This window comes from Nicotiana tomentosiformis, chromosome 11 (genome assembly GCF_000390325.3).
Source record: "Nicotiana tomentosiformis chromosome 11, ASM39032v3, whole genome shotgun sequence".
Lineage (NCBI taxonomy): Eukaryota > Viridiplantae > Streptophyta > Magnoliopsida > Solanales > Solanaceae > Nicotiana > Nicotiana tomentosiformis.
This window is the reverse complement of record NC_090822.1, coordinates 94,639,667-94,711,755: the sequence shown is the minus strand read 5'-3', so window position 1 is coordinate 94,711,755 and position 72,089 is coordinate 94,639,667. Positions and strand designations below refer to the sequence as shown.

The 72,089-nt window shown below is 37.1% G+C and overlaps 4 protein-coding genes across 5 annotated transcripts; 2 read left to right on the top strand and 2 right to left on the bottom strand.

Annotated features, from left to right (window-relative positions):
* Positions 1-8,187: 8,187 nt before the first annotated feature.
* LOC104118481 (F-box/kelch-repeat protein At5g26960) lies at positions 8,188-9,637 on the bottom strand. Its single transcript, XM_009629717.4, has one exon. It carries the CDS (start codon positions 9,494-9,496, stop codon positions 8,285-8,287), a length of 1,212 nt encoding a protein of 403 aa, XP_009628012.1. The 5' UTR covers positions 9,497-9,637; the 3' UTR covers positions 8,188-8,284.
* An 8,797-nt stretch (positions 9,638-18,434) lies between these two features.
* On the top strand, positions 18,435-26,610 carry LOC104118480 (BTB/POZ and MATH domain-containing protein 4-like). The gene is made up of 4 exons (XM_009629716.4): positions 18,435-19,179; positions 20,611-20,956; positions 21,189-21,468; positions 26,099-26,610. The coding sequence occupies exons 1-4, from the start codon at positions 18,764-18,766 to the stop codon at positions 26,284-26,286; spliced, it is 1,230 nt and encodes a 409-aa protein (XP_009628011.1). The 5' UTR covers positions 18,435-18,763; the 3' UTR covers positions 26,287-26,610.
* A 14,553-nt stretch (positions 26,611-41,163) lies between these two features.
* On the bottom strand, positions 41,164-47,594 carry LOC104118479 (transcription factor GAMYB-like). Of its 2 annotated transcripts, none has more exons than XM_070188117.1 (3): positions 47,146-47,594; positions 45,722-46,088; positions 41,164-42,791 (listed from the first exon to the last, which is right to left on the bottom strand). In XM_070188117.1, exons 2-3 carry the CDS (start codon positions 46,049-46,051, stop codon positions 41,814-41,816), a joined length of 1,308 nt encoding a protein of 435 aa, XP_070044218.1. In that variant the 5' UTR covers positions 46,052-46,088; positions 47,146-47,594; the 3' UTR covers positions 41,164-41,813. The 2 variants fall into 2 exon arrangements, with proteins under 2 accessions (XP_070044218.1, XP_009628010.1); XM_009629715.4 differs by having other exon boundaries at positions 45,722-46,052.
* Positions 47,595-65,899: 18,305 nt separating this feature from the next.
* On the top strand, positions 65,900-66,550 carry LOC138901875 (uncharacterized mitochondrial protein AtMg00810-like). Its single transcript, XM_070189671.1, has one exon. It carries the CDS (start codon positions 65,900-65,902, stop codon positions 66,548-66,550), a length of 651 nt encoding a protein of 216 aa, XP_070045772.1.
* The last annotated feature ends 5,539 nt before the right edge of the window (positions 66,551-72,089 follow it).

Genomic DNA, 72,089 nt, shown 5'->3' with positions numbered 1-72,089 from the left:
ACTTCGATTTAAGGAATGGACTTTGCAACATGTACCTCGAGAACAAAACAGCGAGGCCAACACTTTTGCAAACTTAGGTTCGTCAGTCGAAGATGACGAACTTAACTCGGGGACTGTCATACAACTCATGAGATCGGTAATCGAAAAAGGCCACGCCGAGATAAACTCCACGAGTTTAACCTGGGATTGGAGAAGCAAATACATAGAGAACTTCAAAAACGGGAAGCTTCCGTCAGATCCAAAAGATTCGAGGGCTCTGCGTAGAAAGGCAGCACAGTTCACCTTGTCCGAAGACGGAACGCTATTTAGGAGGACGTTCGATGGTCCACTGGTAATATGTTTGGGACCAGGAGACACCGATTACATCTTACGTAAAATTCACAAAGGCACATGTGGAAATCATTTCGGTGCCGATTCGTTGGTCCACAAAATAACCAGAGCAAGATATTATTGGACCGATATGAACAAGGATGTAAGGGAGTTCGTTCGAAAATGTGACAAATGTCAAAGACATGTGCCCATTATTCATCAACCCGGGGAGCTCCTCCACTCGGTCTTATCTCCATGGCCTTTCATGAAATGGGGGATGGACATCGTCGGGCCCCTCCCATCGGACCCAGGTAAAGCTCAGTTTATTTTGTTTATGACTGATTATTTTTCCAAATGGGTTGAAGCACAGGCTTTCGAAAAAGTTAGACAAAAAGAAATGATAGACTTCATTTGGGACCACATCATATGTCGATTCGGGGTGCCAGCCGAGATTGTATGTGATAATGGAAAATAATTCATCGGCAGCAAAGTAACTAAATTTCTCGAGGATCACAAAATCAAAAGGATCCTATCAACACCGTACCATCCCAGCGAAAACGGACAAGCCGAATCGACCAACAAAACCATCATCCAAAATCTTAAGAAGAGATTGACTAACGCCAAAGGAAAATGGAGAGAAATATTGCCCCCGAGGTCCTATGGGCATATCGCACAACATCGAAATCCAGTACCTGAGCAACACCATTCTTATTGGTTTATGGTGACGAAGCTTTGATCCCGGTTGAGGTCGGAGAACCTAGCATCAGGTTTCGATATGCAACAAAGGAGTCGAATAACGAGACCATGGACACGAGCCTTGAATTATTGGACGAAAGACGAGAGGCCGCTCTTATTCGATTGGCCGCCCAAAAATAGCGGATCAAAAGATACTACAACCGAAGAACCAATCTTCGATATTTTAAAATCGGGGACTTGGTACTAAGGAATATCACCCTCAACACCCGAAATCCGAATAAAGGAAAACTGGGTCCGAATTGGGAAGGACTATATCAGGTCCTCGAAATCATCGGAAAGGGGTCCTACAAGCTCGGCGTGATAAACGGCAAATAACTACCGAGCAATTGGAACGTTTCGCACCTAAAACGATATTACTGCTAAGGTACGACCCTCCCATATTCATTTATATTTCAAAATTAACCCTTGCAGGTGCTCGACTAGAAACATGGATGGATTATTCAACTCGAAGCCTTTAGGTTTGAAAGCACGCGTTGCACTCTTTTTCCCTTAGACCGGTTCTATCCCAAATGGGTTTTTGGCAAGGTTTTTAATGAGGCAACCATTGATTGTGCTAACTTAGGACAACTCAACAGTATCCGAGGCCTCTTTATAATCAACCTCGAATACTGGGGGGGCATTACTCTCGAATATATTGAGTTCGATGCAAGAAAGTTACATCATGGCAACAGGATTTCGATAGGAAAAATTGTAAGGGCGAAATAGTCAAAAAGAACCATGCCCGTGTAGTTTGCTCGAGCCCTGGCACAAAACATGAACACATGTATAATAACTTGTAAAGAGAAATCTCTTCTTTACCTATACCTCGTATCTCGAAAAGATTTTTCTATTTTATGATCTATTATGCAAACAGGCTCAAGGGCCGACCATGACCGGAGTTTGAAAAATTACCCCAACCAAAAAGTCAACGAGATCATGCTCTACATAAGCCCAAGGGCTACATTACTTTGAGTTCGAGCAAACACTCACTCGACCATCGAGCCTAAGGGATATTCTTATTTCGAGTTCGAGCAAATCCTCACTCGACTATAAAGCCTAAGGGCTACCCTAACTCGAGTTCGAGCAACCATTCTCACTCGGGGACTATCTATCGAAGCCCAAGGGCTACCTTATTTCGAGTTCGAGTAAACATTCACTCATAAAAGCCTAAGGGTTACCCTAACTCGAGTTCGAGCAACCATTCTCACTCGGGGACTACCTATTGAGTCCAAGGGCTACATTACTTCGAGTTCGAGCAACACTCACTCGACCATAAAGCCTACGGGCTACATTACTTCGAGTTCGAGCAAACACTCACTTGACTATTAAGCCTAAGGGCAGCCATTATTTCGAGTTCGAGCAAATACTCACTCGACCATAAAGCCTAAGGGTTGTTTTCACTTCGAGTTCGAGCAAACATTCACACGACTATTAAGCCCAAGGGCTACTCTTAATTCGAGTTCGAGCAAACACTCGCTCGACTACTAAGCCTAAGGGCTACATTACTTCGAGTTCGAGTAAACGCTGACTCGGCAAAAATCCTACGGGCTACATTACTTCGAGTTCGAGCAAACACTCACTCGACTATTAAGCCTAAGGGCTGCCATTATTTCGAGTTCGAGCAAATAGTCATTCGACCATAAAGCCTAAGGGCTGTTTTCACTTCGAGTTCGAGCAAGCACTCACTCGACTATTAAGTCCAAGGGCTACTCTTAATTCGAGTTCGAGCAAACACTCACTCGACTACTAAGCCTAAGGGCTACATTACTTCGAGTTCAAGCAAACACTCACTCGACCATAAAGCCTACGGGTTACATTACTTCAAGTTCGAGCAAATACACTCGACTATTAAGCCTATGAGCTATTCTTATTTCGAGTTCGAGCAAACACTCACTCGACCATAAAGCCTAAGGGCTACATTACTTCGAGTTCGAGCAAACGCTCACTCAACTATTAAACCCAAAGGCTACTCTTAATGAGAGTTCTTGCAAACGCTCACTCGATCATAAAGACTACAAGGTCCGACTTCGATCAAACTTTCATAAGGCATGAATGAAACAAAATTTTCACAATGCAAAAACTGAAATAAACACAAGTCGAAAAATAAAAAGATCTTTATATATATAAGAATATTTACAAGATTCGATCAGGACCCTACACAAAAAGATAAATGAAAAACCCTAAGGTTCCTAATTTTTTCCGGGGGCAGCTTCTTCTCCATCGAGGTCCTCCTCACTCTCGGACCCGCTCTTACTCTTGTCATCATCATTATCATCATCGAAAGCCAGGGCTCCAGCTTCGGCTTCAAGCTCTTTAGCCTTTATTATCTCTTCGATAAGATCGAAACCTCGAGCATGGATCTCCTCGAGGGTTTCCCTCTGAGATTGGTATTTGGCAAGTTCAACAATCCAATATGCTCGAGTTTGAGCGGTCTCGGCTACCTCTCTCGCTTGGACTTGAGCGGCTTCGGCATTAGCCCAGTAGACGGCCACGATATCCTCTGCCTCAGCCTTTGCCTTTTCGACTTCATACTTGGCCTTTGCAAGTTCGAAAGCCAACCGGGCCTCGAGTTCCTCTATTGTTTTCGCCTGAATCGAGCTTTTTTCCTTCATGCCTCAAAGTTGATTTTCAGCCGATGACAATTGGGATAAAGCAGTCTCCTTTTCTGCAGCGAAGCGGTCCATACCTTCTTTCCACTCCAAGGTCTCTGCTTTTATCGTGTCGACCTCCTCACGGAGCCGCCCGATCATCTCGATCTTCTGCTGCAACTATGAGATCGGAATATTAGTCATCGTTCCCGAATTGAGCCCATGAGTTTTTAAGATATTCATTACCTGCTCGATCATGTCGGACTGATCTTGGTGAGCCTTGGCCAACTCGGCTCGGAGGTCCTCGATTTCCTCTTATCTTTGCCCACAGAGAAGTTTAAGGACATTTCTCTCCTCCGTGACCCTTCGAAGGTCGGTCTTATACCGACTCAGCTCAGCTCGACACCAAGAACATGCTTCCCGATGAAGCGTTGAGGCCTACGCAGAAAGAATAAAATAAGTTAAAAGAGAAACAAACTCAAGGGTAATACCAACAAAGGGAGTTAAGGCTTACCCGATTCAGAGTTCGCTGCACTTCGTTAAAAAGGCTCGATGCCTCACCCGAGTCCTTCCTCGGGACCTCCAAGTCGCTCAGACCGGTAGTATTATCGACCCAGTAAAATAATCATGGAAGGGATCATCATTTCCGTGGTCTCCTTCAATGGAAAGGGTCTTCAAGGCCCGTGCCTCACGAATCATCTCAGAAGGAAAATGAGGGGAGCAACGGGGAGCCTCCAATTTCTATTGCCCCAAGTGAATCACTTGGGGCGTTCTCTCTATCTCGGGGGGGCTCGAGATCAGCCCTTGTAGTCGTACTCACCATTGGCTCGTTATGGTAGGGGGTAGCCTCGATCCTCGACGACTCGGGGACTTCGACCAATTCTCTTCCCGAGACTCCCTCATCACGAGATGGAATCTCTACAACCTTCACCGATTCAGTAGCCTTTGGGGCCTCGGTGCTTATTTTCACTCGGGCTACCAGCCCAAAGGCATCTTTTTCCTCTTCTTCATCTTCATCCCTAAGACGCTGAATAGAGTCTTCGATCAGAAGGATGCTATTCTTCCTCGGCTTACGAGCCTTCTTCTTCTAAGGTTTCGGATCCTCGGAGGTCGAGGTCTTTTTCCTCTTTTTTGTCCTTCGTCGGTTTCGGTGCCGGGATCAAAGTCTCCTCCTCACCAGATAAGGGCCTCATAACAACAACTTTGCCAAGGCATGTATAAAAAGAAAATAAGTAAGAAACGCTTTGCAAAGTCAACAAAGACGTGGGAAAAAAGCTTACCATGTGTTTTAGCCTCCCATCGGCCCTTTGATAAATCGCGCCACGAGCGCTCGGCTTATGTAGAGGTCGAGTCCAGGTCCTGTACCCATCTCTTAAGGTTAGGAATTTCATCGGGCATCCAAGAAACCGCTACATCACGGAAAAGGATATCGGTGAGAAAGAAACAAATGAGCAAAATAATAGGAGCTAACAGTAAGATTGTACTTACGCTTCATATTCCATTCCTCGGGAAATGGCATCTTCTCGGCCGGGATTAGGTCGGAAGTCTTCACTCGGACGAATCGGCCCATCCAGCCTCGGTCCTTGTCCTCGTCTATGCTCGAGAACAACACTTTGGTGGCCCTGCACTGGAGTTTTATTAACCCACCTCGATAGAGGCGGGGGCTGTACAACCTGATGAGGTGTCGAGGGTGAAAAGCATCCCCTCGATTTTGTTTACAAAGAAGCGGATCATAATAATGATTCGCCAAAAAGAAGGATGGATTTGGCTTAGGGTTATGCAGTATTGGCGGCAAAAATCGATGACCACATGGTCGAGGGGCCCAACGTGAAAGGGTAAGTATAAACACTTAAAAACCCTTTCATATGAGTAGTAATATCTTCTTCGGGAGCCGGGATTATCACTTCTTTGGTCTCCCAGTTATAATCTTTCTTTACCTGCTTGAGGTATCCATCAGTTATCGAGCATATATACCTCGATACTGGCTCGCATCGACCGGGAACCGACGAGGCTTTATCGGTCTTAAAATCAGAAGTGAGAACACACACCCCGGGAACACACTCCTCAGGTCTTGGCTCCACCACTGTTTTGTCGCTGGTAGGCCGCGATGAAGAGGCGTTCTCTTTTTGAGGAACAGTTTTTGACGTTTTGGCCATCTAAATTTCTATGAACAAAGATCAGAAGTATTTTGGTGTTTTGAGAATGAAATTTGCAGTGAAAATCATAGACATATAGATGAAGAACTCAGAAGATGCGAAAAAGAAATTAGAAGATTTAGAGATTGAAGATCTAAAAGTAAAAAATGGTAAAGAGAGGGACTATTTATAGAGTTGGCAATGACGGTTCAATATCAGCAGTGGCCGACCATCGTCTGACAAATATTTAATGCCTTGGTAACTGGACCGACGGGACAGTTATCACGTATGTCATGGTCGAGCTCGATGCAAACGTCAGTGTATATCTAGTCATATCATTGGAAAATCATGTCGTTTCTCGCCACATTCTTCCCGAGAAACGAGGGGACTATCTGTATACGGTCAAAATCGGTTTTGCTCTTCAAGTGATTAGTCAAGATTGATACGTGATGGACCAAGGGTCGTTTTCATAATACCTAGATAAGATCCGAAGCCAGATTACCAAGGTCAAGATTCAGGGACCGATCAATACCGTGCTCGAAGTCATTATCGAGCTCGAGTCCAAATCGAACTATTATGTGAAGCGTCATCGAACTCAATACCGAGCCTGAGTCAACATCGAGCTCGAGTCAGTATCGAGTTCGAAATCTGGGGATCGACCAATATCAAGTCCGACCAAGATCGAGCTAAGAGACAAGAGTCCGTTGTAGCCGCACTTGGGGAGAAAATCTCGACATGAATTAAGGAAAAGCTAAATTAACTAATCTATCATGGGATCCCCACTATGTATTTTTTATTGTATCCAAAGTAGGATTCCTCCACTATAAAAGAGTGGCTATCATTTCTATAAAAGGGGGAACATTAAGGCATCTATACACTCCCTTATTGAAAAGATTATTGATATTCACATATAGATACAGGAGAAATTATTCTTTTGTGAGCTTTGTACATTGATTCATCTTGCTTATCCGTAAATCATTTTCTACTTAGTTTGGTTTGTATTTCATTCCCTTTTTACAATCAATATTCGATATTTTTCTACATACTTTTCCGATTTGTATCAAACTATACGACGTATTCTTAGAACTACGTATAAATTCAACTCTATCCGTTTTTCGGGTAAATAATTATATTTTGATTGTGATATTAAGTCGTGCAAGCTTATTCTTATTTGCTTGTTCTATGAGGGGGAGGAGGGGGAGGAGGAGGAGCTAGTTTTAGGAGCGGAATCAAATGATTACGAGATGAATAATGAGACAAAGGAGAGCACTTAGACAATTCACTTTGAGTACATGAAAGTCTGCTGGTAGTAATTCCTCAGGGTGTATTACGTTTTTTCACCAAGGGGTAGCTGCTACGCCCTTACTTCTTGCTTTAGAAAGATTGCTCGTTGCTTTTGCAAGTATCATAAGTGTTTGATTATTTTATCAAATGTGTATAACTATCTTATAGGAGTAATTGATTTATAACATATTATATGACATAATCGGGAAAATAATTTGAACCGAAAAGAGGGGGAAAAAAATAAATCGGATTAAACTTATTTTGGTTCAGATTGAATTGCAATTTTCCAAAATAAAAAATAAGAAGTCTAAACCGAATAATGCAAAACTAAGAGCCGATTTGGATTAGCTAAATAAAAAGTAGTTTTCAAGTACTTGCGTGTAAAATGCACTTTTAAACTGCTTGAGCTCAATTTAAAAAGGATTTTTATTTTATTTTTAATCCGCGCCAGAAATTATTTATATTCGTTAACTGAAAAGGTGTATAAAATTTGTATATAACATATAGAATATATATATATATTCGACTATTATTTTGTAAGCGGCTATATGCTATCATTTTCTACCAAATTTGTAAAAACAACAGTTACATGTGTTGGCTAGAGTTAAAAGTAACAAAAATTATACACTTTGCTATGCAGTCAGAAACATATAGGTAGACAATTGCGCATCTTCGTCAAAACCCTCATAACCAATAGTAAAAAATATCAAAACACAAACTTCTAGTTTCTAGTTAAATAAAAGCACTGATCAAGCTTTTTAACTAATCCAAATACCGTCTAAATCAAAACACGGAACGTAAATGATGCTCGGCCGACACACAGACGGTAAGGCTGAAATTTTTGCTCTAAGTTCTAGTTTCTCTAATGGCAACTTTTAGTCATTTTAGAGGTCAACACAAGTATAATATTGAACAATTAACACTCTCTAAATTACAATCAATTTGTTATAATCTGTGCATATAAGTTGCTACAAAGTTAAGTACGAGCCAAAAGCCCATTTTCTCAGCAAACATCACAAATTGACCTAAACATAAACAACAAAACTATAGTATATATTAGTTGATCTTTATATGCAACTTTTAAGTTTTAACCAACATTTTGAAATTAACATGTATCAACTTGTTGAAGATAGTGATTGCCAAAAGTTTCTTCTTTTACCAATGAGGAAGAAAGAATACAATGTTATGAATTACAAGTACTTTCTTCTATGATACAAGATCACACCGCGCAAATTAGCACTCAACACAGACGCAGGCGGCTCGGCGAATGACCTCCGGCAAATCGGCCACACGGCTCCATTCGCCGGCGGCACAGTCGTAGACCAACACCAACCCCTCCTTCATCCCCCTCTCTACCCTCCCACTCCGCCGCAGCAAGTCGTCTATGCAACCATTCACTTGTATTAGCACCACCTTCTCTCCTATCCCCACGCAGCTGAACCTCACCGTGCTGTCTAGTCTAACCTGCGCCGGTAGTGGTGGCGATTTTATCCTACACCATCCACCAAACCCGTTGCTTTTACGTGACCCATTAAACTTCCAAAATGAAAGCTCCACTGCATGGCTTGAAAGTACATAGATTTGCCCAGCTGCCGCGCATGCCGCCACCACGCAGCCGCCGCCGGGGACGGCACGGCTCCTCAACCAAACACCGTTAGCCACATCGTATAAGTCCATCGAGCTCGCGTAAACATGAGCCGCGTCTGCCCCACGCGCAACCACTCCGTCATTCCCCGATGCGCCGCCGATCTTGAGCCCTCCGACGATATAAAACACGCCGTCTACAGACGCGCCAACACATCCGTACCTCTTCCTCGGAGCGTTCGCCACCACGCTCCACGCGTCACTCGCCGGATCGTACTCCTCCACCGCTGCAGACCTTGCGCAACCTCCGGCGACGTAGATTTTCCCGCCTACAACCGCCGCAGCAAACTTCTTCCTCGGGAAAAGTGGCCCTTCTCTAACAACCACAGTACCAGTCCATGTATCACACCGGAGCATCGCCGCCCGACCAATGACGTAAATTCTCCGACCAATGGCCGACAAACGAGAATGCGAGAACAGAGAATAAAAAGACCCATCTTGAAAAGAGCAAATCTTCCAAGAACAGTCATTTTTCAATCTGTAACTAGCAGTAAAAAGAGTGGAATCAGAAACTGAAACGGCGAAGAGGGTGAGGCGTATAAGGTTATTACGGTGACGGAGAAGGTGAAAAGACGGGGAATCGAGAAGGTGGGACCAACGAGAGCAGACTAAAGGCAAAGAACGGAGGGAAGAATGTGGGACCCGTGAGAGACATTCAAGGAGGAGGTCATCTGGGAGTTCAGAAATGGTAGTGGTGGTGGTGGTGGTGGGAGTAGGGTGGTGGGGTGGTGGATGTTGGGGGTTGGGGAAGCAAGATTTCATCAGCCATGAGAAGTGCCGTGAGTTGCAGCTATCAGACATCGAATTGAAAAATCAAATTGCTTTTTTCAGGTTTTTGAGAATTTGAGGACTTAATATGAAGGTATTTGGGGAGGGGGGGATGAGCTTTTCTTCCAATCAGGGAATGTGTAGGTCCCTTCCTCTTCCTAATCTGAATCTACGGTAAAATTTAATTTTTATTTGGATATGGACTGTACAAATAAAATAGAAAAAGGTACAACAACTGATGCGTAATGCTTACCTTTTTTAGTTTGAAATTATTGTAGTAATCGTAGTTGTTGTAAAATTGAGAATTTCATTCTTAATTAAATATCTCTAATTTAAGTTGTGGGAATAAAATTACAAGAAGGTTTTTTAACAGTGAATTCTAATTAATCAAAATTTCAAACCATATGGGACCAGAGGCTCGTATGTAGCATTGTACTTACTCGTTCAACTGAACTCATAATTTTTAACGTAAATTATAAATTTATGTGCAAAAAATTATTAAATTTATAACAAATAGTATATATGAATCTATAGCTTTAAAAATATAATAAGTTAAATTTTTTAAATATTAAACTCATAAAATTTAAATTTTGAATCTGTCTCTATTAATGCGAAATGATACACGCAAAAGAAAAGTGAAACAAGAATAACACAGTTATACTCATAAATGAACCTGAGGAAAATGATAGTCAATAAATGCCAAACCATTCATTAAATCCTCGTAAATGAGTTTTCTGTTGCCACAATGATATGAATTAAAGGTGCTATGAGGTTCTATATGTAGCCTTCTTTTTTCTTTTCGTTTTCCTCGTTAAGTACTTCAAGTGATCCACTTTACTGAAGTATTAAGTAATACTCCCACCGTCCAAGTTTAATTATCAATTATACTAAAAATAAATATCTACTTTTATTTGTTCAGTTTGAAAAAACTAATGAATAATCTACCATCTTATACATATTTTACCCTTATCATTTATCAACACTTGGATTTATAATAGTCAAAGTTAAATTTTCAATAATAATAATTAGGGATGATATAGTAAAAGTATTATATTATTTATTGTTTCTTAAGAGGTGTGTCAAGTCAATAGTGGATAAGTACCTTGAATGAAGGAAGTATCACATAAATTATCTGAATATTGATATATCGGAATGGGAAATTATCATCACGAATTGCTGTGAAATGGATAAAATTCATTTCTAGTTTTAAGAATGATAAAATTTTAATAGACAATACTTTTTCCTTTAATGAATAATAGTGTTAGTACCCGAGCGATGCGCGAATTATTTGAAAGTATATTAATATTATAAAGTTATTATATAATATATAATATTATTTTAATAAATATTAGTTGTTATTTTATTATTTATTATAGTTTACACAAATATAACAAAATCTATACAAAATTAAAGGATACGCATCATATAGTAATTAAATAAATTTGTTGTTCCTTATTTATTCTTTATTGAATTAGCACGTACTTAGTAGTTAGTACTATACGTTTACTAATATGACTTGTATTAACTTGTCAATTGGTTTAATATTTTGATGATTTAATATAACATAGATATATATTTTCTTATTTTGAAATAATATTTTTATCTTTAAATTAGAAATCAAATTATTTTCTATATAACAAAATATTTCTAGTATTTTATAGATATAGACTGCCATGTTAGGAAGAAACTACTCCCCAATTTGAATTAAAAGTTTTGTTTTTCTTATTTTAGTTTTTTATTTTGAATAATTTTAAAACTCCAAAATTGTTAACTCAAAGAGAGTAACTAATTATTAACAACACATAATGCATAATTTAATTTTTTTAAAATTTAAATTCAAAAAGAAAACTAATTATTACCTAACCTAACTAGCTTTGTCCTAAAGTGCCAAGTGGCCTATTGTGAGATTGCCACTTGGTTTGATGTGGAGGCTTTTTCCTCTTCTATTAATAATATATAGATATAGATATAGATAGATAGATTGTTTGTTTCTTATTTATTCTTTATTAAATTAGCAAGTACTTAATACTATACATTTACTAATATGACTTTTATTAACTTGTCAATTGGCTTAATATTTTGATGATAATTCTCTTTTAATATAACATAGATTTATATTTTCTTACTCTAGAAATATTCTTAGTTTTTAAATCTCATTTTATTAATATTATAGATTAGTTTTTTTCATTTTGAATTCTACATATAATCAAAATGCTATCATATTTAAATCAAATTATACTTTTGAATTTTTAAAAAATATAAACAGATAAGTAATCTTACTATTTTGTCATAAATTTAATGATATTCTTAATAATTGCTATTTTTGCATTATTTGCCATAAGCAAGTGAAATTTTATTTTATCTCATCTCAAATATTTCTATCTATAAATTCGAAATAATATTTTTATCTTTAAATTCGAAATCTAATTATTTTTTATATAAGAAAAAATTTCTAGTATTTTATATATATAGACTGCCATATTAGGAAGAAACTACTCCTCAATTTGAATTGACAACTTTATTTTTCTTATTTTCGTTTTTTATTTTAGAATAAATTAAAAACTACAAATTTGTTAACTTAAAGAGAGTAACTAATTAGTAACAACACGTAATGCATAATTTAAATTTTTTAAAATTTATATTCAAAAAAGAAAAATAATTACTACCTAACTTAATTAATTTTGTCCTAAATTGCCAAGTGGCCTATTGTGGTTGCCACTTGGCTTAATGTGAAGGCTTTTTCCTCTCCTTTTAATAATATATAGATATAGATTTTAAAACTCCAAATTTGTTAACTCAAAGAGAGTAACTAATTATTAGCAACACGTAATGCATAATTAAAATTTCTTAAAATCTAAATTCAAAAAAAAAATTAATTATTACCTAACTTAACTAACTTTGTCCTAAATTGCCAAGTGACCTATTGTGAGGTTGCCACTTGGCTTAATGTGAAAGTTTTTTCCTCTCATTTTAATAATACTAGTGGTCGTACCCGCGCGGTGCGCGATCAATATTAAAAAATACTAATTAAATGGTGATCATGCCTGTTTGAACACTAGATTATATTGCTTTAATAAATTTCAATTGTCATCTTATTTGTCAATACGTTATACCCAATAATAAAATATCTATTAAATTAAGAAATTTCTATAGTCATCGAATAACTTTCGGGCTTGTTTGAATATTAGATCGTATTGCTTTAATAAGTTTCGATTGTCATCTTATTTGTCAATATAATATACCCAATAATAAAATTTTTATTAAATTAAAGAGATTTCTATAGTCATCGAATAACTTTTCTATAGTCCTCTTCTTTTAATAATATATAGATATATAGATTGTTTGTTCCTTATTTATTCTTTATTAAATTAGCAAGTATTTAGTACTATATATTTACTAATATGACTTTTATTAACTTGTCAATTGGCTTGATATTTTGATGATAATTCACTTTTAATAATACTCTTGTCTTGAGAATCTCAATACAGTGTGAATCAGAGTTTTAGCTGGTCAAAAATTCAAGCTTGACTTATGAAAGTTGTTAATCCCCATCATAACCTAATTAAGTAGTTCAAAACATCTTATATTGTTTGGTTTTATACGATTCATCACGCATGTTTACTTGAAAAGAGTAATAATGTTTTAAATTTAGTTTTGTTTTTTGTTTTTTTTAGTTGCCACTCACTCCGTCTCATATTATCTGGTATGATTTTTTTGTACACGTCCTTTAAGAAAAAATAGTTAGGATGAGATTTTGACTACTTTACTCTTATTCATATCTTAATATTTAATCTTTTTTCATTGAATATTTTCTCAATTTATGCGTCATTTCCATAAATGACACTATCTAAATTTTTACTAAATGTGAATGCAAATAATTTTACTCCATAAAATATCTGAACATACGCTTAGAATAAACTAATTTAACAAATTTGAAGAATCAGTAAAATCAACACTTCCAACAGATATTGCATGAAACAAAACTTAATTCATCTTTCCTTCAAAATCTTTTCAAGAGAGATTTGAAAATTTTCCAACTAGAATTATTCTGGAGCCAAAAATTTAATTTGAAAATTACTTTAGTCCTATTTGAAAATTTAACATTCGCCACCTAAAATTTTTCATAAAAAAGAATGCTTCATACCTTAAATCTTAAAATGAATATGGATCCAACACAAGGTAGACTTTCTTTGTTTGGTCTTCAACCTTATTCATTGAATCGTCAACCTTAAAATCCCTTGAACCTTTTATATCGCTAAAATTCTTAACATTGTCTTCGACTTCATGATGCGTTGAATCTCCAACAATCAACTGAGTTTTCCTCCCTTCTCCATTTTCTCATAGTAGCATAATTTTGGTTTAAGAATAGACTTTATAATACGATGGTGAAAGTTATTAGGATTTCGGTATTTATTGATTGTATTTGTGTAAAATATGATAAAGTGTTTAAGAATATATGGTTGACTTATTGGTATTTGAACAAAGTTATACATAATTGAGGTGTATGTAGTCTTTAGGGATAATTATTACTAAGGATAAAAAAGGAAAAAATAATCGATTTTATCTTGAACTTCTAAAATGACAAATAAGTTGAGACAACTATTTTTCGGGGTAAATTTTACATATGGTCATATAACAATGACTTTTTTTCACCAAAGTCATATAACTTTATTTTCTCACACAAAAATCATAAAACTTTCACTAACTCATACAAAAATCATAGTGGTCGGAATTTTTTTTTCCCGACAGTATTTTCTTACGATAGTATTTTCTTATTTTATGTTTTTTTTATTTTATTTATTTTCAGTCTAATAAATAATTACCCAATTAAAATAGAAGAAATATGAGTATATTTTTAGTTGCTCCTAAAAATAATAGCCGATAAAATATTTTTTATATATATGTGTATTATATACATATGACATACATATTCTATATATATATATGTGTGTGTGTGTGTGTGTGTGTGTGTGTGTGTGTGTGTGTGTATTATATACATATGACATACACATTCTATATATATTTTGGTTAGCAAATGCAATTAGTTTCGATCGATCAGTTAATTTTATATTTTTCTCTTAAAATAGGAATGACCCAACCCAATCTGACCCAATACCCATATACGTAAGTTAAAATAATACTAAAAGTGAATTCTTCCCCCATAAAAATTTAATTCATAATGCATGAGATTCTAACAAAAAAAAAGAAGAAGAAGGTATAATTAGAGAGCACTTGAAATAAAAATGATATCAATTTGAATAAAAATCTTGAAAAGAAAAATAAAAGATAGAAGTATCATATTTTGAAGGATTTACTATTCACTCTTAGTATTATTGTAAATATATATATATATATATATATATATATATATATATATATAGTATTGAGCCAAGTGGGCTAGATCGAGTTGAATCATTCCTATTTTAATTGGACTATTATTTATCAGACTGAAAATAAAAAATAAAAAACCACAAAATAAGAAAATACTACTAAAAAATTGTATTTTTCGATCACTATGATTTTTGTGTAAATTAGTAAAAGTTTTATGATTTTTGTGTTAGAAAATATAGTTATGTGACTTTGATGAAAAAAAGGCCATAATTATATGATTTTTTGTGTGAAAAAATAAAGTTATATGACTTTGGTGAATAAAATTGATAGACTTGATTAGTCTTGTATGTTTTTATGTAGTGACTTTGAATAGAAAAAGTAGTGGAGCATGTATCAAAGCTCGAGAGGACGCAATCAGCTATATCTTGAGATTGGTAACTAGTACATTTTTTTACACGAGACAATTTACCACGCTTTATTATATGCGATTTTCTATAATATTCTTAAATTATTTTGTTTTATTTTCTTATTTATTAATTCTTCCACGATATAAAAGTAGAGGAAGTTTCATTTCTATGTTTCAGTAAAAGATCCAAAATTTCAACGTTTATGGACTTATTTACTTAAGACTCTTTTTATAAAAAAGAAATAAACATTTTATTTGATCTACTTTGTTATGATGACCTGCCTTGGCGTAAGTGGTAAAATTGATATCATGTGACCAGGAGGTCACAGATTCGAGCCGTGGAAACAGTCTCTTGCAAAAATGTAGAATAAGGTTGTGTACAATAAATCCCTGTGATCTGGTCTTTTTCCGAATCCCGTGCATAGTGGGAGCTTAGTGCACCAAGCTGTTTTTATAAAGTAGAGATAAAGACTGCATACGCACTATCCTTCTGAGACATCACTTATGAAATCACACTAAGTATATTATTATTATTATTATTATTATTATTATTATTATTGTTGTTTCTTAAAAATATTTACTCTTTCAAAATTTACCAACCACAAAAGTGTAACTTTGCATGATTAGGAAGCACGTAACAATCACTAAAGATTGTAATGGAACTAGAGATTTAATTTTTCTTTAATAGTCTTATGCAGTGCTAATCTAAATTGATTGGGTCTCAAAATAATAATTGTAACCCCAAAAAGAGAAAGCACGTGACAGTATAATAAGGTTTCACGTGATTTGCTTGGGATTTATGCCTATGGGGATAGGGTACTGTTTTCATGTGACACAACAGTCCACACCAAATACAACGAAAGTAAGAAAACAACTAATGCATAGCTTTGTTTTTCTCACTTTTTTAATATCTTATCAATTTCTTTTACTATATGATTTCCCCAACACATAAAGTCAAATGGTGTCGTCTCTCTCATCATTCGCTTTCACAAGAGCAAAATAAAAAAAAATAAAAATAATAATAATAAGTAAAACGACACCTAGTTGTTGAAATGCTAATTTTGTCCCACATATCCAATCATTTCCCTTTATTATTTATTTTGAAGTTTAGCTCTTCATTTTTAACTGGCTGTATTTAGTTTCACTTCTAGCATAATATTTTTTTAATTATTATATTCCTAGAACTATATGTCATTTGTCCCTATTATTTGATTATTGTGACCATTCTTTTGTCTTGTTTATTTCATTCTTATCATGATTTTCTTCCATCATTAATATATTTTACAAGAATAGCCGCAAAAGAAAAGAGGAGAGGAAAAGTCAAAAGGCAAAAACCTACAGAAAGAAGGATAAAAAAGGAAACTGGGCCGATCAGCAAAGCCTAAGAGGGTCCAAGATACACAGAGGGAATTCGGCCACATGGCATCCAATCCAAAGCTAAGAAGAGAAGGCCCATTTACTGAGCCCATTCCAAACTATTGCTTGGTCCGAGTGCAAAGAAGGATCTCAAACTAAATTATGTTGGATGAATATTTTTAGGACCACCGTTTAAATTTTAATCACATTAAGAAAAGTTTTGAGAAAATAGCCTCCAACCTGAATTTTGAAGCACGTTCATCAGAATTTTGAAAAGCGATATTTGGCAATCGTCAATAATTTAGCCACAATGATAACAAAATTCTAGTGATCGGTCATGATTTAGGGTGAAATCATGACAATCACCAGATTTTTTCAACATTGTGGCTAAAAGTTCAGATGATCGGTCATGATTTGTGACAAAATCATTACGATCATCAGATTTTTTAGCATTGTGGCTGAATTTTTTGGTGATCGTCATAATCATATAACTTGCTGAAGTTCTTTGGTAAGCATGCTTTAAAATTCGGTGCGGGCTATTTTTGAAACACTTATGTTATCGGGGTCCAAAAACTAATATTGGCGCAAAAGGGTCATTTTTTTTTTGTCATTCTTCTAACTGACAAATTAGTCAATGTCTGTCGCCTATTTTTAGTTTAAGCGATTGGGTGGACGACTATCTGAGTTTATTCTTACAAAAAAAAGCTATTTGATGGACCAGGACAATGTGATGAAAATTCATTCTTGAGCCACCACACAATGTACACATACACAAGCATTACTTCATTTGAAATTTTGGAATGGACAATAATAAGCAAAATTCTGGGCCGGCTGGAGGGTAAGGCTGCTCAAGCCATTGCCTTAGGCCCAAATTCTAGAGGGCCTCAAAAATATTATATTACGTTATTAATAAAAATAGCACGGATTAGCCAGTTTTCGGATTGATAATTGAAAAATATCTAACATTTACAAAGTCATTGAAAAATAGACACTATTTTGCTGAAACACAAAAAGTTTCAGCATAATATGCCGGATTATGGAGCTCCTACATATAAACTTCTAGCATATTATGTTCGAACTCCAACACATTATGCTGAAAGCTTATATGTAAGAAAATTCGAACTCCATCATATTATGCTGGAATATTTTCGAATTTTTAAGGGTATTTTTATTCAGATTTTAGCTTTACATGAAAAAGTAGCTAAATTTCGATTACTTTTGAAAATGTGGCTATTTTTCAATTGCCAGATGTAAATTTGGCTATTTTTGGTTTTTTCCATATTATTATATATATTATGCAATTATTTTTAAGAGTCCAAATTTTAATATTTTTTATTTGGCTAAGAATGTATAGATGAGTGAACAATGGTAAATTTTTGTCTCGTTAGTTATAGTATATTTATCTCCCTCTTCATTTCTAATTTTTTCTCCTTTTCACTTTCCAATTTCAATTCAGGTTCTTTGATTTAGCTACTTTCTAATGTTTGATTGATGCATTGATTTGGATGCTCTTTTGTGTCTCACTATTATATGAATTTTGTGAAATAAATTTAAAAGACCTCTTAATACAATTTGACTTTAGGCCACCATTTTCATTGAGGCGCCCTTTGAACAAATAAGAAGAATTACTCTTCTTTTAAATTTATGGTTAGCTAAACCACTGCATGATAAAAAATGTCTAGTACCAGAAATATATCTATAAAATACTTAAAATTATCTGTTCCTGCAAAATTTATTTACAGCCATTTTTTTGGCATAATGTAAATCACATATACTACATTTCAGCAGCCCAGCCATGAAGGTAATTTAGCTCAACAAATCCTTTACCAAAAAATAAGATAAAACAGTGAACTCCAAAAATATCATTTTTAAAACCTTGCAAACAAAGAGTCTGAAATCTGAACTAGAACTCAAAGCGAGTCATTTCCATCAACAGATAACAGGTTTCTAAAAAGAAAAATCTTTCTATAAATAGAAGGCAGGAAAATCTAAGTACTCCGATCTCCATTTGTTCAAAGATTTCTCCCCAAAAAAGATAATAATTTGAAGTTTACGACTCTTGTCTCCTTCTCAATTGTGCGTAAGCTCAAAAAAGAAAAACCCTAACAAAATTCATTCTTTCCTTTTTTATCACCATTTCTTTTGAATAAATTCCGTCCAAGTCCCCTGTCTGCAACTATAGCATCAGGAAAATAGGGGAATTCGAAATGTCGGAGCCGCCGACGATCACTCACGTTTCCGATAAGAACACCGTCGGCGAATTATCACCGCCGACGAGCTCGAAATCCGTGACCGATACAATTAACGGCTCGCACCGGTTCGTGATCCAAGGTTATTCTTTAGCTAAAGGGATGGGAGTCGGGAAACACATCGCCAGTGATACTTTCACCGTCGGCGGTCACCAGTGGGCGATTTACTTTTATCCGGACGGGAAGAACCCCGAGGATAATTCGGCGTATGTTTCGGTGTTTATTGCTTTGGCTAGTGAAGGAACGGATGTTAGGGCTTTGTTTGAGTTGACTCTGGTCGATCAGAGTGGTAAAGGAAAGCATAAGGTTCATAGTCACTTCGATAGGTCTCTTGAGAGCGGGCCTTACACCTTGAAGTACCGTGGCAGCATGTGGTAATGTGTTGCTTCTTGTAATTTAGCCAATTTCTTGAACATAGTGTTGCCTTATTCAAATTGATTTAAGTTATATACACAGACAAGTGTAATGCTATTAAATAGAGTTACTTGCATTTTAAATGACCTTTTTTTTTTATAACTATGGTGTATAGGCTACTCGACTAATTCCACGGAATACATGCCACCTTCCTCCAGCAATATGTACTAGGTAATTCTATCCACCAAGGCTTGAATAAATGAGAAGAAATCACTTAGTATTTTTTGCCTCCGCTAGGATTTGAACCCGAGACCTTATGGTTCTCACCCACTTCATTGACCACTAGGCCACATCCTTGGGTGCAAATGCATTTCAAATGACTTGGTTGTGTGAAAGTATTTTCTTTACACCATCGGTGCTTACAACTTAAACTCTATCCAAACTACTTCCAAAGATATTGCAAATGAGGAATTAAATAAAATACATGTTAAATGTTCAAAATATCTTTGAGTTCCAATTTGATACTCAAGCAAACAAGAATAGTTAGATTTGGTTGAAGTTGATCACCAAGATAGCTAGCACAATGCTGCAGTCGTTCCTTTCCAAGAAAAGTAAATTTTTTTGGGCTGGGCATTAAAGAATTGATTAACTGAATGCTACTGTGGTTGTTCTTATAATAAGATCAAGTCATCATAATTTTGTTAGAACCTTAATAACACCCCAAAAGCTAGTTGTTGAGTCGGTAGAGATAGACCCCACATTGAAATCATTTTTGTGTTAAGTCAATTATTGTTGCTTTTCATATATGGTCAGAATCAGAATCAGTATCATGAATCCAATCATAAAAATACGTAATGATGCGGTCCTCCAAATTGCCTTTTTCTCCTTGCTATTCCTCTTACCCCAAGTGGTGATTGTCTCATTTCCGTCCTTGGTGTGACCCTTGTAACTCAAACAAAGAGAGTGGAAGATGCCATATCTGTGCTGCTAGTAGTACTTGTCCTTTATGGACCAAACCTAAGGTTCTACTGCTAAACCTATCCAATTAGCGTAATCGGTCATCTGCCTCCACCCAAATAAATACGCGCTAACCTGCCTAAAATAAGGTAATAAACTTCTCTTAAACCCTTTGTACGGGACTCCTTTCTCAGACCATTTCCCCCTATTGCTAGTTGCAAACAGAAGTGCTTCCCTTTTAGGCTAGGAATCAAAATGCTCTCAATTGACTCGGGCCTTTATCATCAAGAAATATTGTTGCATGCTGAGGTATCTATTTGAGTGAAAAGTATTTGAGGTATCTTCCATTGTAGCAGGAACTTGAAGAAAAAGAAAAATAGAAGAATCCTGTTTATAGCATCTTGAATAACTACTTGAGCAAACTTTTCTCCTCTTTAATTTTTTATACTTCAACTCAAGACTTTCTCTGAAGTTGTTATCTGGCTGATATATAGGGGATACAAACGGTTTTTTAGACGAGGAATGCTCGAGACTTCAGATTATCTGAAGGACGACTGCTTGAAGATTAATTGCACTGTGGGAGTTGTGCGCTCTACAATAGACTGTTCGAGCTTGCATACAATTCAGGTCTCAGACCCTGACATTGGAGCACATTTTGGCATGCTTTTGGAAAATATGGAAGGCTCTGATATTATTTTCAATGTGGCTGGTGAAAAGTTTCATGCTCATAAGTTGGTATTGGCTGCTCGTTCTCCTGTATTCCGCACTGAATACTTTGATGGACAGGATGTTGATGAGCAGGAAATTGTGGTTACTGATATGGAACCCGAGGTCTTCAAAGTGAGCATTTGCTTTTATCATATTATGGCTATTTTCGTCTTATAAAATTTATTTCTTCTTTTCTCAATGTATATCTGTTTTTTATATCATTATCATAATTCTACGTCTCTCTTACTGTAATTGCTTCTTCAACACAACATTTGCTTTTGGCAAAATAGATTGAACTCTTTCTAACTATAAATGGAGCTCTAACTCGCTGTTCTTTGGAATTTTCTATTTCTTCTCGTGCAAGGTTATGCTGCACTTTGTATACAAAGATGCTCTTGTAGAAGAAGAGCTAGAAGCAACTAGTACTTCTTCTTCTACCCCCTGCATATCTGATACTGTGACAGCAAAATTGCTATCAGCAGCTGATCGCTATAATTTAACACGACTCAGGAGGTTGTGTGAGTCTCATCTCTGCAAAGATATCTCTGTCAACTCTGTTGCACAAATTCTTGCTTTAGCGGACCGTTACCATGCCACTGAGCTCAAAGCAGTTTGCCTAAGATTCGCTGCTGAAAATCTTGCTGGTACGAGACGTTTTATATTTGCGTCATGTTCCCTTCTTTGCAGAGAACTCATGCTTTTGGATTGGAACAAAAATAAATGTTATAGTTTGTTATATCTTCTCATTTCATGGTCTTATCATGTTTGTCATTGTTGTACCACTACTTCAGTCAGTATTCCTTGTCAAATATTGTTGCCACCCACTTGTCTCTCTTTTCTTTTATCTCTATAGTGTAGTCTAGCTGTAGTGGGCACGGATACAATTTCTAATTCTTTTCGATGTTTTACTTCTGTCTCTCTTATTGTTCATTCTTGGGCACTATAATTTCCACACAGTAGATCATCATTTTAGACCTATAATCATATGTACGGATCCTTGGTAACTCATGACAAAAGGATCCAATAGTATGATTTTGTGTGTCAAGTCATTTCCCGTGGATCACCTAGTGTTTTTTTTGTCGACGCTGGGATTTGAGCCCTGGTCCTCTAAGGTTTTCATCCACTTCATTGACTACCAGGTCACGCCGTTAGGTGTTTCAGAAATCTCAATCTTAATAAAACACAAAGGGCGCCTTAGTGGCTTAGTGTCTTTAGATAGCAATCGAGCTGAAACAATTATACTGAACTAGTATTGAGGAGAAAGAGAAAACTACAGTTGGAAGGCTTATAGCCTGTTTGGCCAAGCTTAGCCAAAAGCACTTTTGGCCAAAAATTGAGGTGTTTGGCCAAGCTTTTGGAAGGAAAAAAAGTGCTTTTGAGGAGAAGCAAAAGCAGTTTTTGAGAAGTAGAAAAAAGTAGTTTCTCTCCAAAAGCACTTTTCTGAGAAGCACTTTTGAGAAAAATACACTTAGAAGCAGTTTTCAAAAGCTTGGCCAAACACTAATTACTGCTCAAAAGTGCTTTTCAAATTAATTAGCCAAACACAAACTGCTTCTCACCAAAAGCACTTTTTTAAAAAGTACTTTTGAGAAAAGCACTTCTCAAAATAAGCTGATTTTAGAAGCTTGGCCAAACAGGCTATTAGTCTTTGTTCGTTGATAGGGAATTCTATCTTCTCATGGAAAAGCAGAGGAAACTGAAAGTTGCATCCCCTGAGGTCAAATAGGAAAGCTCTTTCAAGTTGAATCTGTTCCGAGAATTGTTTGTTTCTAAGTTGTTTTCTTTGAGCAGTGAAAGGACTTCTTTCTTTGTCTTTCTCTCTGTATTTCTTTCCCTCACTCCCTTCCTTCATGCAAATATAACAAGGGTGCAATTATCCCGACTATATACCTCTGCATACGTCCCAGCAAGTACCATATAAAAAGAACTTCTGATCTCCAGCCAATCCCATTTTTGTCACTTTGACATTGGCAGAACATCCACAAGGACAAAGCAAAAGAGGAAAAAACTCAAAAGTGAAACCAGTGAAGTGACTTATCAGGAAAATGAAATGAATGAAGTGGATCACTATCCTCATCTGGCAGAGCTAGGACAATAGAGATAGACTTGAGCTTGTGAACTTTGGCATGGACCCTCTTGTCACTTAACTTGCTGATGCAGACATCAAATCCATTATAGATGATTTTATGGGTTAATACACCAAGTTAACTTTTACCAGTCTCTACATCCCCTTAAATTGCACCTGCAACAATCATGTAATCAACAACTAAACTAGTGAAAAGTGAGCTCCCTGGGGGGAGGGGATAAGAAAAAGCTCCCATTTTGATTAGAATTTCTTTTCTTGTTTAAGAATGAACCCCAACTCAATCTACCAACCACAAAGCACGAAGGTCTAATTCGGATATTAAGCCTCTAACATGCATTGCATGTGTCATTTTCACCTGCCAAAAGCACCAAAGGAAGTGAGCTGATTGTACTATAAAATCTATATCCTGCCTTGCATTTGTCTTCATGTTTCTGGGTGTTCCACTCTTGTGCATCTCTATATTCAGGCCTAGTGGTTAGTTATATTTTTACTGCTATTAATGGGTGCATATGGGGTCCAAGTCCAACACCTATTTTGAGAAATAAAAATAAATTATCTTCAGAATGTATGTAAATAAGGAAATTGTTGACTTTGTGTCGAAGAAGAAATTTCCTAACTACCAAACCATCATAAACTGTTAGAACAGAATTGGCGGGTACATAGTAACACAGATATATTAGCTTTAGCGCGTTGTAATTGCAAAATCACTTCTAATGATAAATAATTCAGGTCATATTAGCTGACTGCAATGTAAGATCAGATCAAGTAAGTTAATTTGCAGAATGAATGTAATATAATGAGCAGCAACAACAACAGCAAACCCAGTGAGTTCCCACAAGTGGGGTCTGTGGAGGGTAGTGTGTACGTAGACCTTGATTAGCTATCTGCCGAATAAACGTAAACTCCGGGTGAAATTGTAAATGTTTCTATAAACTAAAAGAAGAAATGTCTTACTGTCAAACCTCGGTAAATTCTTTAATTCAGAACTTGTGGGAACTTGTGACAATGTGCTATTAGCTTGAGCTCAATGTGATTTTAAATGACTGTTAATGACTCTCAAAAAATTAAATCTTATATATGTGAATGCTACATAAGATCAACTTATCTGCAAAATTAATGTAAATAACGAGGACAGTGTAAACTTTCCTGTAAACTTTTCAAACTGCTGAAATCAAAGAAGTTATCTGCTGAATGATTGGATAATAATTAGGACATTGTGAAGTATTCTATAAACTGATAGAAATTTCCTTCATTGCAAAACCACCATAAACTCTGACAGAATTGTTGGATACTTAGTGAGAGAGTGCTATTTGTTTGAGCACAATATGATTGTAAATGGCTGTTAATGGTTCTCTAAAAGAATTAGATCTTATATAGTAGCTTGCAATACACGTAAATAGTTGCTGGAGACTCGCTAAAAAGAATTTGTCCCTATTTAGCTAGCTGCAATACAGTGAATGAGCGGTTTTGGTTGGTGTCTTGGAGTTCCATCTTTCATACAAATGAATGTTAACAACCGGAATTACTTTTTACGGAAACTGATGAAAATGATTAGATAAAATGCGTCCGCACAGGTATATTGTTCTCTCGTCCCTGCCTCCCCCGAAAAAATTGCTGTAAATCAAAAGGGAAATATTTTTTCTATCAACAAGGTTCTAAACTCTCTCTGGGTAAGCGGTGGTGCTCATACAGAGCCAGCTTTTGGCTTGAATGTTGAGTATGTCTCAGGTGAGCTTTTAATAAGGATTTTATAGTGCGGATAGCAAGAAATACACACGTCAAGCAGCTTTGGCAGTTGGGGTGCCACTAATGGGTGTACTATGGAGTCAAACCTCTTGTAAAGATGGAGTCGGAAACGATTTCCAGTTTCTTTTTTTTACCTTATCAAAAAAACAAAAAAAAAAGGAAGAAGAAGATAGAATCAGAAGCTAACAACTTTTTTTATGAGGTAAATTAAATTCATTAAAAGGCACCAAGAAGATCCAAAGAGTACAGAAACTAACAACTTATATTGAAACAGCTTTAGCCATCAAAAGACCATACACTTTTAAAGCAAGAAGTAACGGTACTTGGCAAAGTAGCTTTTTTGGCTTGAGTGTGAACGGATGTTAAATGGCTTTTTCATAGCCTTTCGTTAACTATTTAGGTGTGCTTCTTTGCATGGCTAGCAGCGAGGGGAGTGATCTTGACATCTGAAAATCTGCGAAAGAGAGGAATTACACATGTTAGTTGGTGCTACATGTGTAAAAGCTCAGGGGAAGAAGTTAATCATCTTATGCTGCATTGCCCTGTGTCCTGGGGTTTATGGAGGGCAATCCTGAATCTTTTTGGTGTTCAATGGGTGATGCCAAACACTGTAAAGGAAATGCTATATAGCTGGGCCGGTTTTCGTAGAAGAAGCAAGCAAAAGGCGTGTAAGTTCGCCCCATTAGCTCTCATGTGGTTAGTCTGGGGAGAGAGAAATAGGAGAGTTTTTGAGGGGATTGAGTCTACGTTTTCACATCTTAAGAATAGTCTTTTATCTTTGATCGCCTTTTGGTGCACACATATAGCCCCTACTTGTGTAGAAGATTGGGCGTCATTTGTAGAGAATCATGTTCTGATGTAAATTCTCTACTTTTTGTATACTTCTTGTATGCTGGATTTTCTCCCTTTTGATTAATACAATTTACCTTATCAAAAAAAAAAGGAAGGAATGATGCACCCCATCACCCCCCCCACTCCCCCCAAAAAAACTGATAGGCTGTGTAGTTGGGTGCAATGCATAGATCGGCATGTGCTATTTCTGGTGCTCTTTGTGGGTACTATGAAGCCTGCTTCTTGTAAAGTAGATTTTGAGTTTTGTTTGCAAATAAGTTTTCTGGTAAACCATCTGAAAGTGATTAAGAGGATCAGAAATTTCTAGAGAAGTGTGAAAATAACTTCTTGAGGTCTGTAACTCTTTAGAGGGTAAGCCGGTAAGCTATGCTATCCAGTAAGATATTTCTATTAAATTTAATGTTGCTATGAATGCGGCTGTTACACATTCCCTTTCCTATCTAATAGCTGAAGACTGTCATTAAGTTGCCGGGCTTTGACCACTGTTATATTTTGAAATTTGCATCTGTTGTGTTGTTGCATCTGTTGTGTTCTGTACTTCTCTCGCACCAGAGGTTTTCACTCATCTATTACTTGGTTATTTTTTGCAGCTGTCATGCAATCAGATGGGTTCGAATACCTTAAAGAACATAGCCCCTCTCTTCAGTCAGAGCTTCTTAAAACTGTGGCTGGTTGTGAGGATGATTGTAGCAGTGGAGGTGGTAAGTCTAAAAGTGTGTGGGCCCAGCTTTCAGACGGTGGTGATACCAATGGAAGGAGGGTTAGGCAAAGGACCTGATTTTAGATATAGGAACTTGTTAAAATTTGTTGTATTGTATATTGGAGGGGATGTGCTGGAAATGTTGGGAAACTACAACATTAGCAATAGAAAGGTAAATGTTCATTAGTTGTCTGTAACATCTTTGATGAACATCTCTTGTGTGTATTGGTATCCTGAAAGATGACAAATAGCCAGTTTGTATACCTTCATAGTAACGCTGAGTATTGGTTCCCGTGAACTAGGTAAGGAAAAACTTGATCATGGAACACCACTACCTCTTGCTACTGCTACTATGAATATGTAATTCCTCCCAGTTGAAGGATAGTGTTGTTTGTATTTCAAGTGTATGTTATCGCAGTGTGCAATCTTGATGAACGTCCTAGTTAAGCGGTGAGCTTTCATAAGAACTGGAGGAAGCAATTAGGCTTGTGATAGCTGGCTGGGAACTTTATAAGGGCCTCTTGATTATGATCTGGACAAATTGTGACTTGATGTTATGCTGTTATAGTTAGTACAGAGGAGGGATCCGATATCTAAGAGTTTGCATATATTTCTTCTTTTGGTTGATAAGTAGGCTTTTGCATGAATTATAAGGTTTTACTAGCCAGTAGGGTGGCAATTTGAGTCCAACCCGCCCAGAGATTAATGGGTTGGGCTACAATGTTTTAGCTCATGGGTCAATTTAGGTTGAGCTCAAGTTAACTCATTATTTTTTGTCGCCCATTCTGACCCATGAAGTAGTTCAAATACAACCCATGAAGCTCATCCCAAAACAAAGGGATCTCAACCCAACTTATCTAAAAATTTACTTAGTTACCACCCACCCACCCCCACTCTCCCGCAAAAAAAAATTATTTTTACTTTTTTTTTTTTTTTTTGTATTTTCAATTGTTTGTTTTCTGTTTTTTCGTTTTCCTGCACCACCCACCTACCCCAACCCCTCGCAATTTTTTTTTTGTATTTTCAATTTTCTGTTTTTTCGTTTTCCTGCACCCCTTTTTCAATTTTCTGTTTTTTTTTTTGTGTTTTTCTGCACCACCCACCCACCCACAAAATATTTTTCAACTTACACATTTTAAATACTAATTTGTTAATTAAGGAAATATATTTTGATTCTCAAAATACTAATAGTATTTATTTACCTTTTATACATAGGTGTATAAAAAGTAAAATGTTTTGTTTATGCAAAATGAGCATAGTTCTAAAACATGGGTCAAGTTGGACGGGTTGGGTTATGACCCATTGTTTAGCCCATCTTAGCCCAAGTAAACTTTGGGCTGGGTTGGGCAATAGCCATTTATTGACCTAACACATTTTGACCCGTCCAAATTCAGTCCAACCCGCCCATTTGCCACCCCTACTAGCCAGAGTTGTTTGGAGATGTAATAGTGTTGAAAAACACATATTTATCTTACTATTTAATGGGTTTTATTGTTGTTCTGAGCTTATACTCATTTCTCTCTTCTTTTTTTTTCCCCTTCTTTGTAAAAGCTGCGCAGGGTGGGAGGGGAGATTGTTCAGGAAAGAGAAGAAGAAAGTTAATCTTGTGATTATTGGCCAGAAAAAATAGTCTGGTTCCTTAAATTTTTACTGTTCTACTTAGCCAGCACATTCAGTTATTGCAAATGACATTAATATCTGGAGAGACACTACCTAGAAGAGGCAGGCTACACCCACAATGATATCCAACGATACTCAGTTAGAGAGGTGTACCACAGAATACTAAGGGGAATTCATCAAAAGTGTCATGGAGGAAGACTATATGCAACAACCAAGGAGATCCTAAATGGTTGTTCATTTTGAGACTAGCTATATATGAAAGGTCGGCTACAAAAGACAGAATTGCTCAATGGGGTATTACCACTGATCTTCTATGCCCCTTTTGTAATCAAGAACAGGAAACCACTCAACATCTCTTCTTTGGATGTGAGATAACTGGTGGCATTTGGAAGAAGATATTGATGTGGCAGAATATTAACAGAGCCAGCATGGAATGGAATGATGAAATCCTGTAGGCTATCAATACGTGCAAAGGAAGAAGTGCAGGAGCTAGCGTTTATCGTATTACATTGGCAACAACAGTGTACTATATGTGGCAAGAAAGTAACAATAGAATATTTCAAAAGCAAATGAACTATTGTATACGGTCAAAATCGATTCTCAGTCATAAAGACCGGTCGAGACAATAATGTTTCAATCGAAGGGTATCCGCATGGCGAGCTCGGACGAATTCCGAACTAGAGACGTCGAGCTTCGAGCCATAAGACCAATCAACCGCAAAACTCGATATCATTATCGAACCCGATCGGAACGCGGGGTAACGACGACTGACACAGGCCCCGAATATCGATACTCCAAGGCAGAATCGAGCTCGAACTAAGACCGGGGATTCGATCTAGCACCAAGCTCGAGTCAGTGCCGAGCTCGCAAGACAAGAGCCGTTACAACCGCACCAAGGGAGAGAATCTTGGCGAGAATCGAGGGAGAGACAAACCATCATGGGTTCTCCACTATATGTATTATTTTATGTTATTACAAATAAAGTAGTGACCCTCTACTATAAAAGAGGAGATAGACTGCAATAGGGGGGGGGGGGATCAAGATTTCATTGTGCTTGTTCTTCTAATATTTTTCAGTCTTCCCTTCCATCATTTTCCATTTTCACAGTAAAAATACATGTATTGTCATTTTATATCAAAGAAATTTGCATACCCTTAGAACCCTATCTAAATTTAACATTATCCGATTTTTCGGGTAAACAGTTTGGCGCCCACCGTGGGGCTAAGGGTAACGGTGATTGTCTGATATAAATCTGCAGTACACTCCAGCTTACAACTTCGAATCAGCCATGGCTCTACCTATCGACCTCGAAGCCGGCCTTCAAGATGAAACCAACAACTTGGTGCCCGGGGCCGGAAGGCTACCTAACAACGGTAACGAGGCTCGAATCGAAGAACCCGAAATTCGAGCCGAAGTACCACTGGATATCAATTCACAAATAGCTTTAGAAGCGAATCAGCGTTCTGAACTAGAGAGGAGCGTTCAGGGCGGTGCTCGATCTATAGCCCGAGACACCTACAACACGGGGGAAATCGGGGTCAGCTTGCGTATGATTTTCGAAATGTTGCAAGCCCAACAAGCAGCAATAGCTCAGTTGCAGAGCCGAACCCATACGTAAAGCGGGCCGAACTCCAATCCGCTTCTTCGAGAAGTCACACCCAGAACGGAACCCGCCGTAGTGAAATCAAATGAGCGGGAATCGGGGATTGCTCCTGAAATTGCTAAATTGCTCGAGGAACTCACGAAGTGAGTCGAAGCCAATGACAAAAAAGTGGAAACGTATAACGCTAGGGTCGATCAAATTCTGGGGGCTCCGCCAATGATAAAAGGGCTCGATTCGAAAAAATTCATACAAAAGCCTTTTCCCTCGAGCGCGGCCCCAAAACCAATCCCCAAAATTCCGTATGCCCGAAATTCCCAAATATAACGGTACGACCGATCCTAACGAATACGTCACCTCCTACACATGTGCCATCAAAGGCAACGATTTGGAGGATGATGAAATCGAATCCGTGTTGTTGAAAAAGTTCGGAGAGACTCTCGCAAAAAGAGCGATGATCTGGTATCACAACTTACCGCCGAATTCCATTGATTCTTTCGCCATATTAGCGGACTCGTTCGTAAAAGCACATGCTGGTGCCATAAAGGTTGCAACAAGAAAATCGGACCTCTTCAAAGTAAAGCAAAGGGGTAACGAGATGCTGAGGGAATTCATATCCCGATTTCAAATAGAGCATATGGACTTGCCACTGGTCACAGACGATTAGGCCGTACAAGCTTTCACCAAGGACTGAACGGGCTAAGCTCGACAGCGTCACGTCGGCTGAAACAAAATTTGATCGAGTACCCTGCAATGACTTGGGCATATGTACACAACCGGTACCAATCAAAAATCAAGGTCAAAGATGATCAATTGGGAGTTCCATATGGGCCCGTACGACAGAACCACACAACCACTAAAAATCAAAGGGAAGCCAACAGAGAGCAAAGGTCGAACAGAGATCGATACCAACCGTACGACACAGATCAGATGAACAACAGTTCAGCACGTGACACGGTTCGGAACAACCGAAGGATTGATCAGGGGCAAAATTCTCGGGGACTTATGAGCAAGAGCGGCTTTGATAAATATACGGATCCTATAGAAATCCCTCGACTATCGGAGTATAATTTCAACATTGGTACATCCGCCATCGTATCGGCCATCGGACGCACCAAAGACACCAGATGGCCTCGACCCATGCAAACCGATCCTGCCCAAAGGAATCCCAATCAAATGTGCGAATATCATGGCACCCATGGTCACAAAACGGAAGATTGCAGGCAACTAAGAGAGGAAGTGGCCCGCTTATTTAATAAAGGGCACCTTCGGGAATTTCTGAGCGATAGGGTGAAGAACCATTTTAGAGACAAGGAATTCGGTATGCGAAACGAGCCAGAAGAACCGCAACACGTCATTCACATGATCGTCAGCGGCGTCGATACCCCCCTCAGGGACCGATGCTTAAACACGCTAAAACGTCGATTGTGAAGCGATCTCGAACCCAAGATCATGCACCCGCAGGGACTTTATCCTTCAGTGATGAAGATACAGAGGAAATCATCCAACCCCATAACGACGCGCTGGTAATATCCGTACTCATGAATAAAACTAAGATTAAGCATTTGTTAATTGATCTAGGTAGCTCGACCAATATCATCAGATCGAGGGTCATAGAACAGCTCGGCCTGCAGGATCAGGTCGTACCCGCAACTCTGGTTCTAAACGGATTTAACATGGCATGTGAAACCACTAAAGGCGAGATCATCCTACCGATAAACATAGCCGGAACCATCTAGCAAACAAAGTTTCACGTAATAGAAGGTGATATGAGATATAACAACCTCTTCGAAAGGTCGTGGATACACAGCATGAGAGCCGTACCCTCGACCCTATACCAGGTCCTCAAATTTCCAACATCGGAAGGTATCAAAATAGTGTACGGGGAATAACCGGCCGTAAAGGAAATGTTCTCCGTCGAAGAAGCAAAATTAATATCCTCATCTTCACCAATGAAAGGATCAGGTTCAAAGCTGAGCGCCAAATAGCAATCACAGACATTGGCTTCGACCCGACCAGGTAAGCAAAACGTTGAAGAGGACGATGATGATCGATGGATCCCTCGATCCTTCGTAACCCCCGATGATTTCAATGCCATCAAATCAACAATTGAGGAACTGGAGCAAATCGTACTGATCGAACACTGGCCCGAACAAAAGGTATACCTGGGAACGGGTTTGAGCCCCGAACTCAGGAAGAAACTTATTCAATTTCTTATCAATAACATCGATTGTTTTGCCTGGACACATCTAGATATAACAGGGATCCCACCGGACATACAGCACACCAGCTAAGCTTGAACCCTATGTTCAGACCGGTGAAGCAAAAAAGAAGGCCCCAGTCCGAGGAAAAATACGCATTCATAAAGGGCGAGGTAACCAAACTTCTCAAGATAGGGTCCATTCGGGAAGTAAAATACCCCGAATGGTTAGCCAATGTGGTTGTTGTACCTAAAAAAAGGAAACAAACTTAGAATGTGTGTGGACTATAAGGATTTGAACAAAGCATGCCCCAAAGATTCCTTCCCACTGCCCAACATCGATCGTATGATCGATGCCACGGCCGGCCACGAGATTATCACCTTTTTCGACGTCTATTCCGGGTATAATCAAATTCAGATGAATCCGGACGATCGGGAGAAGACTTCATTTGTGACCCGATATGGAACATATTGTTATAACGTAATGCCCTTCAGGCTAAAAAATGCAAGAGCTACTTATCAACGCCTAGTAAACAGAATGTTCGAATAACAAATGGGTAAAACGATGGAAGTTTATATTGATGACATGCTAGTTAAGTCCCTGCGCGCAGAGGACCATTTGGCCCATTTGCAGGAAACGTTCAAGATTCTGAGGAAATTCAACATGAAGCTCAACCCCGAAAAATGTGCTTTCGGGGTCAGTTCGGGTAAGTTCCTAGGCTTCATGGTCTCAAATCGGGGAACTGAAATCAACCCCGACAAAATCAAGGCCATCGAAGACATCACCATCGTGGACAGCGTGAAAGCTGTACAAAGGTTAACGGGAAGAATTGCAGCCTTAGGCCGGTTCATTTCAAGATCATCGGATCGAAGTCACAGATTTTTCTCCCTACTCAAAAAGAAGAATGACTTCGCCTGGACGCCGGAATGCCAACAAGCGTTATAGGAATTGAAACGATACCTCTCGAGCCCGCTACTGCTTCATACTCCGAAAGCGGACGAGCAGCTCTAATTGTACTTGGCGGTATCGGAAGTCGCCGTAAGCAGCGTCCTAGTTCGAGAAGAGCAAGGTACGCAATTTCCTGTTTATTACGTGAGTCGGACCTTAGGATAAGCGAAAACTAGGTATCCGCACTTAGAAAAATTGGCACTTGCCCTGGTAAGCGCATCTAGAAAGTTAAGGCCGTATTTTCAATGTCACCCCATAAGCGTATTAACCACCTACCCACTCCGAAATATCCTACATAGGCCCGAACTATCAGGCCGATTGGCCAAATGGGCCATCGAACTCAGTGGATACGATATCGAATATCAATCCCGCACGGCCATCAAGTCTCAAATTTTGGCAGACTTCGTGGCCGACTTCACGCCAACCCTCATACCCGAAGTCGAAAGGGAACTTCTTTTGAAATCAGATATATCGTCCGGGGTATGGATCCTTTTTACGGACGGTGCTTCGAATATAAAGGGGTCCGGGTTAGGCATAATTTTAAAAACCCCCCACGGGTAACATTATTAGGCAAGCTATTAAAACTATCAGGTTAACTAACAACGAGGCCGAGTATGAAGCCATGATTGCAGGTCTCGAACTAACTAGAAACTTGGGAGCAGAAGTCATTGAGGCGCACTGTGACTCTTTGCTGGTGGTGAGTCAAGTAAACAAAACCTTCGAAGTTAGAGAGGGTAGGATGGAAAGGTATCTGGACAAACTGCTTATCACCTTACACCATTTCAAACAATGGACCCTACAGCATGTCTCCCGAGAACGGAATAATGAGGCCGATGCTCTAGCAAATTTGGGATCGTCGGTCGAGGTAGATGATTTGAGCTCGGGGACTGTCGTCCAACTTTCAAGATCGGTAATCGAAGAAGGGCACGCCGAAATAAATTCTACTAGCTTAACCTGGGATTGGAGAAACAAGTATATTGAGTACTTAAAAAACGAAAAGCTCCCTTCAGACCCTAAAGATTCCAGGGCCCTACGGGCTAAAGCTGCTCGATTTACGTTGGCTGCGGACGGAACACTATATCGAAGAACATTCGATGGACCGATGGCGGTATGTGTGGGTCCGGGAGATACCAATTATATCCTCTGGGAAGTACACGAGGGCACTTGTGGCAATCACTCCGGCGCCGACGCATTAGTCCGAAAAGTGATCAGAGCGGGGTATTATTGGATCGATATGGGCAAAGATGCGAAAGAATTTGTTCGTAAATGTGATAAATGTCAGAGGTTTGCGCCAATGATCCATCAAGCCGGGGAGCAACTTCACTCGGTCCTATCCCCGTGGCCATTCATGAAATGGGGGATGGACATCGTCGGCCCTCTGCCGTCGACCCCAGGTAAAGCCAAATTTATTTTATTTATGACTGACTATTTTTCTAAGTGGGTTGAAGCACAGGCGTTCGAGAAAATAAGAGAGAAAGAAGTCATAGACTTTATTTGGGATCATATCATATGCCGATTTGGGATACCCACCGAAATAGTTTGCGACAATGGGAAGCAATTCATTGGCAGCAAAATCACAAAATTCCTCGAAGATCACAAAATAAGAAGGATATTATCAACACCATACCACCCCAGTGGGAATGGTCAAGCCGAATCAACGAACAAGACTATTCTTCAAAACCTGAAGAAGAGATTGAACGTCGCGAAAGGAAAATGGAGAGAAATCCTGCCCGAAGTCCTTTGGGCATACCGAACAACGTCAAAATCCAGTACGGGGGCGACCCCGTTCTCCTTAGTATATGGTTCTGAAGCATTGATACCAGTCGAAGTCGGTGAACCTAGTCCCAGATTTCGATTCATGACAGAAGAATCAAATAACGAGGCCATGAACAACAGCCTTGAATTATCGGAAGAAGGACGAGAAGCTGCCCTCATCCGACTGGCCGCCCAAAAGCAACGAATCGAAAGGCACTATAATCGAAGAACTAAACTCAGCCATTTCAAGCCCGGGGACTTAGTGTTAAGAAAGGTCACCATCAATACTCGGAATCCAAACGAAGGAAAATTGGGACCAAATTGGGAAGGACCATACAGGTGCTCGAGAACGTTGGAAAAAGATCATACAGGCTCGGCATCATAAACGGCAAACAGCTATCAAGAAGTTGGAATGTACCACATCCAAAACGGTACTACCGCTAAGGCACGGCCTTTCCATATTCATCTAACTAACCCATGCAGAAGTCCGAACGAGAGCTGAAGAAGATCTTCCAATCAAGAGCACGCGCTGCACTCTTTTTCCCTTAGATCGATTTTCTCCCAAATGGGTTTTTTCGGCAAGGTTTTTAATGAGGCAACCATCGATCATGCTGCACTTTCAACAATATCCGAGGCCTCTTTTCGACAGACCTTGAATACCGGGGGGCATCAGGGCCCTCAAATACATCGAGTTCATATACAAGAAAGTCATCTCATAACAATAGGGTTCCAACAGGAAAAATTGTAAGAGCCAAATGGTAAAAATGAACCATGCTCATATAGATTGGCCCAAACATAAACACATGTGCAATGACTTGAGATTTATTGCTCAACCAGAATTAAGATTCACTCAACTATTAAGCCTACGGGCTACTTATATTCCGAGTTCGAAACATTCACTCGAATATTAAGCCTACGGGCTACTGTTATTCTGAGTTCGAGCAAGCACTCACTTGACCATTAAGCCTACGGGCCACATTATCTCGAGTTCGAAACATACACTCGACCATTAAGCCTGTGGGCTACTTATATTCCGAGTTCGAAACATTCACTCGATTATTAAGCCTGCGGGCTACTGTTATTCCGAGTTCGAGCAAGCACTCACTCGACCATTAAGCCTACGGGCCATATTATCTCGAGTTCGAAACATTCACTCGAATATTAAGCCTACGGGCTACTGTTATTCCAAGTTCGAGCAAGCTCTCACTCGACCATCAATCCTACGGGCTACTTTCATTCCAAGTTAGAAATAATCACTCGAATATTAAGCCTACGGGCCACATGATCTCAAGTTCGAAACATTCACTCGATTATTAAGCCTGCGGGCTACTGTTATTCCGAGTTCGAGCAAGCACTCACTCGACCATTACGCCTACGGGCTACGGTATTTTAAGTTCAAAACATTCACTCGACGGCTAATAAGCTACTTTTACTCTGAGTTTACATTAACTCAACCATTACATTACGCCTACGGATTATGTTCCTTCAAAGTTTGAATCATCGACTCAACAAGCAAACCCAGGGGCTACAAATCTGATCGATCAGAGAAACTACAAGGTCAACATTCGATTAAAAGTCTTCACAAAACAAAAACAAGTCGACCTGATTACACATGTATATACAAAATTTGCCTACGAGGTTAATGTTCAAACATCAAAAATTAGAAACTAAGCTTCCTGGTCGAGCTCTTCCCTGTCCTCGGATCCGCTTTTGCTACCATCATCATCATCATCGTCAGAAGCCAAGGCTTCAGCTTCCGCTTTGAGCTCTCTTGCCTTTTTTACCTCTTCGGCAAGGTCGAAACCTCGAGCGTGTATCTCCTCGAGGGTCTCCCTCCGAGACCTACACTTAGCAAGTTCGGCAACCCAATGAGCTCGAGTATCGGCGGTCTTCTCCGCTTCCCGGGCCTCCATCTGAGCAGCCTCAGCATCAGCCCGATATACAGCAATGGACTTATCCGCCAAGACTTTCGATGACTCAACCTCTGCCTTAGCCTCAACAAGTCGTGTTTCAAGCTCCTCGATCTTCTTAGCTTGAACCGACCCCTTTTGCTTGACACTTCGAAGTTGAACGTCGGCCGATAATAATTTTGTTAAGATGGTTTCTTTTTCCGCTGCCAGGCGGTTGAGGGTCTCCTTCCACAGATTGCATTCAGCTCAGATTTGATCGACTTCTTCTCGAAGTAACCCGATCTTTTCGATCTTTTGCTGAAACTGAGACAACGAAGGGTTAACTTCCACGGTTGAGTCAGACCAGAACGAGGCTCACCTGCTTATCAAGCTCGACCCCTTCTTCACGGACCTTAGCCAAATCCGCTTGGAGGTCCTTTATAGCCTCGTCCTTTTGGCTGCAAAGAAGCCACAGGGCATCTCTCTCACCTGAGACCTTCCGGAGCTCGGCCTCACAATGGCTAAAATCGACTCGAAACCTACCAATGGCCTGCATAGTAAGAAACACGAAGTCAAGTATGGAAAAGAACAAATAAACGAAGTATGGAAGAATCATTACCCGAGTAATGAAATGTTGAGCCTCCTCCAATAAAAGAGAAGCGTCATCGATATCGGAACCGTCGTCAACTCCAGTAAAACAATCCCCGAAAGGATCCCCTGCACCAGAGCCTGCGCCGATATCAAGAGTCTTCAATTCTCGAGCTTCCTTCAGTGCCTCCTCAGAAAAAGATGGAAGAGAAGGCAAATCACCCATTGTCATAGCCCCGAGCAAATCGCTCGGAGTACTCCGGTCGAGATTCTGGTTTTTGGGAACAACCCCGACAGGTACAGCCGCCAGCTCTGGCAACCTCGATGGCCTCCGTAGACCGAACTACTAAAGCCGAGGAGCTATTTTCTTCTTCTTCTCTTAGTCGTTGGACCGAGTCAATCGAAAGGGCAATTGTTTTTCTCTTCACCCTGCGAGTTTTGGGCTTGGGGTCCTCTGAACGAGAGGAAGCTTTTCGCTTCTTATCTTCCCCCTATTTAGGGACCAGGGACTTGTTTCTTTCCTCGCCGCTCGAAGGCCTCAAAATGGCATCCCTGGTTACACCTGCACAAGAGGAAATTGGTAACGAATAGAACGCAAAGAATACTTCGAAGGAAACAAGAAGCAAACCTCACCATGGTTCTTGGCCTCCCATCTGCCTTTTGCCAAATCACGCCAAGCGCGCTCGGCATAAGAAGAGGTCGAGGCCAACTTCCGAACCCATTCCTCGAGGCCGGGCACCACTTGTGGCATCCAAGGGGCAGCTGAACATCACGGAAGGACATCAGAAAAAATCGGAAAAGCACATGAAAAGTGAACAAAAATCACTTACGGTCAAAATTCCATTCCTCAGGGAACGACATCTTCTCATCCGGAATGATATCACGGGTCCTCACTCGGATATAACGACTCATCCAACCTCGATCCTTGTCTTCATCGATGCTCGACATCAATGCCTTCGATGCCCGATGATGAAGTCTGATTAGTCCTCGAAAGATCTGAGGCCGATACAGTCGGATGAGGTGTTTCAGAGAAAAGTCCAACCCTCCGGCTTTGGTAGAGAAGAATTGCAATAAGATCACTATACGCCATAAAGAGGGATGGATTTGGCCAAGGGTGACTTGATACCTTTTGCAGAAATCAATAATCACCGGGTCGACGGGTCCTAGCATGAAGGGATAAGTGTAAACATTTAAAAAACCCTCCACGTAAGTGGTAACATCCTCGTCGGAAGACGGAATTCGCAGCACGACCTCGGAACCCCAGTTGCAGTCCTTTCGGACGGCCTCGAGGTGAACCTCCGTTATAGAGCATGTATACATCGATACGTGTTCACATCGACCCGGAACGGAAGAAGGGTTCTCCACCTTAAAATCGGTTTTCAAAATGCACGGGCCAGGAACATAGTCATGAACTGATGGCTCCACCGGCGCCTTATCATTAGACAGTCGTGAGGAAGAGGCTTTTTCCTTCTGAGGTACAGTTTTGGAAGTTTTCGCCATTGATTTGAAAGGAAAGAGTGCAAGGGAAGAAATAAACAGCACCAAAATTATGGTTTGAACGGCCCCGTAGCAGCAAAGTAGAGAGGATAAATAGGAAAGTCTGGAGGAAGAGAAGGCGCAAAAATGGTGAAAGTTGTGTGGAAAGATTATTTATAGACTAAGGCCTGACAGTTCGGTATCAGCGGTGGCCGACCACTGTCTGACACATATTAAATGCCTCGGTAAAACCGAGCCGATGGGACAGCCATCACATACGTCGAAATCGGGTTTGATAGAAACATCGGTATAAATTTGATCGAGCCACAGGGAAATCATATCGTTCATCGCCACATCCTTTTCGAGAAACGAGGGGACTATCTGTGTACGGTCAAAATCGATTCTCAGTCATAAAGACCGGTCGAGACAATAACGTTTCAATCGAAGGGTATCCGCATGGCGAGCTCGGACGAATTCCGAAGTAGAGACATCGAGTTTCGAGCCATAAGACCAATCAACCGCAAAACTAGATATTATTATCGAACCCGCGTCCGGATCGGACTACGGGGTAACGACGACCGACACAGGCCCCGAATATCGATACTCCAAGGCAGAATCAAGCTCGAACTACGACCGGGGATTCGATCTAGCACCAAGCTCGAGTCAGTGCCGAGCTCGCAAGACAAGAGCCATTACAACCGCACCAAGGGAGAGAATCTTGGCGAGAATTGAGGGAGAGACAAACCATCATGGGTTCTCCACTATATGTATTATTTTATGTTGTTACAAATAAAGTAGTGACCCTCTACTATAAAAGGGGAGATAGACTGCAATAGGGAGGGCAGATCAAGAAAAGGGGGAGGGGGAGGGACAGATCAAGATTTTATTGTGCTTGTTCTTCTAATATTTTTCAGTCTTCCCTTCCATCATTTTCCATTTTCACAGCAAAAATACCTGTATTGTCATTTTATATCAAAGAAATTTGCATACCCTTAGAACCCTATCTAAATTTAACGTTATCCGATTTTTCGGGTAAATAACTATTTGAAATAACTCAAAAATACCAGTGTTTGACATTGACAAGCGGTTATAACTCTGCAAATTCAGTCTTGTAGTACTAAATCAATCAAACAGGTTGGCACTGCTACTGTTGTTGCAAAAACAGCAAGGGCTAAAAATTTTTACTCCTACATGTTAGTATGTGTTATTCTTCGGTTATTGGACATGCTTTATGGAAATGTGTTAGTATTTGGTACGAGTATATGTAGTTGTGTTATTTTTTGGTGAATTTTGAAAAATCTATGTGAAGAATCTTCACTACCGTCACACTCCATGTAACATAACATATATGTGGAGACTAGAGAGAAAGGGATTGGGAAAAGTTTTGACCATTAGTTTTCGAGAAAATAATCTTATTCTATTTTATCTTAAGACGGTCCGTTGAAGTAAAATTTCATGAGAAGATTCGCAAAAATCAACGACAATCTTTTCTCCTAGTTAAATAGAATAGATTTCGGAAAAGAGCCAAAAATGTCCTTGAACTATTTGAAATAACTCAAAAATACTCTTCGTTTGTTTTTGGTACCAAAAAAAATCCTTGCCATCTATGTTTTGGACCACAAATGCCCCCCTTAAACCGTTAGTCTTGCCATTGAAACTGACATGGCAGTCCAACTGGGTTAGATTTGCTCATGGCCATCCACCTAAGCAATCCAGCATGACAAAATTATTTTTTCAGAAAAATTATTTTTCCGGAAATTTTTATTAAAATACAAAATCAACACTTATTCCGAAAAAAGTAAAAAAATTCCGGAAAAATTATTTATTTCGGAATTTTTTATTAAAACACAAAATCAACACTTATTCCGAAAAAAGTAAAAAATTTCCGAAAAAATTATAAGAACTTCGGATGAACCAATTGATACTTACAGTAGAGGTGTATCTTTTGTGAAGCTATAACAGATAAGCATCTAAAAATTTAGATCAAACTAATCATAAATTCACAAAAGAGAACAATGGAGTTTTTTAATCAAATCATAAACCCCAATCAAGAATAATTTTTCCGGAAATTTTTTCCTTTCTACGGAATAAGTGTTAGATTTTGTATTTTAATAAAAAAATTCCGATATAAATATTTTTTCCAGAAATATTTTACTTTTTTCGGAATAAGTGTTGATTTTATATTTTAATAAAAATTTTCAGAAAAATAATTTTTCTGAAAAAATAATTTTATCATGCTTGATTGCTTAGGTGGATGACCATGTAAACAAATCTAACCCAGTTGGACTGCCATGTCAGCTTCAATGGAAAGACTAATGGTTTAAGGAGCATTTGTGGTCCAAAACATAGACGGCAGGGATATTTTTGATATAAAAAACAAACGAAGGGTATTTTTAAGCTATTTCAAATAGTTCAAGAACATTTTTGGTACTTTTCTGAAGTCTTGTCGTTTTGATTTTAATATTTGGCCAATCTTCTCATGAAATTTTACTTCAACAGACCGTCTTTAGATAAAATAGAATAAGATTATTTTCTCGAAAACTAATGGTCAAAACTTTTCCCAATCCCTTTCTCTCCAGTCTCCACATATATGTTATGTTACATGGAGTGTGACGGTAGTGAAGATTCTTCATATAGATTTTTCAAAATTCACCAAAAAATAGCACAACTACATATACTCGTACCAAATACTAACACATTTCCATAAAGCATGTCCAATAACCGAAGCATAACACATACTAACATGTAGGAGTAAAAGTTTTTAGCCCTTGCTGTTTTTGCAACAACAGTAGCAGTGCCAACCTGTTTGATTTAACAGAAACTATTCAGTCTCCAGAAACCGGCTCCCAAACAGTAGTGAAGATGACAACACCATATAACTAACAAGACCAATGCTACCCACAACAGACCTTCAGACAATCATTAAGGTGAACATCACAGGCGCGTTGCATTCCTAATCAACACAGTGGAATTGAACAGCGAGAATATAACGCCACATAGAAGAGTCGGTGTTTTCAGTTGATTTCCACAAACGGTATGCAACTCCAGTGGATGCAAAATATTACATTGTCTTGTACAGTCATTTCAGCTGTAAAAATTACATTTTTATCAAAATGGTGTTGGCAACACATTAGAAGTACCGTATTCTCATTGAGGTTAATGGTTATTGACTAGAGAGTGGACACAGCATTCCATGCAGAAGAACCAAGTCCACAACCAGATGATGCAGTTGCTTAACCATTTGCTTGGAGTCCCTGCTACAACCGTAAAAAAAGAACAGACCCGAAAGCATATCTTAATTCCATATGGTTCTTACCCTGCTCTGTTGTGGGACAAGGAGAGCAACGCATGAATCCATCCTGGAATACAACTGGTGGTTTGATATATCATCCTTCCTATCAACCAGAACTAAGTCAACCTTCTGCTTAACCTTGAATCATTCAAAATAATAGAGAAATATTATGACATAAACACTTGAACACGTTCAACTCTGCAAATAATTCTGATAAGTCAAATCGATAACCATTCTCACCAACCACCATCGCTGTTAACTGGGGGGCTCATCCAATGAACCTCCATAGGGGTATACTTACTCAACACTGATGCAGCAGAATGACCTAAAGGAGAGATTGGGTCACTGTATCTTCCCCACTGTGTCTCTTGGAGATCAGGATAAGAATCATCTACATCACAAGAAGTCTCCTGATGTGAATTATTCTTTGAAGCTTTGGATGTTTGTGATTCATAAAGTACAGCGTCCAATAGACCACTGTTCCGAGGTGACAGACTGCCCGAATCAGCGTGCTCATTTGGAGGGGATTGAATCAAAGTATCGAAGGACTCAAGTGAAGGAAGTGGGGAAGGTGAACCCCAATTTTCCATCTGAATTTGGAGTGAAGGGAGCTCCAGCTTCTTAGCCCATTTGGGCTCTGAAGAAGAAGAGTTGCCATTTAAAGGGGCATGGCTGCCAGGAATTTCAACGGAGAATGATGGGTGATGATCAGATGTCAGATTATGAGTATATGACGAGGAAAACCCCAAGGATTGAGCAAGCAAAGAACCATCATTTTGATATTGATGGCAAGCTTGAAAAAGATCATCATTTAGACCAAAGAACCAAGATTCTGATCCTCGTATACGCTTGGATGGATGCATGGTTGAAAGGCCAGAACAAGTATTAGAAGAACTAAGACCCTGAGCCAGCAGGCTAGTTGCAGGAATATCAAAAAAGCTACTAGCAGCAATATTAAGAAGTGCCCGAGGATACAACAGCTGACTAGGTTCCAATTTTTTGAACTCCACAGTTGGAATCGTAAAACCGTTAATAGGCAAGAAATCAGGATGTGAATTTGCAGAGGAGAAAATTCCCAGCTCCTTATTTTGTTTGTTCTCACTAAATGCCTGGAAAGAAATATCCGGAGGGTAGATTTGCAAGCCTGCACGCTGTCGTTTCTTTATTCTGGTGTTCCAGTAGTTCTTTATCTCATTATCTGTGCGGCCTGGCAACTGGAAAAATGGAAGAGCCACGAGAAATTTAATAAATAGCAGTTATTCAACTTTGAAGAATGTGTCATATAGCACTAATCACTGAATTGAGAAAGTTCACAGAAAATCAGTATTAGAAAGTATCATCTGAAATAATGAAGACAATAAACTAAGTCTCTTGAAAGAAAGAGTCCACATTTTTAGTCCAAAAAAAAGTTATATCCAATATGCTTTGCATACAAGTCCTGCCAAGCATAAGGTCACCATTTTTTACTGCATAATATATACTGCAAGAGTTCAGCCAAAGCGACATCCGGATGAAGGAAAACAGACCTGGATATTACAAAAGATAGAAAAAGAACAAAGAGAATCATCATCCCATAACTTCATTCTCTTCTTTTTGCCCTGAAAAGATATTGGCTGCCTACTCCAGTCATTTGAAACAGAACTTATTCCGGTGCTGGCCAAGGGAGCAATAACAACCAACACCTATGTGTCAATCCCAAACTAGTCGTTGTCTACTGTATGGATCCTCTATATCTACAAAGAAAAGGATGAATCCTCTATGTCTGCTCTATTCGGATCCATCTCATTCCAAAATGGTAACATTTTGTCTTTTAAGGCAATTTAAGAGTTCACTAAAACAAGTAGTCCTCTAAATCTAACCGCTACTCCTACCCGGACCTAATGTAAGTGTAACAATAACTAAACATTTTTTTGATAAGGTGGTATGAAGCAGCCAACCACATCATAATATTACGTAAAAGTATGTTAAGGCTGAAATTTAGAGGCGGACCTATGTTCAGATGTAAGGGTGCACCGGCGTCTGCCAGCTTCTGCTACATCTTGTGCAAATGTTGAGAACTTTTAAGAAATAGGATATATAAAACCAAAGTGGCACCCGCCATTCTAGTGGATGCACAAGGCTAGTTAAGCTCTAAATGCTGCACCGGTCTAGAAAAGGCTCTAAAGGCCCTCTGATTATGAACAGCTACATTGAACCACTAAAGAAGGGTAACTTCTTCAAATATCTTCATCCTGCGCAGGACCGCTCTTTCTTTTCCTTGTTTCTTTTTCTTTCTTTCTTTTCTTCTTTTCAAACTAGTCATTTCTACGCTTTTCACCCTTCACAACATTGTTGCATGAAGAGCACTTCTTGTTACTACTATTCAAAGTCAACTTGCAAAATATCGTATCGTATCCAAATAAGGTGCAAACCCAACATAACATATGGAAACAAACAACAACTCTTACTTAACAAATTCCAGATTCATAGATGATGATTGCCTGAAGTCTACCCTTTACTCCCACCCTCTTTCCTTCTTGTAATTCTTACTAATAATTTACTATTTCTTCTCGAGGAATAACATATAAAGGGAGTCGAACTTGGTTAGGAAGCAGGAGCAGGAGGGCTTTGCTTTCCTTTTTTTTGGGGGGGGGGCTGGTGTATGTCTTCCCCTTAGCATAGGGTGTAAAGAAGACTAATGGAAGGCTGTCCTAAAAATGATGGTGCAAGATTTAGATCAAACGGAGGCCAGGACCATGCCTTGCCGAGAGTCACCAACTTTCTTGTAAATTATTAGGCACACAGAATTCAGATTCCCAATCCAACCTAGTGGACTATTCATCCAGACAGGTTTCGAAAAGCACAGCTTTTAGTCTCCCTCCTAGTAGAGAAGTCTTAAAAGAAAATTTGATTGTTAAGAAGACTTAAATTATCTTACCAGACTGCACTCAGACATACAAATATCATTGAGGATCACCAGATATAAATTAAATTAGAAAAAAAAAGGATTGCCCTATAACTAACAACAGAGGCAAAACAAAAAATAGAAGTTCAGATAGCATAGTCACAAGCTGAAGTCCCCAGAAAAAGAAAAGACTATGTAATCCAAAAAGCTTGCAATGTTCAAGGTCTGGGCACACAGAGGTGAAAACTTGGAGAGAGGCAGAAACTAATAAATAGATGAACATAAGGAATTAACATTAATCAGTTCTTCCCAAAAAGTATAGAAAAAAATACATATGTACATTTAAACTACACAGACACAGACACACACACATATATATAAGTACTTATCAAAATGCATCAAAAACCATTTGGAGAGTGTTGCGGTGACTACCATTTTAGTATGACTTTGTCATAGAAATGTAGTCAGCACAAATTTAAGGTGGGTAAACATCTAGTACCAGAAAGAATTAATATAACAGAAGCAGAAACTTAAGTTAAAGCAATTGACGTGTGCAAGTAGCCCCATTTAAAACGCGAACTATAAAAGCACAGACACAATTAGTTACTTTGACTCCACAACAAAACACCCATGAGTGGCCTAATTCTTTTTCCTGGGCCAGCTATGTTTTTAGGTGACAGTGCAAACCAAATCCATGATCTTCCTGCTTCGATACCATCTTGAATTGTGAGAACCATTTCATCTATTAAACTGTTAGAGATCAGCCACATTTATTTATATACTTTAGCTCCAACAGAAAAGAAGGGCAATCATTTAAGACCAGAGTGATTATAAACTGTTAATAGGGAAAGACAAGGTTTTCAAACAACTATCCACCAAACTCAAAAGACTGGAACTCTACGAGCACAAGACAATATAGTAGTGCATTGCACCGATTATAGACATTGTTTTTTGGCTGACCACGAAATCTTGTGTATGAGTTATTCTTTCTTGCTTTTGACCAAGAAATGATACCATAGTCTACGTACATGATTTACAGTAACCAAGTAGGGACTTGGAGCAAGAGTTAAATGGTAATTTAAACAAAGGAGATTGCTTACCAAATCTATAAATTGAACTGTTTAACTAATATTGAATTGTTTAACCGATATCCTCGGGAATAGATTTACATCAGATAGCATTCTTGGCATTTAATCATCTGACATTGTTTGTCTATAACTATAAGTAGCTGCTAAAAGAGATTGAGACGTTGATGCAAACCTTAGCAGCTATTTGTGCCCATTTGTTTCCCATCTTAGCATGCAGTTCATTTATGTGACGCACTTCCTCTGGAGTTAGAGCACCTTTTTTCAAATCTGGTCTTAGGTGATTTGCCCACCGCAAACGGCAACTTTTCCCACAACGAGCAAGTCCTGAGTGCTTCTGGACAGCACTCCAATTCCCTTCCCCATGTTTTCTGATGTAATCCATTAAAATCGCGTCTTCTTCTTTAGTCCAAGGACCTTTTTTCAGTGGGACACCTCCTCTGGTACTTCCTCCACCGCTAGCTTCTTCAACAGATGGCGAATCCACACCAACTTTTGAAGTCATCCTGTCAACCGCATTCACTTGTCACACGTATCTAAAACTGTTGAACAATTAAAGTGCAGTATGTAACGGCCAATGAAAAGGATATAAAGTTGTTAATTACGAAGTCAAGGCAGAAATAAAAGCAACGTGCCAAATTGCGTGACTTCACACATGACAAAGCTACTTGAGCGTCCAATCAGAAGCGGGTGACAATAAATAAATGGCCAGCTTTGAGAGGAAAGATTTAGATAGATTATCGGAAAACAATAAAAAGGAAAAGACAAATAATGAGAAAAATGGATAAGTTATTCTGAATTGAGCAGACACGGATAGAACAAACTTTTGAAAACCCATAAGACCTAATTATCTCATCTAACTATGAAGTAAGGTGACAACCAGCTGCTGGGGATAAAATGAGGAAACACAGACGAAAATCATTAGCTCAAATTTGCAAGGAAAATTTCACTGGTCGACATCCAGAAATACAACAAGGGAAATGATATTGACCATAAAGCTAGTAACACACTTTTAAACCTCATCACATTAAACAAGAAACCGCAAAGAGCATTGTCAATCATTTTAAGACCAAAATCAGCATCAGACAAACTCGAATGATTTTGCTTATAAGGAACAAAATTTAAAAGGGGATTCCACCATTACGCAATTGCTGGTTCCACTGTAAATTTCCATGTAAGCAAGCATTAACAAATGCTTAAAAAAATGCTGAGTTTGTTGAGATCGCATTCTCAAACTGAAACGAGAGGAGAATCATGAGGTTTCAGATTCAAATCCCTGAGAGGAGAATCATGAGGTCTCAGATTCAAATCCCATCACAAGCGGAACAAAAACTAGGTGATTTCTTCCCATTTGCCTAAGGCAAGTGGGCAGAGTTAGTCGGTACTTGTGCTGGTGATAGGCAGCAGGTACTAGGTGAAATAGTCAAGGTGTGCCTAGACACCAACATCTGCCCTAATATCATAATTTATAATCCAATTGAAAGGAGCAACATAAATTATAATAAAAACAGCTAAAACACAATGAGCTAAGCTAAAATTTAAAAGCTAAGGTTTCCAAAACTGTTGAACATAACCAATTGCGCATTTTAGGTGTTTTACCTGATGACAAAAGCTGAAGAAGCTGCCCACAAAGACTTGGAGCAAATAACCGGTGATCAGTTCCTCAAAAAAAAACAACAGAAACTAAATAGTGGAGAAAACCAGAATTCAGTCGAATTGAAACCAGAAAAGAATGGCCAGAAATTGCTTAAACTCAAATTCATACAAAAAAGAAAGCCCCCAACAACAGTAGACTCATAAAAATAAGACCAAAGTAACCTTTGTGTTTCTGTGTTATAACTTATAAGCCCAGGAGAAAAAGCGAAAGAAAACCCAGGCAGCTAGAAATGTGAAATCAAGAATACTCAACTCAAAACCAAATGGGTAAAGAAGGAAAATTCTACAAACTATTCTTGGGACCACTATATGTCAGGTGGATTAAGGAATTTTTGCAAAAGAATCCAAAAGGGAAAATGGATAGAGAGAGAAGTAATTAGAGGGAGAAGACTGAAATTTGTTGGGGGTTGGGGGGGGGGGGGGGTGAGAAAAAGGGGAATAGTTAGCAAGAAGAAACAAATCATTTCATTGGGGAAAACAAGTAAAGAATGCTAAATGGACTCTAATAGCTTGTTTGGTAAATTTTATTTTTAAAAAAAAAAAATAAGTGTTAGGCCAAGGGTATACCGAAACAACCTTTCTATATTCACAAGATAAGGGTAAAATTTGCGTACACATTATCCTCCTCAGACACTACTATATGAGATTATACTGGATATATTATTGTCGTAAAGTGTTAGGCCAAGTTTTTGAAAGAAAAAAGTAATATTTTTAAATAAAAATAGAAGCAAATCATTTCATTGGGAAAAACAAGTAAAGAATCCTAAATGGACTCTAATAACTTGTTTGGTAAAGGTTTTTTTTAAAAAAATAAATAAATAAAGTGTTAGGCCAAGGGTCTACTGAAACAACCTTTCTATATCCACAAGATAAGGGTAAGATCTGCGTACACATTATCCTCCGGAAACCTCACTATATGTGATTATATTAGATATGTTATTGTTGTTGTACAGTGTTAACCCAAGTTTTTGGAAGAAAAAAAAAGTATTTTTGAGTAAAAATAGAAGCAATTATTAAAACCCCAAAAAAAAAAAATAACTTCTTCCCAAAAAGTATTTTTTTTGAAAAATACTTTAAAAAAATACTTTTAGAAGCATTTTTTAGAAAAACTTGTCTAATATTAATTATTAATCAAAAGTGTTTTTCAAATTAATTAGTTAAATATAAATTGATTCTCATCAATGGTACTTTTCTAAAAAATAACTTTTCTGAAAATTATTTTTAAGTCAATTTTAGAAGTTTGGCCACTATTATTCCGGTAGGTATTATATATGTAACCAAAGTTGGACTTATAAGTGCAAGTAATACTACTTTATAGCTCTTTTTGAACTTTGTGAACTATATGAACAATAGGATGGTTGGAGTTAGTTATGTCTCTTATAAAATTGGGCTAAATTTACTCAAGAAAGATTATTTGAGTTCAATTAATCTTTATACCATTAGTACCTTAGTGTGCCACTTGTTCCTCGCATGGCTATCTTTAAAGACATAAGTACCTTTTTTATGGAGTAGCTCCCTTCCCTATCCCTCTTATTAAATTAATTGTCTATAATATGACTACTATCTTATTAAATTAGTCTATATTAAGACTATCTAGTTTAATTAACTGTCCATTGTTTATGGTATGTTTAGTGATCAATGATATCTATCAACGACTGATTAATTAATTAAACTATTGTAGTAAATCATGGGCTCCATAACAATGAGACTTCTGATTTAGAGAGGACATTTATGAACGGAGAATTACACGTAAATACAACACACACATATATTGCAACTAAATGGCTTATATTTAACTTTGTAAAGCTGCAACTCAAAAATAATAGGCTAAGATTCAATATCCAATTCCAAATACGTTCTTGAAATTACTATTCAATTTTTTCAAAAAATACTCAAGCTTTTAATCTAATTTTCGATTTAGTAATTATGACACAAACATTAGTTCAACAAATCAAATTCATTTGGGAGGTGAAAATTAAAATTTTAATATAATCCATCATTGTTGAACACGCTTAAATAAGTGGGTTTAAATTTCGAATATGGTTTTATGAGAAATTTGGAGTGGATGTTGTTTATACTTGTTTGAATGGTATAAAGAGGTTGTATACAAAATTTGGAGTCATTTAACGAAGATTTGGACTGGTCCACCATTATTGAACAAGCTTAAATAAGTGAGTTTAAATTTCGAATTTAGTTTTGTGAGAAATTTAGAGTGAGTTTTATTTATCCTTGTTAGAAATACTATAAGGAAGTTGTATATAATATTTGAAGTCATTTAATGGAGATTTGGACTGATTTTGAACAAGAATTGCAACTGAAAATCGTGGAAGAAGTTCGTCTATATGCGCTTGTATAAACGTGTATAAAAGTGTATAATACTGTATAAGAGGTGTTTATACACCCATATACACTATCATACAACATTATACTTCATTATACAAAAACTGACTTCGTCTTCTTCCTTGTGTCTTTTTTTTGAAATTTAACTCAAATCTACTCTAAATTATTTCAAATTTAAGTTTTGAACTCTTTTTAATGATTTCAATCAATTGGAACAATACCCAATCTAAACAACTAACAAACTAAAAAAATCCTATTTTCGAAAGTAAAGCTTTGAGTGGTCTTCAATGGTGGACTTCTATTCTTTAATTTTTTTATATTGCAACCACCTTTTGTCTAAAGAGAGGGATTAGAAACAAAATAAAATAATAGGAAAATGAGGATTCTTATCTACAAAAGCTCCCATCTTTTGTCCCTAAAAATTTCAATTTCTCTTTACTTTTTGTGGTGTGTTTGGGCGAAAGAAAGCAGAGAGAAGAAGAAAGACAACAATGGTGTGAGAAAAGAGAGAATAAATAAAAATAAAAGTGAAAATTGAACATAACCCTTAAAATAATTAGTGTGGGCTAAAGGTTGAAAAGTTACTTTCATGTTATGTACAACCTGGGCTAAACATGATAAGAATTTTAAATTTGGACCATTTTTGGTTAGGCCGTTACGCCAAGTGACGTTCTTCCTTTATATAGTCAGAATAAATCTACGTCCTTGTTTTGAGAAGATTTAGAAAGTAAATAAATATTAAATGTAAATATCAAACAGACCAAAATATTCCATTTAGAGTTAAGAAAAATTCACCGCCACAGTCCCATAAAATAATGCATTGATACATGGAAACTAATGGTAAAATACAAATTCAACACATATTTTTGCGAAAATTACTTCTTTATCTTCTACTGGATTTTCCTTTTATATAATTTGTTGTTTCGAGTCCGGTTATAATTCGAAGAGTTCGTGTGTGGAGAATAAACTAATTTCTATTTCTCCATAATTAATTTTTCCAACACGTAGTATCCCCTTCTGGTGTGAAAAAAATGATGCTCCTCTAAGTAATTTTCTTTTTTCTTTTCATAGAATATGTACTTATTTCCTTTTATTTTCTAAAATCTTTTTCCTCAACATGAACGGGGACTCAATAAGACATTGTGATAAACATAATGTATAGGATAGACATGTAATTCAAATTATTTTAAATTGTTGTTATACTTAGAGTTATCTTATATTTTAGATGTATATGTACTCTATATATATTTCATTGTACTTCTCAATTTTTTTTAATCAAAAATAGAACTCTTTCATGGTATCAGTTGCTTAGGTTCTTTTTCTCCAACGCTTCCTTCACCGTGGTAATGGTAAGCAACCTCCACTTTCAATCAAGAGGTTGTGAGTTCGAGTCACCCCAAGAGCAAGGTGGAGAGTTCTTGGAGGGAAGGATGCCGAGGGTCTATTGGAAAAAGCCTCTCTACCTCATGGTAGGGGTAAGGTCTGCGTACACGCTATCCTCTCCAGACCCCACTAGTGAGATTATACTGGGTTGTTGTTGTTTGCTTCCTTCATCATGGTATCTTCTTCAGTCGTTTATGACTCTTTAAGTCCCTCTTCCATGGCTGCCCCGTTATCTCAAGTCCCCTCTTCGTCTTCTGCTATTTCTCTCTCAAATATCAAAATTCTTGTTCCTACGGTTTTGATTTTACAAACTCTATGTATTGGAGAGAGCTCTTTTTGCCTGTCTTCAAAGGTCGTGGAGTTTATGGTTTTATTGATGGCAGTTATCCCTCTCCTGAACCCATTATTCTTGCTGATAATGGTGTCTCCATGATCAATCCTGCATTCCAACAGTAGGTTCTATTGCGGAAGCCAAATGTATATAGTGTGAATAAGTCACAACTACTATACCAAAATTATGACAACCATTAAATAATAAACAAGACAATAAAACAACAATAAAAGAACACCAAAATTTACGAGATTCGGCCAATTTTGCCTACTTCCTCGGACACAATTAATATTTTATTCCACTCCAAAATTATAAGTGAAATAATACTAAAGAGAGAAGATACAAATGCTTTAAGAAGATAAAAAGGCAAAAATGAGAGGTGTGTTTAAATCCTAAACATTAGGCCTCCTTTTATAGGGTAAAATTCTCATTCAAAATTGTCATCCACCAATGTGGGACTTTTGACAATTTCAACAAATCTCCACCTTGGCAAAATTTCACATCTTCAATTTTCTCTCAATAACAAATTTTGGTTGTGTCTTCATCTTCAATCTTTAGTGTTCAACAACGTTGATCAAATCCAAACAATGTTGAAACTTGACCGCAGTCACTACTTTTGTCAGCATATCAGCAGGGTTCTCCGTAGTATGAATTTTCTTCACCGTGACTCCACCTTCTTCTATGATTTCTCGTACGAAATGATACCGAACATCAATGTGCTTCGTCCTTGCATGATAAACTTGGTTCTTCGCTAATTGAATAGCACTTTGACTATCACAAAAAATTGTAATATTTTTTTGTTCAATACCAAGCTCCTTTAGCAACCCCTGAAGCCAAATTGCCTCCTTCACAGCCTCCGTAATAGCCATGTACTCTGCCTCTGTTGTAGACAAAGCAACTGTTGACTGCAAAGTAGACTTCCAACTAACTGGTGCCTTTGCAAAAGTAAACACATAACCAGTAGTTGACCTTCGTTTGTCCAGATCACCCGCAAAATCTGAGTCACAATATCCAACTACAGACCGATTGCCTTCCTGCTCAAAAACTAACCCAACATCTACAGTACTATGAATATACCGTAGAATCCATTTCACAGCTTGCCAATGCTCCTTTCCTGGATTATGCATATATCTGCTAATAACTCCAACGGCTTGTGAAATGTCAGGTCTCGTACAAACCATTGCATACATCAAGCTACCAACAGCATTTGCGTATGGTACCCTTGACATATACTCCTGTTCAGTTTCATCCTTTGGCGACATAGTAGTACTTAGCTTAAAATGGGGAGCAAGTGGCGTACTAATTGGCTTAGTCTTCTTATCTATGCCAAAACGCTGTAGTACTCTCTTCAAATATTCTTTCTGAGATAAACAGAGTTTCTTTGAACGTCTATCTCTTATTATCTCCATGCCAAGAATTTTCTTTGCCTCACCCAGATCCTTCATCTCGAACTCCTCCTTCAGTTGAATCTTCAACTTATCAATTTCTTCCGAATTCTTGGAAGTTATCAACATATCATCAACATATAGGAGAAGATATACAAAGGAACCATCATTAAGTTTGCGCAAATATACACAATGATCGTATTTGCTTCTCTTGTACCCTTGCCGCAACATAAACTTGTCAAATCGCTTGTACTATTGTCTAGAAGATTGTTTCAATCCGTACAACGATTTTTCAAGTTTGCATACCATATTTTTTTTTCCAGCAACTTTGAATCCTTCTGGCTGATTCATGTAGATTTCCTCCTCCAAGTTTTCATGTAAAAACGCAGTTTTTACATCCATCTGAACTAGTTCCAAATCCAACTGTACTACCAAAGCCAACATAATTCTAATGGAGGAATGTTTTACAACTGGAGAAAATACTTCATTGTAATCAATTCCCTCCTTCTGAGCATATCCTTTGGCCACCAATCTTGATTGTAGCGAATATTTTCTTGGTTAGGAAATCCTTCTTTCTTTGCAAATAACCATTTGCACCCAATTATTTTCTTTCCCTTCGGGAGATTGGCCAATTTCCATGTATGATTCTGATGAAGAAACTGCATTTCTTCATTCATGGCAATCCTCCACTTATCTTCTTCTGAACTTTGGATTGCGTCTTTATAAGTGGTAGGAACACCATCAGCTATAATTGAGGTTGCGCAAGCAACCGTCTCTATGAGATGAACATGTTTTGTTATTGTCCTTTTTGGCCTGCTGGTTGCTATTGATTCAAGTTGTTGTCAAGGTTCCTGAGTTAGAATCTCCCTCTCTACTGGCTCTTCTTCCAGAGGGTAATCTTCATGAGTTTCCTCCTCTGCTTCTTGTGTAGGAAAAATAAATTTTCCCTCAAACTCCACCTGCTTTGATGCACCACCAGTTTGTTTGACATCTTCAACTGTCACCTTATCTGTTATGGCAGATTCATCAAAGGTAACATCTCTGCTGAATATAATATTCCTTGTCTCTGGACACCATAAGCGGTATCCTTTGACTCCAGAAGTAATCCCCATAAATATAGCCTTCTTTGCTCTCAGATCCAATTTTGACTCTTTCACATGATAGTATGCAATTGAGCCAAACACGTGCAAAGAGTCATAATCTACAGCAGGTTTTCCATACCATTTTTCAAATGGTGTCTTGCCATCAATAGCAGCAGATGGTAGACGATTAATGAGGTGGCATGCATATGTAATTGCCTCAGCCCAAAATTCTTTGCCCAAGCCAGCATTGGACAACATACACCGTACCTTCTCCAGTAAAGTCCGGTTCATACGTTCTGCCACTCCATTCTGTTGTGGTGTATGTCTGACAGTGAAGTGTCGGACGATGCCATCATTTTCACAGACCTTATTGAAATGATCATTTTTGTATTCACCTCCATTGTCTGTGCGAATACACTTGATCCTCCTGCCTGTTTGATTCTCCACCATCGTCTTCCATTTGAGAAAAATTCCCAACACTTCATCTTTCCTCTTCATTGTATACACCCACACTATTCGGGAAAAATCATCAACAAAGGTTACAAAATAGTGCTTCCCACCCAATGAAGGTGTTTTGGAAGAACCCCAAATATCAGAGTGTACATAATCCAAAATGCCTTTAGTATTATGGATCGCTGTACCAAATTTAACCCTTGTCTGTTTTCCTTTGACACAAAGCTCGCAAAACTCCAAGTTGCAAGTCTTTACGCCTTTTAACAATCCTTGATCAGATAGAGCTTTCAAGGATTTTCCTCCAGCATGTCCCAAGCGCATGTGCCATAGCCTGGTTGCTTCTGCCTCTTTGTCATCACTGGATGTCACTGTCGCTGTCCCAATAACTGTACTACCACGATAGCGGTACATGTTATTGTTCTTCCGATTGGCCTTCATTACCACTAGTGTACCGGAGCATATTCTCATCACTCCATTTTCTGTAATGATTTTGAACCCTTTTGATTCTAGGGCTCCCACAGAGATGAGATTCTTCTTCAAACCCGGTACATATCGAACATCTATTAATGTTCTGATCATTCCATCATGGCTTCTTAATCTTATTGAACCAATGCCATATGAGGTAAGAGGGCTGTTATCCGCTGTGTGGATGACTCCATATTCTCCTTCTTGAAAATTCACGAACCAGTCCTTGTTGGGACACATATGATAGCTACAAGCCGAGTCCATCAACCATATGTCTGATGATGTTGATAACTCTGTTGTAACTAATGAGAAGTCTGAATCATCACAATCAGCTACATTTGAATCCATAATGGCCTTTCCATTGTTATGTCTGGCCTTATTCTTCAACTTCGGACAGTCTTTCTTCCAGTGCCCCTTTTCTCGACAAAAGGCACATTCATCTTTGCTGGGTCTAGATCTCGACTTGGATCTTCCCTTCTTAGTCCTCGTTTGATTTTGAGGACGACCCCTCACAATTAGTGCTTCTCCTTCTCCGCCCTTCTGTTTTTCTCCCTTTCTTTGTTCATAGCTGTACAAAGCCGAACAGACTTCTTTGAGAGAAATTTCGTCATTTCCATGGAGTAGAGTAGTTTTAAGGTACTCGTACTCATTAGGAAGTGACCCCAACAACATCAAGGCCAAGTCACCATCATCAAAAGTTGCATCCATATTTTGCAAATCTGTGACCAACTTATTGAAACTGGTGATATGTTCATTCATTGTGGTACCAGGAACATAGGTGAAGCGAAACAGTCTCTTCTTCATGTACAATTTATTTTGACTGTTTTTCTTCAAAAATTTATCCTCCAGTGCTTTCCATAATTTACTTGCAGAAGTTTCCTTTGTGTATGGATATTTCTGCTCTCTAGCAAGGTAGGATCGAATGGTACCGCAAGCAACACGATTGATAATTTTCCAATCTTCTTCTCCAATAACATCTGGCTTCTTTTCTTCAATGGCAAGATCTAGCCCTTGTTGAAAAAGAACATCTAGAACCTCGCCTTGCCACATCCCAAAATGTCCTGACCCGTCAAAAATTTCTACCGCAAATTTCGCATTTGACACAATTCTTGTCATAAGCGAAGATGCCAACGATGACGTATTATTGACACTTGATGTAGATTCTTCTTGTTTATTGTCTTCCATTTTGACACAAATATTATTTAGTAGCTGACGACACAAATCAAGATTATTTCCTTTCTGGTGTGGAAGATTAGACTAAGCTGCAACCACAGAGCATACTCAGACAGAACCTTGACTCAGTTACCAAGATAGATCTTTTCTGATGTGGAAGATCAGACTATGCTGCAACCCCAGAGCATACTTAGACAGTACCTTGGCTCTGATACCAATTATTGCGGAAGCCAAATGTATATAGTGTGAATGAGTCACAACTACTATACCAAAATTATGACAACCACTAAATAATAAACAAGACAATAAGACAACAATAAAAGAATACCAGAATTTACGAGGTTCAGCCAATTTTGCCTACTTCCTCGGACACAATCAATAATTTATTCCACTCCAAAATTATAAGTGAAATAATACTAAAGAGAGAAGATACAAATGCCTTAAGAAGATAAAAAGGCAAAAATGAGAGGTGTGTTTAAATCCTAAACATTAGGCCTCCTTTTATAGGGTGAAATTCTCATTCAAAATTGTCATCCACCGATGTGGGACTTTTGACAATTTCAACAGGTTCAACTTGACTCTATTGTTCTATCATGGATTAAAGCAACAATTTCTCAAGAAATTCTACAAGCAACTATTAAGCCAAATCATACTCTCACATCTCGTGAAGTATGGCTTCAAATTGAACGCTTGTTTCGTGATCAGGTTAGCTCACGTACCATTCAACTGAAAGTTCAGTTTCATAATCTCAAAAAGGGAGAGCTCTCCATCAATGATTATGTTCATAGTCTTAAATCCATAGTGGATGCCTTAACCTCTATATATTGGCAACCCAATTTCTGAAAACGACCTTGTTCTTGAAATCCTCTCTGGCCTCCATACTGACTACATGTTTGTCAGTACCTCTATATCTACTCGCGTTCCTCTCCCTACTTTCATAGAAACTCGTTCTCTTCTCTTTCTTCATAAGTCCCAACTGGCCAGCATTACACCTCCCTCCCTGGATTCTACTACAACAGCCTTTGTTGCGAAACAACAACCATCATATTCTAATGATTGAGGTCGTGGTAGGTATTCCAATGGTGGACGAAATTCCAATGGCGGTCGTGGAAGAGGTCTCTATAACCAAGGATACAATAAAACCTATAGTTTCAACCACCAAAACTTGAACACTCGATCTCGAGGTCCTTCTATTTTGGGTCCACCGTCGACCTCCTTCTTTCCTCCTATTGTTCATTGTCAATTTTGCTTTCGCCCCAATCACTCTGCCCGTGATTGTCCTTCTCTTGCCTTTAAGGCATTCTTATTAGATATTCAACCCAATTCTTTCACTTTTTATACGACTCCTAGTGATGGTCGTTAGTTTGTCTATACCAGAGCTTCCTTACATATGACTCCAACTGCTGCAAATTTATCATATGTTACTCCTTATCATGGTAATGATCAGGTCATTGTGGACAATGGTACTCAGCTTTCTATGTCCTTTACTAGTCATGGTATTATTTCCACTCCATCTTCTATGTTTTTCTTAAATAATGTTTTAATTGTTACAGCTCTCTCTGCCAATTTGCTTAGTCTTGATTCTGGTATCGTGATGACACTTAGTCTCTAAGACTAGGTAACCCGATTTCAATTTTATTTCAAGTCATTTTAAAAAAAATAGATAATTGAAACCCACAACAGAAATAATTATAACAACCTCCCAAGACTGGTAATACTGAGTCACGAACTCTAACTGAATACATGTAATGATCTCAAGGATCGAATATACAATACTGTTCGAATAAGAGATGACAGTACAATAAAATAGAAAGACTCTAAGGGACTGCGATGACCAAGCAGCTCTACCTTGAATCCTTGCGATCAACACACTAACTCTTCCCGAGTATGATATTTCCAATACCTGGATCTGCACAATAATGTGTAGAAGTATAGTATGAGTACACCACAGTCGGTACCCAGTAAGTATCAAGACTAACCTCAGTGGAATAGTGACGAGGTACAGTCAAGACACTAACTAGTTTAATAACATGTGCAATATAGTATACAAAAATAATGAAAAATAAATAACAGTGATAGCAACAACAATCAACTAGTGATGTAAACAGCAAGGCAGCAAGAACATCATAATTATTACTCAAACGAATAAGAAACACAAATACAACTAATTAAACAAGTCCTTCAAATATAAATCTTTCACATATAATTCTTTCGAATAAATACCTTCCGAATATATTTCTTTCGAATAAATATCCTTTGAATATAAAACTCTTTCAAATAAAAATCTTGCAAATATACTCCTTTCAAATAAATATCTTTTGAATATAAAACTCTTTCAAATAAATATCTTTCGAATATACTTCTTTCAAATAAATATCTTTCGAATATAATTCTTTCGAATAAAAGTCACTCTGTGACACTTCGTTTCATAATCATAAAATACGGGTCTCAGTCCACTTTCATACTTTCACTGCACCTCGTGCCCATATTTCTGTCAATACCGTACGGACAACTCACGTGCCAATAATAAATATTATTATATTTTCCCGGCACCTCGCGCCCACATTTCATATCACATCTGCATGGAAAGTTCACGTGCCAATAACATAATCCGCCCAGCAATAACCATAGGCTTACAATTTCAACATGAATCAGACTATTATCAAGTTACCAATAATAAGACAAGTTGCATAAGAGATAAAAATAAATACTAGGAAAAATCACAACGTCATATAGAAATCACCAACAAAATAATCCCACATCATCATGTATCATCCCTGACAATAGCCACCATTATCTCTCCTATAGCCACTCATATCACTCCATAATAATAGCCACCATTATCCCTCCGCCCTGACAGTATTAATAGCCACCCGTATCACTCCATAATAATAGCCACCCTTATCCCTTCGCCCTGACAGTATCAATAGCCACCCTTATCGCTCATATTAATAGACACCTTTATCATTCCCCCCAGACAATATCCCAACACACATAGCCACAGTGAAATTTTACCCTTATACCCACATAATGTCAACAATAGAATGCCACCCTTATGTCCTCATAATAATAACTCAAATTACATAACAATTTATACGGAATATTATCACGACAACACAATACATCAATTCATATCACAATTTGCCTGTAGGCCACAACCAATTCTAAAGACACAACAAATTCACTTAAATTAATAGCAAGTAGCCTAAGGCTCCACACAATATACACAAAACCTCAAAAACAACAACAACAACAGAGATGAAAAAATAACTCAGTATAGGGCAACGCCTTCATTAATCCAAATTCTTGATAATTATATTAACTCCTCAATTAAAACTTATTTAATTAATTATTTGTAGATGGAGAATCCATAATATAATTATTTACAGGAAATATCAAATCAACAAACTCACGTAATTCACATAAAAATTCATGTGAAAATCACACCAAATTATCATATAAAAACAAATTCGACAAACAAGGATTGAGGCATGGAAAATAGAGGATTTAATAAATACCAACAATTATCCAATTTACTACACAAAAATACCTAAGACTTTAACCCAATAAATTTTGTACATATAAGCCCGAGTACATAGTCGTCACCTCGTGTACACGACTTTTAACATTTCACAAATGGCACATAAGACTCGATGCATAAGGGGTAATTTCCCCACTTAAGGTTAGGCAAGATACTTACCTTTTTGAAGTTAGGCCGATATCCTAAAATAGCTTTCTAGCTTTAATTGACCTCCAGACAGCTCGAATCTATCCAAATTAATTGTATAACTTCATTAAAATTTATCAGAAATAATTTTGGGTAATAAAACGTCGACTTAAAATTTCATATTAAAAGGTCAATCAAAGTCAATGCAGGAACCGCCTCTCGGAACCCGACATAAATTTCACGAAATCTGGACACCCATTCCGATACGAGTTCAACCATACTAATTTTATCAAATTCCTATAACAACTCGACCTCCAAATCTTTATTTTTTGTTCTTGAAAAGTTTTGCTAAAATTTTGATTTCTTCCATTTAAATCCGAAATAAATGATAAATATAACCATGGATTTATGAAATATAATCACTTTAGGTTATAGAATACTTACCCAAGTCTAAGTGGTGAAGAACTCCTCGAGAATCACCCCAAAACCGAGCTAACAAATCCCAATCGAAAATGGCAAAGTGACTGATTTTTGGTCCTTATGTTTCTATCCAATTTCGCTTCTGCGGACTAATTTGCACATCTGCGATGTCGCTTCTACGACACCGTCATCGCTTCTACGAAGAGCACTGCCCAGGTGAAGGCTCACACCTGCGGACACTGGCTTCGCTTCTGCGCAACTGCGGGTGCGTCCAGTATTGCACTTCTGCGATGTTGTTCGCTTTTGCGCTGCCAACATCACACTTGCAATGTCGCAGGTGCGCTCCACTGCTCCGCTTCTGCGATAAACGTTTCCCAGCTTCATTCCCATCGCTTCTGCGACAATAAGCTCGCTTATGCGAGGTCGCTTCTTCGATCAACTTCTCGCTGAAGCGGTTGCATAAGTTGTTGTCGAGAACAACAGAATTCCAGCAGCTTTCTTCAAGTTCAAATTGATCCATTAACCATCCGTAATCCACCAGAGGCCCTCGGGACCTTAACCAATTATACCAACACGTCTCAAAATACAATACAAACTTAGTCGAGGTTTCAAACCACGTCAAACAACGCCGAAATTGCTAATCGCGCATCGAATCGTATTATGAGTTTTCAAATCTTTCAACTTCTACCTCGTTATAAAAAATTCAACATTCGGCCGAACTCTCCAAAAATCTTCTATTTTTCAACTTTCGCCAAAATGCGTCGAATTATCCTACGGACTTTCAAATCCAAATCCGGACATACGCCTAAGTCCGAAATCACCATACGAAGCTATTGACATCATCAAAATTCCACTCCGGGGTCGTTTGCTCAAAAGTCAACTCTTTGGTCAACGTTTTCCATTTAAGCTTCAAAAATGAGAATTGTTCTTTAAATTAAATTTCGAATCTTTTAAAAACCAAACTCGACCACACACGCGGGTCATAATACATATTACGAAGCATCTCGAGGCCTTAAGTCGCTGAACGGGGCGTGAATTCTTAAAATGATAAGTCAGGTTGTTACTACAAATTACCATTCAATAAATCAAGTTCCTTTACTTCTTCTCCATTTGAATTATTACACAGTGATATATGGACTTCCCCCATCCCATTCTTTATTGGATTTCGCTACTACATTCTTTTTCATGATGATTTTACCATGTTTTCCTGAGTATTTTCTCTGCGACAAAAGTCTGAGGCTTTCACTATGTATAAGAATTTTTACGCCTTCATTTCAACTAAGTTTTCCACTAAAATCAAAATGTTACAATGCGATGGGGCTGCTGAATATGTCAAAATTAAATTATTTCGTTCTTTTCTCAATGATAATGGAATTTCTCTTCGAACTCTTGCCCTCATACCCATTAATAAAATGGAAAGGTTGAGCGAATGCATCGCACAATCTTGAATATGATTCGATTTCTTCTTTTTCAAGCCTCTCTTCCCTCTAGATTTTGGGTAGAAGCATTGCACGTACAATGTATCTCCTAAATATTCTTCCTACTGTTTATGATCATTTACGTGCCTTTAGTTGTTCTTGTTATCCTAATCTTTGTGACTATTGCGCAAACAAATTAAGTCCCCATTCCATACATTGTGTTTTCCTTGGTTATCCCTCTAACTACAAGGGTTTCGGATGTTTTGATCCGTTAAGTAATAAAGTCTATATCTCAAGACATGTTCGTTTTGATGAGAGTTCATTTCCCTATCCTCGTCTTATTTCTTCTAAATATTCTAATTTAAATAATAATATTTTGTTCAAGTCTCCAGTTTGTAGTTCCTTTTCTATTCCTTCTCACTTATCTTATTCTAGGAAGATTTAAAATACGCCACACGTTCCCTGCTCCTCTTTATCTCCATCGTCTCACTCTCCTGTTCAAATTAGTAAATGTAATTTCCTTCCTTCTAATATTCAAAGTCCTCTTGGTGGAGAACTCTCGCAATAATTTGCTAGATAGTAGGCAAAATATCTCTTCTCAATATCAAATGCCTAATCCAACACAATCTACATTTTCTAACTCCTCACGTATCTCACAAAGGTTCTATCCTATTTGTCACGACCCGAAATTTTCATATTCAGGACCGTGATGACGTCTAATATTTTATTTTCTAGGCAAGCCAACATTAAAATAATCGTAACCATTTTTTTTAACAAATCAAATTAAACGGAAGTCAATTACTGAAATAAAGTGCGAAAGACCATAACAATTGAATCATCCATATACATCCCCAAATCTGATGTCACAAGTGCACGAGCTTCTAGAATAATATAAATAAAAGCCTGAATAAAATTCTAGCTGTTTGAAAGATAACACGTAGCTAGATAAGATAGAAGGGGACTTCAGAACTGCGGACGCTGTGCAGTTATACCTTAAGTCTCCTCTGGGTAGCTGAATCCGAGCAGTCTATGGTACGCCGCTGGGACAAACTCCAAAATCTGCACAAGAAGTGCAGAGTGTAGTATGAGTACAACCGATCATATGTACTCCGTAAGTATCGAGCCTAACCTCGACGAAGTAGTGACGAGGCTATGACAAGACACATACGTAAACAACATATACAAGCATATACAAATACGAAGCAATAATAGCACAAAAATTAACAATTTATAAATTTGGGAGGGAAACATACGAAGGGGAATGGTATAGAAATTTCAGCAGGAAAAGTGCCACGTTGCAGCTAATTAATTCATCAATAATAAAATGAGAAGTTGATAATATGAAACTGGCACGGCGCCACCCTTCGTGCTTTTACTCTCATTCTTCCCATAAATTTATAAATAGATAATAAGATTGGCACGACATCACCCTTCGTGTTTTAACTCTTTTTCTTGCCATGAATTGATAAATAAATAATAAGATTGGCACGACATCACCCTTCGTGTTTTAACTCATTTTTTTGCCATGAATTGATAAATAAATATAAGATTGGCACGACTTCACCCTTCGTGCTTTAACTCTTTCTCGGCACGACATCACCCTTCGTGCTTTTACACTCTTTGAAAATGGCACGGCATCACCCTTCGTACTTTTACACTCATTCTCACCATGACAAGGATAATATAAATAATATAAATGGCACGGCATCACCTTCATGCTTTTACACTCTTCGTTGCCATAAAAATAATAATATAAATTTGGAAGAGTATTTAAATGCGGAGATATATACTTATCAATCAATTCAATACCAGAATACCGACCTCACCTTCCAAAATATTCAACAATAATTAAACTAGCAATAATCTCATGAAAAATGATCAAATAAACAATAATAACTTAAACAGGAATATCTTAATTAAATAGGTAATTATTCACAATAAATAAATTTCACCCGCATGCTTTGACTCAACCACAACACATAAGTACTCGTCACCTCACATATACGTTGTACCCGTACATTAAATCACGTAGAAAATAGACAAACAAGTCCTACTCCCTCAAGCTAAGGTTAACCACGACACTTACATCGCTTTGCAACCAACTCAAAATTTCAATAAACCTTTGCCTTGCGTTGTCCGAATGCCTCAAATCTAGTCACAAACAATTCAATATACTCGATACGAATTATAGAAACTAATTCTATATAAAAATACTAAATTTTTCAATCAAAATCCGAAATTCAATTCAAAAATTGACAGTTGGGCTCACGTCTCGGAACCCGACAAAAGTTACAAAATATGAACGCCCATTCAACCACGAGTCTAACCATATAAATTTTACCAAATTCTGACATCAACTCGACCTTCAAATCCCCAAATCTTATTTTCAAATCCATAGGCCCAAATTCTCGAATTTCACCTCAAAAACACGTAATCTAGTCGGAATAATCGATGATAATTCAATATTATTGACTAACAATGATCACAAGTGACTTACCTCAAGTTTTTTCGTGAATTCTCGCTCAAAAATTGCCTCAACTTGTGTTGAAAATGTCCAAAATGACAAAAATCTCGGAACCCCTCTGTTTTTAACACTGCCAATATTTTCGCTTTTGCGGCTCAGTAAGCCGCTTCTGTGGTTCCCGCTTCTGCGGCTATTTATGCTTCTGCGGACACGCTTCTGCGAAGGAGCGTGCCCCTTCTCCTTTTTCGCTTATGCGATGCAAGGCTCGTTTCTGCGAGCTCGCACCTGCGAGCTAAATTCCGCAGGTGCGATTGCACCAGAAGGCCAAAATTTCCAGCAGATGTTTAAGTCCAAATTTCAATCCGTTAACTATCCGAAACTCACCCGATGCCCTCGGGACCTCAACTAAATATACCAACAAGTCCTAAAATATCATACGAACTTAGTCGAAGCCTCAAATCACATCAAACAACGCTAAAACCACGAATCATACCCCAATTCAAGCTTAAGGAACTTAAGAATTTTTAACTTCTACATTCGATGCCGAAACCTATCAAATCAAGTCCGATTGACCTCAAATTTTGCACACAAGTCATAAATGACATAACAGACCTATTCAAATTTCGAGAATCGGATTCCGACCCCCGATATCAAAAGTCAGCTCCCCGGTCAAATTTTCAAGATTAAATATCTATTTTAGCCATTTCAAGTCTAATTTAATTATGGACCTCCAAATAATTTTTCGGACACGCTCCTAAATCCAAAATCACCATATGGATCCACCGGAATCATTAAAATACCAATCCGGATCCGTTTGCTCAAAATGTTGACCGAAGTCAACTCAAGTGAGTTTTAAAGCTCTATTTCACATTTTAATCATTTTTTCACATAAAAAGTTTTCGAAAAAATTTACGGACTGCGCATGCCTAAGTCTTTTTAATCCAAAGTTCGTTAGGCTTGCCTAAGTCATTCAATCCAATATATATACTTGTCACATACATAATGAGAGATAACAAACAGGAAACAACAACGAGCAACGACACAGTGCAAACTAAGGAATGCTGAAAGGTGCTATTCGAGATCTCAAAACATAAAAATGAATATTTAAAATTAAAGATTACATATTGGGTCATCACACTAATCCTTATCTTCCCACTTCAAAATTAATTCATGAATCCTCCCCACGACAGAATACTACATGCCTTGCATCAAATCTTATTTCAGTTCCAACCACCTATTCTGCATGTAATTCTTCCTTACCTCCTATTTTCACTCTAACTACACTTCCTATATCTTCTATTATTCCATTTTCAAATAATATTTCATCTACATCACTTAATTCTCCAACTCCCCAGCCAACTTTAATTCAAAAATCTACTTCTATCTCAACTATACCTTCACTCCCTCCTTCTCTTCCACGGCCTTTACATCCAAATCCACAAACAATATCCTCAAATATTTCTGTACATAATCCGCTCCAGCATCCCTCAACTACTGCAATTCCTTGTGATAATTCTCCCAGTTTACATCCACCTACTTCTAAACTTCATCACATGGTCACAAGAAAACAAACTGGTTCACTTAAACCTCAAATTTTATCATCTTTAATATCTCATATTTTACCACTTCCACCAGAACCAACCTCATTTACAGAAGCTAACAAATCGCCTCATTGAAAACGTGCAATGGTTGAAGAGTACAATGCCCTTATATCCAACCATACTTGGGATCTTGTGCCTCCACATCTAATGCTAGTGTTATTGGTTGTCGTTGGGTTTAAGAGTTAAACAAAAGTCCGACGGGTCTCTTGAACGTTACCAAGCGCGACTTGTCGCTCAAGGTTACAATCAACAACATGGACTAGACTATGATCAAACATTTAGTCCAGTGGTGAAACCAGTCACCATTCGTATTGTTCTTGCTATTGCTGCATCTAAGAAATGGCCAGTCCATCAATTAGATGTCAAGAATGCCTTCTTGCATGACACTCTTAATGAGCTGGTATACATGAAACAACCTACATGCTTTGTTCATCTACAATTTCCACATCATGTTTGTCGGTTGAACAAAGCTCTTTATGGCTTCTTTAATTCTTTGTCATGGTTTTAAAAATAGTATGTCAGTTTCTCCTCTATTTATCTACAAAAATAATACTGACATTGCTATTCTTCTCATCTATGTGGACGATATTCTTCTTATCGCTTCTTCTTCTACTTTACTTAGTTCTTTGATCGCGGCCTTAAAATCAGAATTTTCCATGAATGATTTAGGTTTGATTAATTTCTTTCTTGGCATCTCTGTAACTTCTCGAGATGGTGGTTACTTTATTTGTCAGTCCAAATATATTAAAGATCTCCTAGGTCGTGCCAACCTTCTTTCTTCCAAACCTGTTACTTCACCTATTTCCCCGAAATCTATACATAATTCTAGTGACTCATCTCCATTCTCAGATGCTACTCTCTATAGGAGCCTTGTTGGTGGTCTTCAATATCTTACATTTACCCGTCCAGATATTGCATTTGCTGTTAATAGAGTGTCCCAGTTTATGCATTCACCCTCGGTGACTCATTTTACTGCGGTGAAACGTATTCTACGATACTTGAATGTCTCTTTGACTCGTGGTTTGTTCATTCCTGGTGGTTCTATTGATAGTTTGTCCTGTTATAGTGATGCCGATTGGGCTGGCTGCCCTACCACTCGACGATCTACCTCAGCTTTTTGCTTGTTTCTTGGTTCTAATCTTGTTTCTTGGTCTTCTAAAAAGTAGAGTGTTGTATCTCGCTCCAGTGCCGAGGAAGAATATAGATCAGTTGCTCATGTTGCTGCTGAGATTACTTGGGTGCAATCTCTTTTACGAGATCTACATATGCCTCTTTCCTCTCCTTCCACTATTTTCTGTGATAATATTAGTAACATTTACTTGGCTCACAATCCTGTTCAACATGCTCATACCAAACATATTGAAATTGATATTCATTTTGTACGGGAAAAAGGTTGCTTCCGGAGTAATTCAAGTTCAATATGTCCCTACTTAAGACTAGCTTGCTGATTTATTATTAACAAAGTCTCTTCCATCTCCGAGGGTGTTGTTTTTGCGTGACAAACTCAGTGTTCTTCCAGATCGTGCTTCGCTTGAGGGGGAGTGATAAACATAATGTATAGGATAGACATGTAATTCAAGTTATTTTAAATTGTTGTTATACTTAGAGTTATCTTATATTTTAGATGTATATGTACTCTCTGTATATATATATATATATATATATATATATATTTCATTGTACTTCTCAATTTTTTTTATCAAGAATAGAACTCTTTCTCATTGTACTTAGGATAATTGGATAAGAGTAAGTAACTAGAGGTTTCATCGCTAATAGAATTGATACTCAAACTGAATATATTAAGTGATTATGAATTAGAAGGCGACTCATTGTAAGTGAAACTTAAAAATTTGTACATCTAATAATTGTAAATGCAACTTAAAATAATTTACACTAGTTAAAAGAAAGTGACATGCATTATTACTGAATTTTAAAGCAAATGATATCTAAGTATGAGTTTAAAATTGACCCTTCTGCTACTATATCAAATTATATTCATTTTCTGGATTGAAACGAGCAGAATTATTCTTTCATTATATATGGATTTCGGATTGAACAACTTTGTCTATCTTGACGTTGGTTCCCCAAGTACATGTAAGTATATGTGGCCGTCAAATAATAAAATAACTTGAAAGTCGGATGTCGAACCCACATAGACTTAGAGTAATTATTAATTAAGCTAACTAAATTAATTAATTGTCCAAGGTAATCAAAAGTAATGATATTTTTTACTAATCTACTTTTGCAAATATTAAACATATAAATAGTTAAACTAACAAGGACGCAAGAATTTATGGTTGGATTTTAATCAAAGGAAATAAAGATTACAGGGTCGTGGTCAGTTTATCAATCCTATTGAGTCGTAATTACACCTGTTAATCTGAATTATCTATGGTTGCTAGTTGATCGAGTCGTTTATATAAACAACATGTTCCCTTATTACTATCCGTCTATTCACAATATATCAACCATATATTTCTATAGTATTTAATATATCATGAACCAATATAATACGACATTAACTAAGCAAAACTGTTAGGTATATTCTTATCCTAACCGCGAAATTCTTCCCCGAGCCACGGTTTCAGAAACAATCTCTCTCTAATTCTACTCTAATCTAAATACAACTTTTTCAAGCATAGCATAGATCATAAATAGAACTTAACTACTAACCAAATAATTAAGCAATTATGCATAAAATTAGAGAAATAATCAAAGATGATAACTCAAATTAACGGTGACGTAATTATAAAATTTCAATATTTATGACAACCACAGTCCTAGAAAATAGAGTTGTTAGCCCCCCATAATTGTAGTAACAATCATTCAAATGTTTTGCATGAATAAATTATAAAGTAAATATGAAGGAATGAAGAACTATGATTTTTTCCTCCAGAGTTGCTCCACACGGTGTTCTAGCCTCTAAATAATATCCAATCCCTCAAAACTGGGTTTAGAAACTACTTTATACTTGTTAGAAACGTGTAGGACAGACCTGGACGCCCATTTTTCTTCACTTTTATACTCGGTTGCCTTTGGCGTTTTAGTTGGTGCCTTGAGCCCTTCTCGACGTCGAACTCATAATCCCTCAAAATTATTCTGTTTTGACTTCAAATTGCGTGTGCATTCTTTCCAAATCACTTTAGAGACTCCTACAAAAATAAGCACCGTAATTAAGGTCAAATCGTCAATATTCGCATTAAAGTTAACAAAGACCGAGATATAATACAAGACAAATTACATCCGAGCCAAACATCAATTGACTCTCTCAAATTAGGGCAATGCATTGACTAATGTTTATTACGAATACAATCCAAATGAGGTCTTTTGGGGTATATAATCGTGCGTTGAAGCCAAATGGGAGGAGAAAAGGGATATCTAAGCTAAAATTAAGATATCTTAGCTTCTAACTAAAGATATGTCTAAGACCTAAATATAATATCTTATTGAGTCGCCGCTTGTGCCAATAGGATCGACATGATAACTATAGGGTCCAACATAAAATTATTTAAGAAAATTACATAGAAATGCAACTGGTAGAGTACTTATTTTTAAGCATATGTAAAAATCGACTTGACCTCCAAGAAATTCATACATGTAATTATAAGTGATGATTCTATTTAACGAATCTTATTATTTCCTCGTTAGGTGATGTTAAGATATTCAACACTCAAAAGGCGATTCTTGTAAAAAAAAAATTAGTAACTAATAGAGAAATGGAATAACTTTTTCATTAATAAAATTTTCTTTATTACCTTTTCCAATGACATGATAGGAGCAGTAAAGTCCGTTTCTAAGTTTTTATTTTAGTTTTCACAGTATGCAGTAAAAGAATAAACATTTCAAAATACCCATTTTCTTATTTTTCTAAATCTTTATATATTTAGGAGTAATATAAACACTCATAAGATAAATACTAGTTAGGGATATACATATACAAAGACTACTAAATATGGATAGATAAACATTCCCTCTGTCTCATATTATCAGTCGTGGTTACTAAAAATAGTTGTCTCAAATTATTTGTCACTTTAGAAGTTCAGGACAAAATTAATTATATTTTTCTCTTATTACCCTTAGTAATAATTATCCTTGAAGACTACATACACCTTAATTATGAATAACTTTGTTCAAATATCAATGAGGAAAGATTAAATATTAAGATATGAATAAGGGTAAAGTAATCAAATTTTTATCCTAATTAATTTTTCTTAAAGGGACGTGTATAAGAGAATTGTCTATATATATATATATATATATATATATATTAAAGAAATAAAGTTATCATATATAATTGGCATTGTAGTTAAGCCAAGTGGCAAGATAATAAATGCCAATAGTATATGGTAACTTTATTCTATATTTGACTATGTTAGTCAAATACATATATATCTAAAAAAATTGAATATGAATTAAAGGATATTTTGAATTTATAGATAAAGTTTTTAAATCTATATCTATATATATTCTATATATATATATATTAAAGGAATAAAGTTACCATATATAATTGGCATTGTGGTTAAGCCAAGTGGCAAGCTAATAAATGCCAATAGTATATGGTAACTTTATTCTATATTTGACTATGTTAGTCAAATACATATATATCTAAAAAAAGCTGAATATGAATTAAAAGATATTTTAAATTTATAGATAAAGTTTTTAAATTTGAATTAAAATAAAAAAGAAATTATTTATTATCATGTTATCACACTTAATTCAGTTAATGATCATATGCAATCATGTTAGGAACTTTTGTTATCTTATCTAATTATTTAAATATTGCTTCGGCTCTGGCAAAAAAGAAAAAAAAAACTACTCCATATAACTATAAAAATCTTTCATATTTAAAACCCTATACTTATAATTATGTAAAACACTATAACTAGATTTGAATAAAACGAATTTCTTTTAAAATAAATGTAATATAAAGGGTACACGTCTATGTTTATCCAGAATTCCAGATAACAAAAAGGAGTTTAAAAATCGAATAAAAATTTACTTACATATATAATGAAGTAAACCTACATGCTGGAGAAAGAAACACCACAAAAATTAGTCAATATTAAAAAAAATGTTTTTCTTTTTCTTTTTCTTTTTGAAGAATGTTACTTTGAAGAGTCAACTTGAATAAATGGGCATCAAACAAATAACGCAACATTGGCTATACAATTGCTATCATTAATTTCAGTTTAGCACTTTCTAGGAATTTAAGGGTATAAGCTGAAACCTCTTCATTTAGCTGCAGTCAATCCAACATTATAAGGGTATAATATTTTTTTCGTTGAAGCATATTAGTTTTGAATCATTAGATTATGTGAAAGATTTTTTTTCTCGAATTCAACGAGAGAGGTATTGGTTTCTAATTGATAGTTTCTATAGCGATTTTCAAGCGTAACAAAAAGTATATATTATTTTTAAAAAAAATTGGTATGACGTAAACTATTTTTTTTTAAAAATGTAAACAAATTATTCGAAATGGGATTACATTTTAAAATATAATTTAATTTTAAGAATGAAAATATAGGATATTTTTGAATTTTAGTAGAGAGTTTTAAAATTATTATAATAGAAGTCATATCATGGATAAAATCAAGAAACCGAAATCTTATGGAATATTTACATAAATATCTGGTCAGATTTATTGTTTACTTCCTATAGCTAATATACATAAATGATATACCGACAACACATGATTATACACATATTATATATGAATTATATATAAATTATACATCCTTCAATATTTTAATTTAAGTGGTTGGGTTAGCACCTATTTAGGTTGATTGGATAAAACCAAAAAAAAATATGAAAAAATTTCAACGAAAGACTAAAAATATAAATAAAGTTCTTATGTAGTCAATTTCTATTAAAACTCATCCTTTTATAGCGAAATAAATTAATTTTTTGTAAAAAAATAAAGAAAGACATAAAAAATAAGATAAAAGAAAATAAATATGGAAAAAATGTATGAAAAATCTAAAAACCAGAAATAAGAGAAGACAATGAATTTCTTCTTCTATTTCATCTTTGTTGAGTATAAAATATTTGGAAGCTGATCTCATCGATTTCAAATATTTTTTTCAACTCAAATACATAGATTATAAGATAAGGATATCTTAGATTTTTTTTAAATTTACATGGTGTGTCGTTTTTAAAAAATCACTATTACTAACAAACTGATATGATATTTGAATTTGAATTTAAATGCAATTTGAGTAGTTTGCATTGAGGTTAAGCCAAGTATAGTATCGAGAAAAAACTACTTGGTAATTTTAACACAATATATGCAATATTATATAATAATAATCAACTAATTTAATATTTAATGATTCAAAGAACAAAAAATTTGTATGCATAGAATATTCAAAATTCAAAATATGTGGCTAGAGATATCGATAAACTCAAAATGGAGTCATAAAAATAATTATTATTGAAAAATAAAGTTTTAGAAACTGAAATTTTAAAATAGAAATATGTTTTGAAAGATATCAACACACCAAATAAGAGTTCAAGTAATGGTAAAAGAGTCAAGTCGTATCCAAAGAGTCCTTCATAGTCTCAACCTTTGATTATTTTGCCATAAATATGAGTTATTATTTTGCTTCCTTACTATTTTTAGGATCCACTAACACCAGCGAGAATGGTACCAAAAAAGAAAAATAAAATTATAACTAGGAGATTTGAGAAGTGATTAATCTTTTT

What these genes read in the sequence shown, in the direction of transcription:
- LOC104118481 (XM_009629717.4), bottom strand. Translation starts at nt 9,496, where the DNA reads ATGTCTGATAGCTGCAACTCACGGCACTTCTCATGGCTGATGAAATCT.
- LOC104118479 (XM_070188117.1), bottom strand. Translation starts at nt 46,051, where the DNA reads ATGACTTCAAAAGTTGGTGTGGATTCGCCATCTGTTGAAGAAGCTAGC. An exon ending in GGGCACAAATAGCTGCTAAG is followed by an intron (nt 42,792 to 45,721) that starts GTTTGCATCAAC and finishes CCATTTTTCCAG; the next exon opens with TTGCCAGGCCGCACAGATAA.
- LOC104118480 (XM_009629716.4), top strand. Translation starts at nt 18,764, where the DNA reads ATGTCGGAGCCGCCGACGATCACTCACGTTTCCGATAAGAACACCGTC. An exon ending in AAGTACCGTGGCAGCATGTG is followed by an intron (nt 19,180 to 20,610) that starts GTAATGTGTTGC and finishes GCTGATATATAG; the next exon opens with GGGATACAAACGGTTTTTTA. An exon ending in CGCTGCTGAAAATCTTGCTG is followed by an intron (nt 21,469 to 26,098) that starts GTACGAGACGTT and finishes TATTTTTTGCAG; the next exon opens with CTGTCATGCAATCAGATGGG.
- LOC138901875 (XM_070189671.1), top strand. Translation starts at nt 65,900, where the DNA reads ATGTCAGTTTCTCCTCTATTTATCTACAAAAATAATACTGACATTGCT.